Raw genomic sequence first — 72,089 nt, forward strand, 5'->3', positions numbered from 1 at the left:
TCTTAGGACCTCCCATCTCTTCACGCCCTTCTTCTCCGCACCAGTGGCCATTTCTAATGTCCATTTTACAGTCTATTTAATTTGGTCTTCTGCACATTTTCAAAAGTTGTAAATCCAAGGCACACAGAACCCGATGGCATTGGGTCTCGTCATCCTGTTCGTGACGCCAAAATTGGGTCGCCCTCGCACACCCAGGGCAGCGGGGTACTCGGTACCGGGCCGGTGTCAAGGTGGGAATGTGTCACAGCAGCGGTGACCCGGTCTGTGGCCCTGGGCGCCCAATATCAATGGCGGTGATGTTAATGGTGTTAAAGTTTATTAGAATAGTTCGTGACACCACCCGTGGTGTTTGGCAAGTAAGATGTTGAGCCAACGCTGCATGCAGATCCGCCGGGACTGATGGTGTGGTGCAGCAAAGATGGTGTAGCTCCCCACAGGTGGAGCTGTAGTCCCAGGGCAGTGTAGGTGCAATGGATGAGGAGAGGCGCAGAATGGTATGGAGGCTGGTACCCAGGTGTAGTGGTGCGGGAATAATTGGAGGACACCCGAGTATGCGGTTCCAAAGCTTTACTCACTGTTTGCAGTTCACTCCACTGCCTGCCTCCGTACTGTGTTCTCCAGGTCAGGGCTCCAGCCAACCTCCAGGCAGGATAGGATTCTCCCTTCCACACTCCGCCAACATGTACCTTACTGAACGACTCGTCCAATGCGCCTTTAGGTGCGAAGCACTCCAGTACTTGGTTACCCTGGAATGCCTCTCTCTAGGTGTTCCTAGTCTTTACTTGTATGACAGACAGCTGTAGCCTGCTTCGGGGACTCCTCACTGCGTCCCGGCTCTCTATTCAGTTGCTGTTGTGTCCCAAGTCTATGATGGGAGCAAGGAGTTAGCGGATCACTACTCCTCCGGTGTCTGTTGCCGGACATAAAGATCCAATCAACCTCGGGGACCGGCCCCGGCCTTTGCGCTCTCTGGACTGGAAGGGTTCTCTATCTTTCTTCAACCTGCTTCCCACCGTCCTTCTATTCTCCTTCATTCCGATCTGTTCTATCTCTCTTATGGAAGGTTAGGTTATCAATCTTATCAATCTCTTTTTCTGTCTTTCTCGTGCCAGCAGCCCAGATCACTGGGACCTGCTGCAGCACGTCCTTCAGACACCCATCTTCTCTCTTCTCTCTCCAACTAACCAACCAACTCCTCCATAACTCTCACTCTTCCCACTCTTTTATATCATCTCACTCCACCCGCCTCCCAGCACATCTCGTGTTACGAAGCAGGGTTCCACGAGGGGTGCTCTGCTAACCCCCAGCCTGAAGCTGTTAGGTGGCCCCACTGAACTATCCTGTGTGTGGAATGCAGGTGTGGAGCGTGGTCAGGTGTTCCCACCTTACCTGGATGGTGGGGCACTACACCTTAGGAGAAGGTGCAGTACCTCTATGGCGACTGAAGCCTCAGGGGCGCCACACCCTCAAGTCTTAGATGGGAGTAGTGCATTTACAGCCCACTACTCCACTGGTGTCTGCTGCAGAACCATTAGCGTTCGTACAACCTCGGGGACCGGGAGCCGGCCTTTCGCTTAGAACTTCTAGGCAGGGTTCTTCCTCTAACCCACGTCCTCTGTGTTCCCTTTTACTCCTACGTTCCGTGCTTGTCCTTTCCCTTCTATGGAAGCTCAGGCTTCAGGTCAACGTCCTTCTCCTTCTTTTCTTTCCTTTCCCGTGCCAGCGTCGGCAAGGGAGGCGTTAAGCCGACGCTGCATGCAGATCCTCCAGGACAGATGGTGTGGTGCAGCAATGATGGTATAGCCCTCCACAGGCAGCGCTGTTGTCCCAGAGCAGTATAGATGTGGAGACACTTAGGTGATGTAGTGTCTGGCGCAGGGGATGTAGCAGTGTCAGGCAGACGGACGCAGGAAGGAATAGAGGACACCAGGGCATGTAGTTCCAAAGCTTTACTCACAGTCTGTAGTGCCCGCTTCTGTGCCATGTTCTCCGGGTCAGGGACTCAGTCAACCTCCAGGCAAGATGGAAAGCTCCCTTCCACACTCTGCCAACTTATGTGCCTTTCCTGAACGTCTCCTCTATAGCACCTTTAAGTGTGAAGATCTCCACTACCGTGTTACACTGGAGTTCCTCCTGACAGATGTTCCCAAGAACTCTACTTGCATGGCACACAGCTGTAGCCTGCTTCGGGGACTCTCTACTCCTAAGTCCCGGCTCTCTATCCTTATTGCTGTTGTGCCCTCAAGTCGTAGATGGGAGTAGTGCATTTACAGCCCACTACTCCACCAGTGTCTTCTGCAGAACCATTAGCGTTCGTACAACCTCGGGGACCGGGCCCCGGCCTTGCACTTAGAACTTCTAGGCAGGATTCTTCCTCTAACCCACGTCCTCTGTGTTCCCTTTTACTCCTACATTCCGTGCTTGTCCTTTCCCTTCTATGGAAGCTCAGGCTTCAGGTCAACGTCCTTCTCCTTCTTTCCTTTCCTTTCCTTTCCTTTCCCGTGCCAGCTGGCTCAGGTCACTGAGGCAGCTGCAGCACTTCTTCTTCCATCCCTTCTTCCAGGGATCCCCACTCCTCCCGAGTGGCTTCCTTCCTCACTGACCTCCTGTCAGACTGACTTGTCATTCTAAACCATCCCACTCATATATATATTCTGAACTCCACCCACCTCCCAGCACGTCTAGTGTTCCAAGCAGGGAACCACCAAAGGTGCTCTGCCTCTCTCTAAGCAAAGAGCCGCAATGTGGTTGTGGTGAACTACTCTATTGTGTGGGGTGCGAGTGTTGGAGCGTGGTCAAGAGCCTCCGACTTACCTGGATGGTGGGGCACCACACCTAAGGAGAAGGTGCAGTACCTCTGTGGCGACTGAGCCTCAGGGGCGCCACAGGAGCAGAACTGAGCTTATTACAGAGCTATGGGAGCAGGATCAAGCTTAATAGAGGGATATGGGAGCAGAACCGAGCTTACTACAGAGCTATGGGAGCAGTACCGAACTTACTACAGAGCTATGGGAGCAGAACCGAGCTTACTACAGAGATATAGGAGTGGGACTGAGCTTACTACAGAGCTATGGGCGCAGAACAGAGCTTACTAGAGAGATATGGGAGCAGAACCGAGCTTACTAGAGTGATATGGGAACAGCACCAAGCTTACTACAGCTCTATGGGAGCAGAATCAAGCTTACTACAAAAATAAGGGAGCAGAACCAAGCTTGCAACAGAGCTATGGAAGCAGAACCGAGATTACTACAGAGCTATGAGAACAGAACCAAGTTTACAAAAGAGCTATGGAAGCAGAACTGAGCTTACTAGAGAGATATGGAAGCAGAACCGAGCTTACTAGAGAGATATGGGAGCAGAACCAAGCTTACTAGAGTGATATGGGAACATAACAAACCTTACTAAGGATCTGTGGGAGCAGAAACAAGCTTACTACAGAGCTATGGGAGCAGAGCCGAGCTTACTACAGAGATATGGGAGCAGAACCGAGCTTACTACAGACATATGGAAGCAGACCCGAGCTTATTACCGAGATATGGGAGCAGAACCAAGCTTACTAGAGAGATATGGGGGAGGAACCGAGCTTACTACAGAGTTAAGGGAGCAGAACTGAGCTTGCTACAGTGATATCAGACCAGAACCCAGCTTACTACAGAGATATCAGTCCAGAACTGAGCTTATGGAGCGCCCACCAGGGCCGTGGGGAACTCGGTACCAGGCAGTTCTTAAAGGGGAAGTGTCACGATAGCGGTGACCTGGTCCGTGGCCCTGGGCATCCAATGAAAATGTTCAATAAAGTTTATAGTGGATGATTTAAAAGGAAATTAGTTCATGATGCTACCTGTGGTATTCGGCAAATAAGGTGTTAGCCGACCCGGCTTCAGAGTCCGATGGGGCTGATGGTGATGCAGTAGAGTTGTTACAGCTCTCCACAGGTAGAGCTAGGCCCCAGGGTAATTGTATGTGTAAGTGATGAGATGATGGTGGTTGTAGTGCAGGGCAGATGGTATAGCAAACAAATCTGAGGACACATCAGGGTTGTATTTCCTTTACCTTTACTGAATTTATAGAGGTGCCGATGGGAGCACTGGTTACAGGTGTCAATGAAGGTCCAGGCAGCCCGAAGCAACTTAGGATCCACTCAGCCAGGTGGCTTGGAGGCCTCCTTACTGCGCTGCTCTATTTGAGGTCCTTGCTGCCTAAAGCTCAGCTCAGTCCTCTGTTCCTCTCACTGTCTTTTAGAAAACGTTACTCGCATGACAGGCAGCTTGAGCTTTTCACAGGAGTCGCTCCTCGTGGCATCTCCGGGCTCTATCCTGCTGCTGTGCCTTCAGGTGTGTGATAGGGGCCAGAAGACCTGCAATCTGTCCTCCGGATTTAGCTGATGAGACTGTAGTGCTCTGCAGCTATAGACTCTGTTGTCCAGTTCTAGCACTGAGCTCTGGGATGAGCGTGGTCACAACTCCTCTTCCCAAGCTTCCCTATACTTTTATCTTCCTCTCTGACTCAGAATGCACTCTAGTCTGGGGACAAGCTTCTCACTCGTCCAGTTCCCAGCACTGACTGACTGAAACTCTAACTAACTTCCTCCTCCTGACCAGATAGAGCAGCTCCCCTCAAGTCAGGTTCAGAGTTCCCCCTGCTGGCCTAGAGCAGGATCTGTGTTGCATGCTGTGTATACCTGGCCAGGGGATCCCTCCTTGCTTCAGGCCTGACATTATCCCCTGTGAGGAAGGCAATGCCCTTGTGGCTACCGGACTCCTGTGGTGCCACACTTACAACAGAGATAAGGGAGCAGAGCCAAGCTTACTACAGAGATAAGGGAGCAGAACGGAGCTTACTAGGTCTACTACATAGATACGGGAACAGAACCAAGCATACAGCATATATATGGTCCCTGAATCTAGATTACTACATCGATAGAGTACGAGAACCAAGCTTACTAGAGAGATAATGGGAGCAGAACCAAGCTTACTAGAGAGATATGGGAGCAGAACTGAGCTTACTAGAGCTATGGTGGAAGAACTGAGCTTACTACAGAGATAAGGGAGCAGAATCAAGCTTATGTGATAATCATGTGGGAATAGTGGATGAGGGCAGGTATATCTCGCCCAGATTCCTTTCCTATGTGGCCTAGTCTGGTTAGTATCGCACCTGCTTGCTAATGAATAATGGGAGGTGGATATAAAAGGATGCCAGGTGGTTGTGTGAGTGTCTCAGCCTGGGAACACAGAGAGCCTGTCTGTGTGAGAGACACACGTGAGTGAAAGCAGTGCCCACTGCAACTGTGGTTTGGCTGGACGGGAGAAGCCCGCCAGTTGGTAGTTAGGTTGTCCATTGTTTAGTTAGTGCCGGACAGGCAAGGATTTGTTTTATGTTTTTTTTCTTTATGCATTGCTTTCACCGTTAATAAACCTGACCCAGTGTCAGTTATACCCGGACCCCGACTCTGCGCCTGAGTTTCATGCTGAACGCACGTGACCTTTGACCCCAGCAAAGCCGATCCCGGAGTGTTTTATCACACTTGCTACAGAGATATCAGACCAGAACCAACTAGGTCTGGTATATAGATACGGGAACAGAACCAAGTTTACAGCATAGATATGGTTTCAGAATCTAGATTACTACATTCATAGAGTCCCTGTTCCCACCATATGTATAGTATGATGGCTCCAGTTCCCCCATATATATAGTAGGATGGCCCCAGTTCCCCATATATATAGTAGGATAGCCCTAGTTCCTCCGTATATCTAGTAGGATGGCCCCAGTTCTCCCCATATATATAGTATCATAGCCCCAGTTCTCCCCATATATAAATTATGATCGCCCCAGTTCCTCCTTGTAACGCCGGTGTGTTTGTACTTTGCTTCCCCGGCGTTACTCTGCATGTCTGCATTAACCCTTTGCTCCTCTCCTCCTAACTAGCAGGGATACTGTTGCCTGTTACCGTTATGGATGCTGCTCAGGTCCCTGCCCCGCTGCGTAGCCGTACATGCGTGCGTGGCTCAGCTGCTTTGCAAGACCACCCGCTGGTGCGGTCCCTGGCTGCTGCTGTGGAAAGCTATCGGTGGGTTAATAGGTCCTCTACATTGTGTATGGCTTACCACGTATGTTCAGGCTTGCAGCTCTCGCCAGGTGTCCTCTGCAATGCTGATTTGTTTGGCCTTGCTTAGGGTGCGCGCGGCCACACCTCCCCTGCTTTTATGAGGAATGGGTGTGTGCTACAATTGCTGCTCCAGCCTATCACTGTGAGGCAGCTGCTATATAAAGTTCCCTCCCCCTTTGGGGCATCGCCAGAGCTTCGCATTGAGTTCCTGAACCTAGCGATGTGAGTATGTGTGTTCAGCTCCTGCTCTGATTGTGATCAGTTCTGGGGGAGCTGGTGCTCTTTGTCCCCATGTGAACTGTGTTTTGCCACCTGCCAGGAGGCAGAATATCCTGGCCCTCGGCCCTGTCCGCCTTCCCAGGAGGCAGAATATCCTGGCCCTTGTCCGCCCTCCCAGAAGGCAGAATATCTTGGTCCCTGTGTTTGTGTGGAGTCTTGCCTTGCACCTGTGTCTTGTTCCCTGAATCCTGGATCCTGAATTTGTTCCTGCACCTGACTCTGTCTGAATTGTGTCTTGTTTCTTTGCCTGCTCTGGGGGCAGTAATACCAAGATCGCCCTTCCTGGAGGCTGCATATCCAGGCCCGTCTATGTTGTGTCTTGTTCCCTGAATTCTGGACCAGCTCCTTTACCTGACCCTGTCTGAACTATGTCCTCTGTGGGATGTTCCTGAGGTCCCTTCATGTCTTGAACCCTGTGCCCAGTGACTGTGACTCTATGCTACCTGACTTGCTGTGATTTAACCTGGGTTCATCTAGGAAGTAGGAGTCCGGTGTGTCCGCTGGGTTTCTGCCACTCTGTGCTCAGCTGGGGATTCAGTGCAATTCCCTGCCAGTTCCAGTCCAACCCGGCAGGGATTGCACCAGACCGCTGGGGTTCCTTTCTAGGTCTCTGCCAGATGACCGGAGCCTGATGACCACGGCCTGATGTCCGGTGTCTGACGACCCCTTCCAGATGTGCTGTGCCTGATGTCCTCTGCCAGATGTCCGGATCCTATGCTTCTCTGCCCGATGTCCGGAGCCTGCCGATCGCTGCCAGTGGTCCGGAGCCTGATGACTGCGGCCTGATGTCCGTAGCTGATGCCCGCAGCCTGATGTCCGGATCCTGTCGGTCGCTGCCAGATGTCTGGAGTCCGATGCCAGTGTGCTGATGCTCTATCTAAGATCCGAGTCCTGATGCCCTGCCTGTGTCCTGATGTCCAGTCCATGTTCCTGGTGTCCTGATGTCCGTGTTCCTGGTGTCCTGATGTCCGTGTTCCTGGTGTCCTGATGTCCGTGTTCCTGGTGTCCTGATGTCCGTGTTCCTGGTGTCCTGATGTCCGTGTTCCTGGTGTCCTGATGTCCGTGTTCCTCGTGTCCTGATGTCCGTGTTCCTGGTGGCCTGATGTCCGTGTTCCTGGTGGCCTGATGTCCGTGTTCTTGGTGGCCTGATGTCCGTGTTCCTGGTGGCCTGATGTCCGTGTTCCTGGTGGCCTGATGTCCGTGTTCCTGGTGGCCTGATGTCCGTGTTCCTGATGTCCAGTCCGTGTTCCTGATGTTCTGCCCGTGTCCCGATGTTCCGCCAATTATCTGAGGTCCACCCAGTGATGACGTCCTTCTCGGATCGGTGTTTGATGTTCTCCTGCTGAGCCTGTGCTATGCCTGAGGCCTGAGAGAGAGGCCATCCTAGTATGCCCGTGCCAGAGGATCCTGGACTGCATCAACCCATGATGACTCCTGCCATCGTCTGACATCTGTCCTGGGTATGTGTCTGATGTTCTCCTGCTGAGCCAGTGCTATGCCTGAGGCCTGAGAAAGAGGCCGTCCTGATATGCCCGTGCCAGATGACCCTGGACTGCATCAACCCATGATGACCCCTGCCATTGTCTGAAGTCAGTCTGAGGTTGGTGTCTGATGTTCTCCTGCTGAGCCTGTGCTATGCCTGGGGCCTGAGGAAGAGGCCGCCCTAGTATGCCCGTGCCAGACAACCCTGGACTGCATCAACCCGTGATGTCCTCCTGCCTTCGTCTGTTATCCTGAGACGTGTACCCTTCCCTGATGTGCAGAATCGAGAGCCTTGCATAACTATTTTGTTTCTGTACCATGTCTTGTTCAAGTAAACTTTGTCTATACCTGAAGTTGTGCGGTGTCGTTCTGCCTCCTCGTCCACATGCTCAGCTGCCACAGACCCCGGTCTCTACTCTTCCCTCGTCTGGGTATGCCAGGGTCCCCCTGTGGTCCAGTGGATCCACATTCCGTTCCCACCTGGGATGCTCGCCCCACGTCGGCGTGGTCGGTCGACGTGGAGGTGCCGGCTCGGCCGCGAACGCGGTCGCTAGTCGCGACACCCCTATATATAGTTGCTTCTCACAAAATTAGAATATCATCAAAAGGTTAATTAATTTCAGTGAAACACATATTATATAGAGTCATTACAAACAGAGTAATCTATGTCAAGTGTTTGTTTCTGTTAATGTTGATGATTATGGCTTACAGCCAATTAAAACCCAAAAGTCATTATCTCAGTAAATTAGAACACTTTATAACACCAGCTTGAAAAATTATCTTAAAATCCAAAATGTTGGCCTACTAAAATGTATGTTCACTAAATGCACTCAATACTTGGTCAGGGCTCCTTTTGCATCTGAATTGTTGGGCCTGGTGTCTCTCATCTTTCACTTGACAATACCCTTTAGATTCTCTATGGGTTTAAGGTCAGGCGAGTTTGCTGGCCATTCAAGCACAGTGATACTGTTGTTTTTAAACCAGGTATTGGTACTTTTGGCAGTGTAGACAGGTGCCAAGTTATGCTGGAGAATGAAATTTCCATCTCCAAAACCTTGTCGGCACAGGGATGCATGAAGTGGACCTACACCAGCTGGCGGCATGGCTCCCCAAAACATCACTGATTGTGGAAACTTCACACTGGACCTCAAGCAGTTTGGATTGTGTGCCTCTCCACTCTTCCTCCAGACTCTGGGACCTTGATTTTCAAATGAAATGCAAAATTTACTTTCATGTGAAATCAACACCTTGGACCACTGAGCAACAGTCCAGTTCTTTTTCTCCTTGGCCCAGGGAAGGCGCTTCTCGTCTTGTCTATTGTTCATGAGTGGCTTGACACAAGGAATGAGACACTTGTAGCCCATATCCTGGATACGTCTCTGTGTCCACAGCAGTCCACTCCTTGTGAATCTCCCCCCAAACTTTTAAATGGCCTTTTCTTAACAATCCTTTCAAGGCTGTGGTTATCTCAGTTGCTTGTGCACCTTTTTCTACCACACTTTTTCCTTCCATTCAACTTTCCATTAATATGCTTGGATACAGCACCCTGTGAAAAGCCACCTTCTTTAGCAATGACCTTTTGTTGCTTAGTATGTTGGTCACAGTTCCCCCCCATATATATAGTAGGATGGCCCCAGTTACCGTATATATAGTAAGATGGCCCCAATTCCCCCATATATATAGTATGATGGCCCCAGTTCCCCCCATATATAGTATGATGCCCCAGTTCCCCTAAATATAGTAAGATGGCCCCAATTCCCCCATATATAAAGTATGATGGCCCCAGTTCCCCATATATATAGTATGATGGCCCCAGTTCCCCCCACACATATAGAATGATGGCCCCAGTTCACCCCATACATATAGTATGATGGCCCCAGTATACCCCATATATATAATATGATAGGCCCAGTTCTCCGATATATATGGTATGGTTGACCCAGTTCCCCCATATATACACAGTTGTGGCCAAAAGTATTGACACCCCTGCAATTCTGTCAGATAATACTCAGCTTCTTCCTGAAAATGATTGCAAACACAAATTCTTTGGTATTATTATCTTCATTTAATTTGTCTTAAATGAATAAACACAAAAAGAATTGTCCTAAAGCCACTCCCACTCCCTGCCGACTTTGCTTCCCCATTGACTTGCATTGGGTTTCTGTCAGAGACACCGCACTACACTTGCTCATAGAGCCAGTGCGCGTGTCCTGAGTACAGAAGCAGTGCTAAGAGTTACCTGGGGAGCAGGGCAGCAGAGGTGACCGGGCATGCTTCAACTATTAGTGTCAGGGTCCAGTCAGCGCTGGAAAGTAAAGAGGCACGGGACCTGCGGACACTGAAAATGAACAAGCTTGAACGGGACCTATGGTCATGTGACTGCAAGGGGGCGTAGCTTAGCGTCCTGCTTTCAGATATGACAGTACACCATACAACAACTCAGAGTCAGGCAAAATGGAGGTCACAACAGTATGGGCAAATGAAGTACAGGAGGGACAAACAGACGGGAGGTCAGACAAAGCCAAAGGTCATACAAAGGATCACAGTACAGTACCAGGGATGAGACAGAGCGGATAATCAGGGTCAAGCAGAGATCAAGACCAAACAGACATAGGAGGTACCAGGCAGAATCCAAAGCGATATCCATGGAACAGACCGAGTCATATACAGAGAATCAAGTAACCAGAACACAGCACTAACACACTCAGGGGTCACCACACAATGCCAAGGGCAAGAGTATAACTGACAGGGATGGGAGCGTCCTGAGGCTATAAGAAGCCTCCCCAGAACCAGGGAGAGGCCGCAATCATAGCCCCAGGTGTGCAGGTAAGACTGCATCGGGATCACAACCTTTAACCCCAGAAATGCCAGTCATCAGCACTGGTTCCAAACATTAACCCCACGTGTGCGAGTCAAACCCGCACTGAGATCATGACAGTTTCGTGTTTCAGTTGGACCTCCGACTTTTCCCTATAGTCGGCCGTTTTCGTTCAACCCGACTTTTGCGAAAGTCAGGTTTCATGAAACCCGACTTGACCCTAAAAAAGGCAAAGTCGCTCATCTCTATATTAAAAATTTTTTTTACAATTCTTAACTTCTTTTGAGTACCCTAGAGTCTGCGGTTAGGCTGGTGATTCTGTTATGAATGGGTCACTGAGGAGGATGGCAGGAACAGGCTAAACCACCAGAGAACCAGAGAGGTTGGTAACTAAGGGGATTGCAGGCCCGTGATCCTATCCACATAACTAGCAGTAGCCATGGAGCGTTCCTACGATGCCCTAGACACTTCGTCACAGCCGGAGAACTATCTAAGCCTAAAGACAGAAAGGTGAAATCTAAACTGCCCTGGAGCAGATCCCCAAAGGAATAGACAGCCCCCAAACATATATTGTCGGTGAGACAAGATGAGACACAAACACAGGCAGAGAACAGACTGAGCAAACGGGGGGGGGGGGGGGCAAGCTGTCTAGACAGGACAGGACAGAAAAGATACTGTCTGCAATCACACACAAAACCCTAAAAAAGTCCAACACTTCTGATATACAAAAAACCTGAGGTCACATGACCTCACCCCCGCTAGATCAGCACTCTGGTATGAACTGGAAGCAAAGCAAAAAGATACTAACATGACAGGGGACTGAACAAGCTGCAACATATGAAGCAGGGCCCAGCGCTGCCCTCAGCAGGGAGCACGCTGAATCCTGGCAACAAAGCAGAAAGCAAAAAAAAGGCAAAACCAGATTAGATGCAAAGGATTAGCAAAAGAATCACTTAGCTGAACAATGCAGATCAGGCAGGGGACAAAAGAACTCCAAATGCACAGGGAGGAAATCACCAGCAACCTCAAAGAGCAGCCAGCTCAATTATATGCACCCAGCTAGTAATCCCAGGTTTCCAATTATCATCGTCAGGTGGGGATCTTCCGTCCACCTTGCCAGCTCCACTAATCTCAGTAACCACCAGAGGGAGCAGAGGGAGTTTCGGCTCAGAACTCCGATCAAGAGAATTCACAACATCTTCTGCTATAAACTGCTAATGTATGACCATTTTATGTATATTTTATAAAAGATATTAACAGTCATATCTATACATGTAATATTAAATTCAATGCGCCGTTATTTAGGAATGGAAGAATACTTATAAAAAGCTGGCATACAAATATGTAACGGAATCTTGTTCTTCTACCAATTTAAAGTACTTACAACATTTGGGTGGCATTGTGAACCTGCCTACATGCACAATCTTTGTCTCAAAGACAAGAAAATTTAATGTCTGTACATTGTGCACAGGGGATTTAAGGTGACTTCAGATCATACTAGGTTCCAGGAACACACAGATAGACATAAATGTGCAAATAGACGGTGCAAGAGTGACAACAATAGATTGAAGCACGCATTGCACTGTAACTTTAAATCGGAAAAATCTTATTTTTGCAGTAGTATTATACAGTTGTGGCCAAAAGTATTGACACCCTTGCAATTTTGTCAGATAATACTCAGTTTCTTCCTGAAAATGATTGCAAACACAAATTCTTTGGTATTATTATCTTCATTTAATTTGTCTTAAATGAAAAAACACATAAGAGAATGAAGCAAAAAGTAAAACATTGATCATTTCACACGAAACTCCAAAAATGGGCCAGACAAAAGTATTAGCACCCTCAGCCTAATGTCTTAAATTAAAAAACACAAAAAGAATTGTCCTAAAGCCAAATTGGATATAATTCCACACCAAACATAAAAAAAGAGGGTGGACAAAAGTATTGGCACTGTCTGAAAAATCATGTGATGCTTCTCTAATTTGTGTAATTAACAGCACCTGTAACTTACCTGTGGCACCTAACAGGTGTTGGCAATAACTAAATCACACTTGCAGCCAGTTGACATGGATTAAAGTTGACTCAACCTCTGTCCTGTGTCCTTGTGTGTACCACATTGAGCATGGAGAAAAGAAAGAAGACCAAAGAACTGTCTGAGGACTTGAGAAACCAAATTGTGAGGAAGCATGAGCAATCTCAAGGCTACAAGTCCATCTCCAAAGACCTGAATGTTCCTGTGTCTACCGTGCGCAGTGTCATCAAGAAGTTTAAAGCCCATGGCACTGTGGCTAACCTCCCTAGATGTGGAAGGAAAAGAAAAATTGACAAGAGATTTCAACGCAAGATTGTGCGGATGTTGGATAAAAAACCTCGACTAACATCCAAACAAGTTCAAGCTGCCCTGCAGTCCGAGGGTACAACAGTGTCAACCCGTACTATCCGTCGGCGTCTGAATGAAAAGGGACTGTATGGTTGGAGACCCAGGAAGATCCCACTTCTTACCCCGAGACATAAAAAAAGCCAGGCTGGAGTTTGCCAAAACTTACCTGAAAAGCTTAAAACGTTTTGGAAGAATGTTCTCTGGTCAGATGAGAAAAAAAGTAGAGCTTTTTGGGCAAAGGCATCAACATAGAGTTTACAGGAGAAAAAAAGAGGCATTCAAAGAAAAGAACATGGTCCCTACAGTCACACATGGCGGAGGTTCCCTGATGTTTTGGGGTTGCTTTGCTGCCTCTGGCACTGGACTGCTTGACCGTGTGCATAGCATTATGAAGTCAGAAGACTACCAACAAATTTTGCAGCATAATGTAGGGCCCAGTGTGAGAAAGCTGGGTCTCCCTCAGAGGTCATGGGTCTTCCAGCAGGACAATGACCCAAAACACTTCAAAAAGCACTAGAAAATGGTTTGAGAGAAAGACTTCTAAGGTGGCCAGCAATGAGCCCAGACCTGAATCCCATAGAATACCTGTGGAGAGATCTAAAAATGGCAGTTTGGAGAAGGCACCCTTCAAATATCAGGGACCTGGAGCAATTTGCCAAAGAAGAATGGTCTAAAATTCCAGCAGAGCATTGTAAGAAACTCATTGATGGTTACCGGAAGCGGTTGGTCGCAGTTATTTTGGCTAAAGGTTGCGCAACCAAGTATTAGGCTGAGGGTGCCAATACTTTTATCTGGCCCATTTTTGGAGTTTCGTGTGAAATGATCAATGTTTTACTTTTTGCTTCATTCTCTTATGTGTTTTTTCATTTAAGACAAATTAAATGAAGATAATAATACCAAAGAATTTGTGTTTGCAATCATTTTCAGGAAGAAACTGAGTATTATCTGACAGAATTGCAGGGGTGTCAATACTTTTGGCCACAACTGTATGTTTTTCAGCTTAGTAAAAATCTTGCTAACACCCATGCTCTAGTTTCTTTTTCTCTTCCAGATTCATCAGAAACCGACACCTGTCATAATCTTAAGCCTGGTGATTTGGTAGTTGTGAAAAGGTATGTCAGAAAGCATGGACAAGAACCCTTGTATGACAGTCCCTATCAAGTCCTCCTCATCACCCAACAAGCCAATAGCAAATAAAGGGGGCAAAATGTTTTGGTTTTCCACATTTTCTGTATTATTATTGGTAGAAATTAAAGTTAAAGTTAGAAGATATTCAAAGGCTCAGAGATCAATATAATAAAGACAATGATCATAATAAGGACAGTTGGTGGTTCTCAATCCAGCCAATTGATTTAAGGGAATTGGGGGCTGGATAACTGGGATTTTACAAAGCTTGCTGTATATTGCTGCCTGTATCCTTGTTGTATATGTGATACTAAAACTTGTTCTTTGGTGTATTTCTGTATGTATTAGGAAATTCTGCACTAGGATAGCTAGCGATGATACCAAAGTCATCGTTGCCCCTGCTCTTCTCTATACCGATCTCAAAAGGCTACTTGATGAAGATGTTGAAGCCAAGCGCATGGCTACCTTCAAAAGATCTCCACCACCATCATCAAAAATTGTTATTTGTAAATTGTAGCATACGGGGAGATGGGTGCGCTGCAACAGCCATGACTGATAACATGGCATCAGCCATGTGAAGACCAGTACCCCTTGAGCTTATGGCCTGGGATAGCACCTCTGATGCTGCACATTAGTTAACTAAATTTATCTAGGGGGGATTGTGAAGTACAGTATTCAGTTGTACGGGACATCTTGTTCTCCAGACCTCCATTTTAGTGCTTGCGACGCCATTTTGTTGCTTACGAGTTAAATTTTGTAGTTAGGTGAAAGTTTGCGGTTGTTAAGAAACCAGACTGTCCCAGTCTGAACAAGATATGATATATGAGACCCTGATGAATGTGCTATTGTTCTATTCTCTGCGTCACGTAGCTAGGGACATATTCCGATTTTCTTGCAATACTATTGGCTTATAAAGTAAATGTGTCACGACGATGCTATTGGTAGCTGAGTACTTTGCATATTTAAGCAAAATACTATAAAAAGGTGACATAATAAACGGGGTTAGTGATCTGCCTTGATCCTCCCATACAGAGGCATACGTCTCCGTCTGGTCATTCCCAGTTGCTAGCAACGCCCTGTGGATTAATTTGGAAATCACTTGGTCAACCGTGAGGGGTTAATTTAGCCCTCCCTCAATAGCTCCCTCATCATACGGTATTAAGAAATGGGGTATGTAAACTTTTGATCAGGGTCATTTGAATGTTTTGGGTTGTCATTATGATTTAAAACGTGAAAACACATTGGTTTGACAATAAATGGCTTCACACAACCACTAACCATGAGTGAAGAAAAAGTTTTGGTGTTATCATTCATATTCTCTGAAAAAAGGCCAAGAAAGTAAAAATTCTGCCAGGATATAAAAACTTTTGAGCACAACTGTATGTAAACTTCTGGTTTCAACTGTATGTGAGCTGAGTGCTCACAATAGTATCAAAGAGAAGAGACTAGCAGCTTACAAGAAACTGTAACCCTTTCAAAATAAACCTTTATTAGGAAATAATTAAAATCCATCAGACTAACGAAAAAATGATAATCATATATACCATGGATATATGATATAATACAAAACATATAGATATAACAGCAGACTATACAAATTTGTACCATGTGCCCACAGGTAATCCTGTAGCCAGGTGAGCAATACTATACAATCTACAATGTTAATTGCCTGGGTAATGCCATATTATGCGCATTTTGTTTTTTGAGCTATACTACCAGAGGTCTACAGCAGCATTTAAGGAGCTACAAAAATTTCTGGCAAGTACTGGTTGGGTACTGCAAGTGACAACAATCTCATGTATTCTTCATAAGTATGGCCTGTGGGGTAGGTTGGCAAGTCGCAAGCCTTTTCTTACAAAGAAAAAACACAAACGTGGCAATCTATTGCCAAAACCTACATCAAGTCTGCCAAAATCATGAGGGAAAATGTGTTGTGTGATGAGACCAAGATGTAACTTTGCACCAACCATATCGTTAACAATGTGTATCACCAAAAGAACACTATACCCACAGGGAAGCATGGTGGAGGCAGCATTGAAGCATGGTGGAGGCAGCATTTGTGACTATTTTCTTGCAGCTGGAGTTGGGGAGAATTATGGAGAGCTCTAAATATCAGTCAATTTTTCATCAAAACCTGTTAGTTGAAAATGAAGAGTAATTTCACTTTGTAGCACAACAGCGATCTTAAGAAGACCAAAGTTTTGAAAATAGCCCAGTTAGAGCCCAGACCTGTATAGAATTGAAAATTTGTGGGTTGACCTAAAGAGAGCTCTACACAAGTGATTCCCTTGCAATCTGACAAATTTGGAGCGCTATGCAAGGCAGAGTGAACAAAGATTGCAATTTCTAGGTTTGTCATGCTGAAATACTCCTACCCAACAACACTTAATGTTGTCATAAATTCAAAGGGTACATAAAAAAGTATTTGTTTAAGGCTAGTTTCACACTAGTGTATGGCTGATGTGCGGAGGGCTGCTGGCTTCCTCCGTGAAGCTCTGCCCCTGCACCTCAAGTTGACAGACGGCACAGAGAGGCTGCAGCTTGCCGGCTCCCAGTATTCAATTGCACTCGCATCTTTCAGAGCGACTCTAGCTGCGTGATCAGGTCATGTGATCACGCTGATGATGTCACTCCCTGAGGCACAATGGTGGTAAGTGCTTCATGCTAGTGGAGCTGAAGACACCTAAGATTGGATCTATCTATCACAATAAGTGACATCACACTTTCCCCTGTACCAGGAGTCTGCTGCCTCGGAGTAACCCCTGACTCCGCCCTGTCCTTCAAACTGCACATCCAAGCTCTCGCCACCTCCTGTCACCTCTAGCTAAAAAATATTTCCAGACTACATTCTTTCCTCAACCCTCAATCTACTAAAATGCTTGTGCATGCCCTAATCATCTCCCACCTTGACTACTGCAACATTCTTCTCTGTGGCCTACATTCTAACCCTCTTGCACCTCTCCATTCTGTCCTTAAAAGTGCTGCCAGACTAATTCATCTCTGTCCTCTCTACTTCCCTGCTTCCCCCCTTTGCAAATCCCTTCACTGGCATCCAATTTCCGAGCACATCCTGTTCAAACTACTAACACTGACCTACAAAGCCATCCATAACCTTTCTCCTCTGTATTGTTCCGAACTAATCTCCCAATATCTTCCCTCACGTAATCTCTGGTCCTCCCAAGACCTCCTTCTCTCCTTCATGCTTACTCACTCCTCACCCAATCGCTTCCAAGACTTCTCCTGAATATCCCCCATCTTCTGGAACTGTGTGCCCCAACACATCTGATTAGCCACCACAATTGGATCATTCAAGTGGAACTTGAAAACCCATCTCTTCAAGAAAGCGTACAACCTGTAATGACCACGCTGCCACATCAACACCATCGGAGCTACTGCAACCCCCAACCTTCTGTCTCCTTCCCCATAATCCTGTAGAATGTAATCAGGCAAGAGGCAGGGACTTCTTCCCTCTGTACTAGTCTGTCATTGTTTCTTTGTCTTCTGTGAGGCCTCGTTCACACGTACCGTTTTTTCGCGTTTCCGCGGCGGTATTTTCCGAGCGTTTTTGCCGCGAAAACGTGAAACATAAGCATCCCATGCATTCCTATGGGATTCCGCAATGCTGTGCTAATGCTGCGGTTTTTACCGCTGCAAAATTGCTTCGTGGTAAAAAACGCAGCATGCTCATTAATTTTGCGGAATCGCGGCGATCCCACACCCATAGGAATGCATTGTTCTGCTTACTTTCCGCATGTGGCTGTGCACACCATGCGAAAAGTAAGCAGAACATTTGCGGATGGCACCCACGGTCCGGAGGAGAGGATACTGTCCTCCGGGCTTTGGGTACCATATCCCTGTAAAAAATAGAATTTAAAATAAAAAATATTGTTATTCTCACCTTCCGACATCCCGCGCAGGCTTCCCGCCTCTCTCCACGCTCCCGGTCCCAGTAAGCCTTTGCGAGCGATGACGTCCGTTCTCACGGTCATTCGCACAACGTTATCGCGAATGACCGCGAGACGTCACGATCACGTGAGAACGGACGTCATCGCGGTAATTGTCGCAAATGATTACTGGGACCAGGAGCGTGGAGAGAGGCGGGAAGGCTGCGCGGGACATCGGAAGGTGAGAATAACAATATTTTTTTTTTATTATTATTTTTTACATTCTTTTACTATTGATGCCGCATAGGCAGCCTCAATAGTAAAAAGTTGGTCACACTCGTCAAACACTATGTTTGACGAGTGTGGCCAACCTGTCAATCAGTTCTCCAAGCGATGCTACAGATCGCTTGGAAAACGCTAGCAATTCTGCAAGCCAAATACGCTTGCAAAATGCTAGTTTTTCTGTGGGAAAATCGCCGGAATTTAAAATGCGATTTTCCCGCGGAATGGAATTCCGGAATTCTCGCGGTAATTTCCGCGAGAGTTCCGCTACGTGTGAACCCAGCCTAAGTGATATTTGTGTTTTGACGTAACTCCTTCTCATGAACAGCACCATGGAATCAATGGTGCTATATAAATAAATAATAATTGGAGGAGTAGGTGAGATTACTGTGTTTGTGTGTGTGTGGTATTTACTGTGTGTGGGGGGGTGGTATTACAGTGTGAGTGGGGAGTATTTAGTGTGGGTGGGTGTTACTATGTGTGGGGGGGTATTTTGTGTGGAGGCATAAGATAATGCTCACTGTATGGTTTGGGGTCACTCACTTGGCAACAGGATTAAGGCACACAGGAACGGTTTCTCACTTAAACAGACCATCTGGTTAATTTAGACACGGCATAAACCGGATAGACTACAGACCGTTTAGTTACATTCATGAACATAACAAGACACCAGTCTGCTCATGTAGCAGATATACCTCCCTGCCATTCTTACAACCCCCTTGTCTGAGGTTAGCTTCCAGGAGCTCAGCTCCACATGCTGTCTTTTTGTCAGTCCTGGCTTCCAGGGAAGCTGCCTAACTGGAATCCCTGTCCCGGGCAATGACTGGCTCAGCAGGTCAAACCCGACAGTTCCAGACCCTCAGAAGGGCGAAGGTCGGTAGCTTCCCCAATGCAGTTAGCCATCACAGACTGCAGGTACATGGCCTCACCATGTGCTATTCAGGAATCCAGTCCTCTTGCAGGACCTTCCAACACAGAGACCATGTGACTAAACCACAGTCTCATTATAACGTATGAGACCCACCCCTTGATTGGAGGTCTGTGACTAGCCAGATCCGCCCAGCTCTCTGGCTAACCCTGTAAGCACAATGCCTTATAAGCTAAATAAGTCTCATGGAAGTACAGGTCCCAGAGCAACAGGCTAAGAGCCCAGAGGACCTTCTCCTCTGCAACACATACCGTCCATTCACCACAACACCAGTCACTGTCTCACATACCCCCCTCTGTTCAAACTTGTGGGGTTGAACACTTGACATAAACCAGGGGCCTCGAGACATGTCACGCATGTCACCATGCCCTACCTGTCGAGAGGGCCTTCTCAGTCCCGAAAACATAGTCCATCAGTCACTAAATTCTTTGTCGCCTTACGTTTCATAGTCATCAATTTGTTAGGCCTCCCCTGCCCCCAGAGGTCCGTATGTAGGCTTTGAGCTTCAGCCCTTGAGCCCTTGAGTCACAGTCTGTCTGTGTCACCAGACCCTTTTTAGTCACCACATTTCTCAAGTATAACCTTCACCCGACCTTTCTCTCCATGACCGCTTCCAATGGTTGGTGCAGTCACGAGACTCACTTACAGTCGAACCTACTGTCTGAGTCTGACACATCTAGTATGTTACAGGGGCTATTGTCCAGGTCCTTCAGCTTTGCCCTGAGAGTAGATCTGCCATTTTCAGATTCTTGACATCCTTGTTTTCCTTCCTGAACTTCCAAGGTTTCTTCTTTCTAGATGTCTTTGGCTGTCAGCAATTCCATTATTTGGAGGGCCCCTTCAGTTCCCATTACCTTGGGTTGAAGGCGGCAGCCATCATCCACCAATGTGGCAAAGCTGTCCTGTAAGAAGCAATCTTTCGAGCCTTAACTGCTCTATCTCCTTTAGATACACCATTCAGCATTTAAGGAAACCAGGATGGATGAACACAGAACTTAAGCACATGCTAAAAAGGAAGAAAAAAATGTTTATAAAATGGAAAGAGGGAGGCATATCTAAAGAAGAATATAATGCTGTCTGCAGAACCTGCAGGGCACAAATCAGATTAGCTAAAGCTGAAAATGAATTGAGGCTTGCAAGAGATGTCAAAAGCAATAATAAAGGATTTTGGGGATATGTCAAAAGTAAAAGAAAAGTCAAAGATGCTATAGGATTTTTACAGGATGAAAATGATGAAATGGTAAGACAGGATGTTGAGAAGGCTGAACTTTTAAATTCCTATTTTGCATCTGTTTTCTCTCAGAAAGGAAATGTAACATCAACTGTTATTCACTGTCCTATTAAGGGAATAGAAGAATCCAGGATATCTATAAACAGAAAGATAGTGAGGAAACACTTAGCTAACCTAAATGAATTCAAGTCTCCAGGTCCAGATGAATTACACCCCAGAGTACTGAAGGAGATAGCAGAAGAAATTTTTGAACCCCTCTCCATAATCTTTGAAAATTCTTGGAGAACAGGAGAAGTGCCAGAAGACTGGAGAAGAGCAAATGTTGTTCCTATCTTCAAAAAGGGGAAGAAGGTGGACCCAGGCAACTATAGGCCGGTGAGTCTGACTTCTATACCAGGAAAGATCTTTGAACAAATTATTAAACAACATGTATGTCAATACCTAGATAAGAATGAAGTGATTAAACAGAGTCAGCATGGGTTTGTAACTAATAAGTCATGTCAGACTAATTTAATTTCCTTCTATGACGGTATTACTGATTGGGTGGATCAAGGAAATGCTGTAGATATAGTATATCTTGACTTCAGCAAAGCATTTGACAAAGTCTCTCATACAATCCTTATTGAAAAAATGACTAAGTATGGAATGGACAAGGCAACTGTTAGGTGGATTCATAACTGGCTTAGTGATCGGACCCAAAGAGTGGTCGTAAATGGCTGCACATCCAGTTGGAAGAATGTCTCAAGTGGGGTACCACAGGGCTCTGTCCTGGGCCCTGTATTGTTCAACATCTTTATCAACGATTTAGATGAAGGAATTGAGGGTAAACTGATTAAATTTGCTGATGACACAAAGCTAGGAGGGATAGCTAATACTAGAGAAGAGAGAGAGAGGATTCATAAAGATTTAAATAAACTGGAGAAGTGGGCAGCAACTAACAGAATGGTTTTTAACAGGGAGAAATGCAAAGTACTACATCTGGGCAATAAAAATGAAAAAAGCATATATAGAATGGGAGGAATAGGGCTAAGTGACAGCACATGTGAAAAAGACTTGGGTATACTAATAGATCACAGACTGAATATGAGTCAACAGTGTGATGCAGCAGCAAAAAAGGCAAATGCAATTCTAGGATGTATTAACAGAAGCATACAGTCTAGATCACGTGAAGTAATTATTTCCCTCTACTCCTCTTTGGTCAGACCTCATCTGGAATATTGTGTCCAATTTTGGGCACCACATTTTAAAAAAGACATCAACAAACTGGAGCAAGTTCAGAAAAGAGCGACCAGAATGGTGACCGGTCTGCAAACCCTGTCTTATGAAGAAAGGTTGCAGGATTTGGGAATGTTTAGTTTGCAAAAGAGAAGACTGAGAGGAGACTTAATAGCTGTCTACAAATATCTAAAGGGCTGTCACATTGTAGAAGGATCAACTTTATTCTCATTTGCACAAGGAAAGACTAGAAGCAATGGGATGAAGCTGAATGGGAGGAGACACAGATTAGATATTAGAAAAAACTTTTTGACAGTAAGGGTGATCAATGAGTAGAACAGGCTGCCACGAGAAGTGGTAAGTTCTCCTTCAATGGAAGTCTTCAAACAGAGGCTGGACAGACATCTAACTGGGATGATTTAGCGAATCCTGCTTTGAGCAGGGGGTTGGACCAGATGGCCCAGGAGGTCCCTTCCAACTCTACCATTCTATGATTCTATGATTCTAAAAAACCATTCGATACTCCAACAGAGTATAGCTCCGAGACTCTCCATCGTACCCAAGACGAAGAATCGAATCATACCCTTTTCTCTGGGTTTCTGGTCTTCATGGTCACCTGGAATTCTTAATCTCACCACTCCAGACTTATCCACCATCTCTTGCATGGCTCAACCATTTCTTCCAATGACTTTTTCCACCATAGGAATAGGCAGAAGACTCTGAGCTTTCCTCATATGCTCCAGCTGCCTAGCAGCGTCTTCATTCCTCAATCGAAACATCCACGTTGCACGCACACATCTCCACTCAGGATAGCTACTCTCCTCGCTGTGACATCATTTGTGGACAGTACCAGTAACTGTTTAGCTTCTGGGGGCCAGTACACCTTACACGCCCCCACAGCCTTCTTGAATTCTTCAAGCACAGACTGCCTGGCACATGCCTCTCTCAGGTCCTCGGGTACCTCAACAACTCACTTGAATTTCAAAGTGCTATTCTCTTCACGGACGGACGGCTCCTGTTTTGCCTAGGACATTTCCATCAAGACATCTGCCATGACTGGCTGATTGTCTTGTCCAGCTCTTAGTGCAAACTCTCCCTGAGCTTTACCCTCTTCAAGACCCTTTGCCAAGATGGGCCTTTACAGCTTTGCCTCATTACCACTCTGGCACTGCCGCTGTAAGTCTGCGACCACCAACTCCTTCTCTTGTAGAAGTCCTCCTAATGCTTCTCTGAGCACCACCATATCTTCAAATGTGGCCTTGTTCACGGTTTGACACTTTGACAGGTGACCTCTGAGCTCAGAGACTTCCTTCTCCAGCTCATCCACTCTGTGCCCAGGACCCTTTCTCGTTCGACATGCTCTTTTACCGTCTCTTTAAGCATCTTTATTTCATGATCCTGTTCTCTTTTGGCCAGCATGTGTCGCACCATAACTTCTTTAATTATATTTTCAGATGGGCCAGCTTGCCCACCCAAACTCTGCTGCTTGAGAGTTCTATCTGTTCCTTCATCACCAGGTTTAGCTTTCTCTTGGGTCTTCCATCCATTACCTTCGACTGCCTCTAGGGTCTCTGCTGGGCTCTCTGAAGAATCACTGTTCTTGCTCCCAGACTCAAAAACTGAGTTTTTGTCAGATTTTTGTTCCTTCAAATGCTTTACTTCGGCTTGTAAATCTGTCACTTTTTCCTACTCCCGAGACAACTCTTTGGCGAGGTCCTGGAACTCCTGCACTTTGTTCCAGCAGGTCATTTCCAGCTGAGACACGTTTTCTGCATTCTCCTGCCAAGCAGAGCACAGCTTCTCCTCGGTGGAGTGGAGGGTATGGAGCAGCTTCTGCTCCTGCGCATCCTTCTCTCTGAGCTGAGCCTTGACTACCGAGAGCTCGGACTCCAGGTGACGCACCTGATCCAGCTGCGTGGAGTTGGCAGCTTTCATACTCGACACCTTCAACCTCTCTTGAGGCTCTGCCCGGTCACCCTTAGGTACCTTTCTACTCTCTAGAACTTAAGAGAACTCCACACTCTCCAGCTCTTCAGCATCAGGTTCTCTGTAGGCTTCACCATACTCAACAGCTTGACTCTGGTGGGATCTTTTTTGCTGAGGTGCGTGTTTAGCCCGCTACGTAGCTTTGAGGTAGCTTTTGGTGCCAACGCGTTCCCGAGTGCCCGACGGCCCGCCGGTACAAATTTGGCGCAAATCGTAGAACACGAAAATTTCCGTCCCTTACCAGGCACTCAACCGCCGGCCCCTTTTCACGCCCATTTCACGCAGTTTACCGGGCGCTCAATTTTGACATTGGTCTGCAGTACCGCAATGAACACCAGGTGTCATCATTGTATTTTTTTTTTAATCAGAGACCACAAGGTGGCAGGATTGCCTTATTTAATAGAATGCTAATGTCTTTCAGTAAAGCTTTGCCTTAAATGACATTTTTAAATAGCTTTTTTGAAGGAACCGGCTGCAGGAACCCGGGGGCAGGTTGTCAGAGGCTGCAGGAGACCGGGGGCAGGTTGTCAGGGGGCTGCAGGAGACCGGGGGCAGGTTGTCAGAGGCTGCAGGAGACCGGGGGCAGGTTGTCAGGGGCTGCAGGAGACCGGGGGCAGGTTGTCAGGGGCTGCAGGAGACCGGGGGCAGGTTGTCAGGGGACTGCAGGAGACCGGGGGCAGGTTGTCAGGGGCTGCAGGAGACAGGGGGCAGGTTGTCAGAGGCTGCAGGAGACCGGGGGCAGGTTGTCAGGGGGCTGCAGGAGACCGGGGGCAGGTTGTCAGGGGCTGCAGGAGACCGGGGGCAGGTTGTCAGAGGCTGCAGGAGACCGGGGGCAGGTTGTCAGGGGCTGCAGGAGACCGGGGGCAGGTTGTCAGAGGCTGCAGGACACCGGGGGCAGGTTGTCAGGGGCTGCAGGAGACCGGGGGCAGGTTGTCAGGGGCTGCAGGACACCGGGGGCAGGTTGTCAGGGGCTGCAGGAGACCGGGGGCAGGTTGTTAGGGGCTGCAGGACACCGGGGGCAGGTTGTCAGGGGCTGCAGGAGACCGGGGGCAGGTTGTCAGGGGCTGCAGGAGACCGGGGGCAGGTTGTCAGGGGCTGCAGGAGACCGGGGGCAGGTTGTCAGGGGCTGCAGGACACCGGGGGCAGGTTGTCAGGGGCTGCAGGAGACCGGGGGCAGGTTGTCAGGGGCTGCAGGAGACCGGGGGCAGGTCTGCCAGACTGAGTGTAACATAGGGCAGTGGAGTGGTAGGGGTAGGGAGATGTGTGACGCGGCCGGGCAGCTTGTCACTCAATCCCCTGTTCTCTGCACTGTGTGGCCGGTGGGCGGGTATGGGGGCGGGGCTATTTCCTTTTGTCGCCAGACATTCATCCCATTCATCCCACTTGTGCAATGCTGTCTGGCCGGGGTGGGAGTCAGTGGTGTGCGTCCGGAGGAGGAAGGTCGGGTGTCAGCGCTCTGTGAGCCTGTGTGTGACATAGGGCAGTGGAGTGGGAGGGGCGGGGAGATGTGTGACGCGGCCGGGCAGCTTGTCACTCAATTCCCTGTTCTCTGCACAGTGTGGCCGCTGGGCGGGGCCAGCGTCCTGTGAGGCCGGGTCACTGTCCATCTCGCCGGGCTCTGTGTGCTGTGGGAAATTTAAAGCTTGGAAGCCGCCTGCTGGTAAGTATGTACACCCCTATGGGCACCACCAATACATAGCTACTGTATGGGGTCAGCTGTGTGGGGCATGGCAGGGATACAGGCTGTCCCGGTGGGGTGGAGGGAGGGGAAGCTCAGCACAGTGTATGGGGTCAGCTGTGTGGGGCATGGCAGGGATACAGGCTGTCCCGGTGGGGTGGAGGGAGGGGAAGCTCAGCACAGTGTATGGGGTCAGCTGTGTGGGGCATGGCAGGGATACAGGCTGTCCCGGTGGGGTGGGGGGAGGGGAAGCTCAGCACAGTGTATGGGGTCAGCTGTGTGGGGCATGGCAGGGATACAGGCTGTCCCGGTGGGGTGGGGAGGGGAAGCTCAGCACAGTGTATGGGGTCAGCTGTGTGGGGCATGGCAGGGATACAGGCTGTCCCGGTGGGGTGGAGGGAGGGGAAGCTCAGCACAGTGTATGGGGTCAGCTGTGTGGGGCATGGCAGGGATACAGGCTGTCCCGGTGGGGTGGGGGGAGGGGAAGCTCAGCACAGTGTATGGGGTCAGCTGTGTGGGGCATGGCAGGGATACAGGCTGTCCCGGTGGGGTGGAGGGAGGGGAAGCTCAGCACAGTGTATGGGGTCAGCTGTGTGGGGCATGGCAGGGATACAGGCTGTCCCGGTGGGGTGGGGGGAGGGGAAGCTCAGCACAGTGTATGGGGTCAGCTGTGTGGGGCATGGCAGGGATACAGGCTGTCCCGGTGGGGTGGAGGGAGGGGAAGCTCAGCACAGTGTATGGGGTCAGCTGTGTGGGGCATGGCAGGGATACAGGCTGTCCCGGTGGGGTGGAGGGAGGGGAAGCTCAGCACAGTGTATGGGGTCAGCTGTGTGGGGCATGGCAGGGATACAGGCTGTCCCGGTGGGGTGAGGGGAAGCTCAGCACAGTGTATGGGGTCAGCTGTGTGGGGCATGGCAGGGATACAGGCTGTCCCGGTGGGGGGAGGGGAAGCTCAGCACAGTGTATGGGGTCAGCTGTGTGGGGCATGGCGGGGATACAGGCTGTCCCGGTGGAGTGGGGGGAGGGGAAGCTCAGCACAGTGTATGGGGTCAGCTGTGTGGGGCATGGCAGCGATACAGGCTGTCCCGGTGGGGTGAGGGGAAGCTCAGCACAGTGTATGGGGTCAGCTGTGTGGGGCATGGCAGGGATACAGGCTGTCCCGGTGGGGTGGAGGAAGGGGAAGCTCAGCACAGTGTATGGGGTCAGCTGTGTGGGGCATGGCAGGGATACAGGCTGTCCCGGTGGAGGGAGGGGAAGCTCAGCACAGTGTATGGGGTCAGCTGTGTGGGGCATGGCGGGGATACAGGCTGTCCCGGTGGGGTGAGGGGAAGCTCAGCACAGTGTATGGGGTCAGCTGTGTGGGGCATGACAGGGATACAGGCTGTCCCGGTGGGGTGGAGGAAGGGGAAGCTCAGCACAGTGTATGGGGTCAGCTGTGTGGGGCATGGCAGGGATACAGGCTGTCCCGGTGGGGTGGGGGGAGGGGAAGCTCAGCACAGTGTATGGGGTCAGCTGTGTGGGGCATGGCAGGGATACAGGCTGTCCCGGTGGGGTGGGGGGAGGGGAAGCTCAGCACAGTGTATGGGGTCAGCCGTGTGGGGCATGGCAGGGATACAGGCTGTCCCGGTGGGTTGGAGGGAGGGGTAGCTCAGCACAGAGTATGGGGTCAGCTGTGGGGGGCACGGCAGGGATACAGGCTGTCCAGTTGGGGTGGAGGGAGGGGATGCTCAGCACAGTATATGGGGTCAGCTGTGGGGGGCACGGCGGGGATACAGGCTGTCCCGGTGGGTGGGAGGGTGAGCTGACATGCAGGGGGCTGTGTTATCACTGCTGTGAACACTAGCAGGGCTTAGAATAGAAATAATAGTAAAATACAATAATTCGATAATTCATTTTTTTTTCTTTCCCTGTTTGTCATTAGCTAACAGAGCATAACCCACAGGTAACACTTGAGGAAGCCGCCACCGCGCGCTGTGTCTGCTGGAACCATACACTCATGGATGAAGATTCATATTTAATGTATTAATAGAATTAATAGGATTTAGAATAAAAATAATTTTAAAATTCAATAATTTCCTTTTTTTTTTCAACTAGTTAACAAGGCATCTCAGAGACTGAACTGGCTCCATGTGGCAAGGACAACAAATTTCCCTGCTGGACGACATCACGATGGAGGGACGATGCTCTCCGGCCTCCATCATAATGTGGACCAGCTAGCCTCTTCATCCTTTGTTTGGGTAAGTAAAAATCCATGTACGTATCGTCAAAGTAGCTGTCATGACACGTACATTCATGTATGTGTATACATGTATATACAGTCACCTGTCATGACACCAGAGAGCTGTGTGGCTCTGTAGCACTCTCCAGCACCACACAGCGTCCTACACAGCATTGCGGCCTGCCACAGCCTCCTGCAGCCCCTGACAACCTGCCCCCGGGCTCCTGCAGCCCCTGACAACCTGCCCCCGGGCTCCTGCAGCCCCTGACAACCTGCCCCCGGGCTCCTGCAGCCCCTGACAACCTGCCCCCGGGCCCCCTGGCAGTGCCGCAGAGTCCCTGGCAGTGCCGCAGAGTCCCTGGCAGTGCCGCAGAGTCCCTGGCAGTGCCGCAGAGTCCCTGGCAGTGCCGCAGAGTCCCTGGCAGTCTCACTCAGTGCCTGTGATAAGAGTGGTCCCTAAAATGTGGGGGGGCGCCGTGCCCTCACCCTCCGAAAAATCTCCCCTTCCATGCCAATTGGCACGTCGAGGGCCCGGTAAGCGACGGCCATTTGCCACGGTCGTTACCCGGTTCTCGACATGCCAATGCCATCAGGCAAGTCGAGGTCTGGGTAAGAAACGTGGCTATACCACGTATGTTACCGGGATCTAGATACTATCCTGTGGATGGAACGTGGGGGGGAGCTCGCGGTTCTGGGTCTGTTTCTCTTGAACCACAAGTCACAGCAACCCAGTTTTGGTGTCTTTTTCGTAGTGGAGACTCTCAGCTGTCCACCCTGGGAGCGACTAATGTCTGGCTCTTACGGCACGGGAGTGGTGGTCCTCAGAGCCAGGGCCTAGGTTCTCCGGAACCGCAAGTCGCAGCCGGGCGAAACGGGTCTTAAAATCTGGGGAATTCCCTCGGTTTTCATCCCCCAAAGTGGCTCGTCACTGTGCGCTTAGGCTAGCCAGCTCTCATCCTCAGTATGTCACATTCAACAGTGAGAGCCGGCTAATGGTGCAGGCTTGAGGGGGAACAAATGCCCAACAGAGCAGCACACAGCCCCAATAAATATTTCCCCACATCAGTCTGGTAATTAGATTTCAAATGACACCCCAGTGGCCCCTCTGGCTTTACCAGAAGTCGCACCAGGGGCCCAATATCTGATTTGGACAGCAGATTTGAAAAGACATTTTGAGGCCTTGGGTCGGTTTTGAGGTTCTGAAACCCCACAACTACCAAGCAGAAGGTACCAGGCCAACCAAACTTGGCAGGAATATTCTCCAGGATGCCTCCTTCAAACAGAGTCATAACTTGTCCCCCTGCTGCCCAGGGAATTTGAATTCAGGGGTCAGTGCATGGCTGTCCATTGATGAAAAGGATCCTGGTGGTGCAAGCTTGAGGGGGAACAAATGCCCAACAGAGCAGCACACAGCCCCAATAAATGTTCCCTCACATCAGTCTGGTAATTAGCTTTCAAACCACACCCCAATGGCCCCTCTGGCTTTACCAGATGTCGCACCAGGGGCCCAATATCTGATTTGGACAGCAGATTTGAAAAGACATTTTGAGGCCTTGGGTCGGTTTTGAGGTTCTGAAACCCCACAACTACCCAGCAGAAGGTACCAGGCCAACCAAACTTGGCAGTAATATTGTCCAGGATGCCACCTACATACAGAGACATGACTTGTCCCCCTGCTCCCCATGGAATTTGATTTCAGGGGGTCAGAGCATGGCTGTCCATGGATAAAAATGGTCCTGGTGGTGCAGGCTTGAGGGGGCACAAATGCCCAACAGAGCAGCACACAGCCCCAATAAATGTTCCCTCACATTTGTGTGGTAATTTGCTTTCAATTAACACCCCAGTGGCCCCTCTGGCTTTACCAGAAGTCGCACCAGGGGCCCAATATCTGATTTTGACAGGATGCCTCACAGAGACATCACTTTTCCCCCTGCTCCCCATCGAATTTGATTTCCTACCAAGTTTGGTTGGCCTGGTACCTTCTGCTGGGTAGTTGTGGGGTTTCAGAACCTCAAAACCGACCCAAGGCCTCAAAATGTCTTTTCAAATCTGCTGTCCAAATCAGATATTGGGCCCCTGGTGCGACTTCTGGTAAAGCCAGAGGGGCCACTGGGGTGTCATTTTAAAGCTAATTACCAGACTGATGTGAGGGAACATTTATTGGGGCTGTGTGCTGCTCTGTTAGGCATTTGTGCCCCCTCAAGCCTGCACCACCAGGATCCTTTTCATCAATGGACAGCCATGCTCTGACCCCAGAATTCAAATTCCCTGGGCAGCAGGGGGACAAGTGATGTCTCTGTTTGTAGGAGGCATCCTGGACAATTTTCCTGCCAAGTTTGGTTGGCCTGGTACCTTCTGCTGGGTAGTTGTGGGGTTTCAGAACCTCAAAACCGACCCAAGACCTCAAAATGTCTTTTCAAATCTGCTGTCCAAATCAGATATTGGGCACCTGGTGCGACCTCTGTTAAAGCCAGAGGGACCACTGGGGTGTCATTTGAAAGCTAACTACCAGACTGATGTGAGGGAACATTTATTGGGGCTGTGTGCTGCTCTGTTGGGCATTTGTTCCCCCTCAGGCCTTCACCACCTGAATCCTTTTCATCAGTGGACAGCCATCCTCTGACCCCTGAATTCAAATTCCCTGGGCAGCAGGGGGACAAGTGATGTCTCTGTTTGAAGGAGGCATCCTGGACAATATTCCTGCCAAGTTTGGTTGGCCTGGTACCTTCTGCTGGGTAATTGTGAGGTTTCAGAAGCTCAAAACCGACCCAAGGCCTCAAAATGTCTTTTCAAATCTGCTGTCCAAATCAGATATTGGGCCCCTGGTGCGACTTCTGGTAAAGCCAGAGGGGCCACTTGGGTGTCATTTGAAAGCTAATTACCAGACTGATGTGATGGAACATTTATTGGGGCTGTGTGCTGCTCTGTTGGGCATTTGTTCCCCCTCAAGCCTGCACCACCAGGATCCTTTTTTATCAATGGACAGCCATGCACTGACCCCAGAAATCAAATTCCCTGGGCAGCAGGGGGACAAGTGATGTCTCTGTTTGTAGGAGGCATCCTGGACAATATTCCAATATGAAACGTGAATATACTACGTGTGTTACCGGGCTCTCGATACTATCCTTTGGATGGAACGTGGGGGGAGCTCGCGGTTCTGGGTCTGTTTCTCTTGAACCACAAGTCACAGCAACCCAGTTTTGGTGTCTTTTTCGTAGCGGAGACTCTCAGCAGTCCACCCTGGGAGCGACTAATGTCTGGCGCTTACGGCACGGGAGTGGTGGTCCTCAGAGCCAGGGCCTAGGTTCTCCGGAACCGCAAGTCGCAGCCGGGCGAAACGGGTCTTAAAATCTGGGGAATTCCCTCGGTTTTCATCCCCCAAAGTGGCTCGTCACTGTGCGCTTAGGCTGCGGAGCTACCCAGCAAAAAGATGAAAACGTCGGCCATTTTGACAGGGAGCGGGGGGTGCGAAACATTTTCCCCCTGGCATGTGATATGTCAATCGAATAGAGAATTTCACCCAGAAAACAATGGCGTGCTTTTTTTCCACGTTGCGTTAGTGGTTTTCGATTTAATGTGGCGTTTTACTTTTGTTTTAGGCAAAATGAATGATATTCTCCAAAAGTGCCAGCGAGAAGAGGGGGCCCTGAAATGTGTGGGGGGGCACCGTGCCCTCACCCTCCGAAAGATCTAGTGGCCGACTGCCACCGCCACGGAGATATGATCGATTTCCAATGCATGTCTACAAGAAAAACATGCCAAAACTTCGAGGGTTCAATGGTCTGATGCTAGCCCTTTTACGGGAAGAAATCCCAAGGTGTGCCCTTCAAATAGACACCAAAAGCATGTGGCTGCAAATTGTGGTTCCAGAGAAATGAGACCAAGACCTCCGGCACCCAAGGTTCAATGCAAATTGGATGGTCAAGGCCTGGTTAACGAACGGGGCGTGTATGCGGCTGTTACCCGGATCTCGATATAGTAATTTAAATGGAACGGAGATACCACTTTGATTAGGTGGTTACACTTCCTCTTGTACCTAGGTGGCACAAGAAGACGTGGAGCTGCCTTTTTCTTGCAGTGACTAGGGTTCGAATCCTTTTATTGTTTAACTCAATATTTATTTTTCTATTTCTTTAAGGGGTGTGTTCTTAAACTTGAGTAGTGACAGCACAGCCAATCATGATGAGGAGGAAGTTGAGGTGAGGATTTGAATATGGGGCATGTCTTTACTTGCTTTCAAACTGCCTACGAAGAAAGATGGCTGAGAGACAAACTGTAAGTACATAAATCAGCAACCCGGTTTTGGTGTCTATTTGAAGTGCAGTGCCTGGGCTTTCTTCCCCTAAAAGCGCTAGTGTCCAGGGCTTATGAAGGCAGAGCAGTGACCCCAGATTTTGGGCATTTTTTTTCTCATAGATATGCATTGGAAAGTGGATAAGGGTGGTCCGTTTTGGGCAAATTTCTCTGGAATTCAAGTCACTGCAGGGCAGTGAGGGTCTTAAAATTTGTGGGAGACTCTGTACTCACCCTGTTAAAGATCTAGATTCTGTGTGCATCAGCCACGGAGATATAATCGCTTAGCTCCCTATGATGAATCCCATTAATTTAGGACTTTGACAATTTTTTCACCTACAAATTACCAGAAGTCCTAAATGAATGGCATAGTAGGAAAAGCGCACTGGCAAATAGTACATGTGTTGATGAGCATGCTTCCTATAATTTATAGCATTTTTTACAGAGAGGCTTCAAAATGGCACATGCTCTGAAGTACAATTCGAATTGACCCAGATTCCTTGTCCTTAACTATGTGCACATGCTGCGGATTATGTGCGGATTCATCCGCGCGGATTTTGTAAAATCCGCAGGTGAAACCGCAGGTCAAAAGACCTGCGGATTGCTCTGCGGTTTTGCCCTGCGGTTTTTCATCTCCTCAATGGAGGAGATGGCAAACCGCAGGAGAATCCGCAGAAAGAATTGACATGTCAATTCTTTCTGCGGATTGAAAACCGCAGATAATCCGCGAGGAAAATTCCGCACCGTCTGCACTGCGGTTTTTGATTCCCATAGGGAATCATGGTACTGTACACCGCAGCAAAAACTGCTGCGGGTCCACAGCGGCCAAAACCGCTGCGGAACCGCAGCAAAATCCGCAGCGTGTGCACACAGCCTAAGATGTCTTTATTTTTTGTAGGATTTTGCACACTACAATTATGAAGAATCATTGGTCCATGTTTCCCAAAAAAGAGGTGGGTTGAATCATAAAAGAACATGAGGCTGTGGTGTCACATGCAATATTTAATAGCATTTCATATTCGGTTTCAGCTATTTCTGATGTAATGGTGAAAAAGTGAAGCGTTCCAGGGAGGTGGAGGTGTTTACCATACAGGTAATGTTCTGCTCACATATTCATCCACGTTCCCATTTGTTCTCCATCCTCTTAACCACATTACTCTCTCTGTAGGTCAGAGGTTGGCGTCGGTACAGAATGTTAAAACTGATAAACGATGCCCTGGAACATCAGGATGAAGCATACCAGTTGAAACCCAAGGTACGGAGTCCTGTTAAATTACTTTTACGCGGGATGATTTATCAGGCTATTACGCCCATCTAGCACCTCGATTGTCAATGTGACTTTACACACAACTATTAAGCAACTGTCGCTCAGTAGTCGGTGATGAGCGACTATCGTTCCAATTGTGCACGACCACACACCGGACACTAAATGATATTCCCTCAGTCACTCAGATCATGCAGTGTTGTTTTGTTTGGCTGAGTACATGCTATCGCCAGTATTTCATTAGCACACTGGCTGGGGAACAGTTCCAGTCTTTTGTCTGCACTGCATTAGCACTGTGAAGAGGTTTGTACTACACCACGATGCATGACACTTCACCAAATAGCACTCCGGTATATGATAAAAGGGTTAAACGCTCACCCGAATGCTGACCGAGGCATCCTGCAGTACTTCAGGACCTTCAACAGCATCAGAGATCATTTGATCTCCAACATCATTGAAGGTCCTGCAAGAAGCCTCATTGAGCAGCGGTGTCATTCAGGTGTGTAAAGCCAGCCCTTTGTCACTTTTTTTTTTTTTTTTTTTTAAATCAATGAACACTGAGCAACTTCTAGATCAGCAATCTTGGGCAGAAAACAAGTATTTTGCTCTGAAGGTACACAGCCTATCAGTACAGGATCCATTAAAGTTGTTCACTGACTGGGGTGGGAGGTGGTAGGGGAGGTAGTGAAGAAAAAATAAAATAAAATCAGTTGGAAAAAAAACTTGCACATCTCCACAGCCAGGTTGTCTACATTCAACCCTTCTGATTGCAGGCACAGACATCTCAGAACCTCCCATATAACAAAGGAGATAAGAGTTGGTGTGTAGAAAACATTGCTATGCGGAGGGGTAGACATTACATTTTTATAAAATAAAATGAGCAAACTCCACATAGCAAAGTTTTCTACAGCCCTTAACTTGTTATCTCCTTTCCTATCTGCTACTATTGTGACCTGACTCGCAGCCTAAGGCTATGTGCACACGGGGAAAATCCTCCTGCGGATTTTTCTGCGCAGAATTCACGAAATCCGCAGGTCAAATGAGCTGCATTTTTCCTGCGGATTTCTTCCTTTTTTAGTGCAGTTTTGATGCGGTTTTTCAGTGCGGTTTTCCCCCTGCGGTTTTTGAGAATGGGGAGATAGAAAACCGCACAAAAGAAGTCACATGCAGTTGTTTGAAAACCGCACACCCACTTTCTGCAGCGTCTGCACAGATTTTTTTTTTTCCATAGATTTACATGCTACTGTAAATCACTGTGCGGTTCTGCGGGAAAAATGCATCGTGTGCACATGGCCTAAAAGCATCTTTGATTACAGTATATAATGTATAATATTTTGTGGGTGACAATGTTGCCGAGGTGCCATACCAGACTGTCACTATGTATAATGTTGCACTGTGCAATATTGATCAAATTTTTTTCTCTCCCCAGTTTGGATACGGTTTCACAAATTGGCAATAATGAAGATGGAGAAAGGAAGCTATGCCATTGCTGTAAAGCACAGGAATAAGACCAAATATAGTTTTATGTTTGTTTCTCTAAATAACATGACGTTTGCTTTGGTTTTGTTCCCTTTTCTATAGTATAGTGGTGATATGAATATGATATGTACATGTCAGCATACCCTGTGGACTTTTTCTACTGTGAATTTTAGGAGCTTGACACTTGCACAATGAATAATGATGAGGTGTCCGTGTGACCAGAGGTTACAGAATGCAATTGTACCCATTGTATCTGATGAGGTTATTCTCATATGTGTTTTTCTGTCACAGGCCAGAAAAAGGAGATGAAAGTAGAATGGTCCTGGATAATCAGACAGTGCATGCACTAGGGCTCATGCCTTGTCTTTCAGGCAACTAACTCACAGCTATGTGAATACAGCTACAAGCAAGCTAAAGTACTTAATGACTAGTAGGGAGTGAGAGGTGCTATAAAAGTACAGAGTACCTGAAGGCCATGAGTACAAAGATGGCTTTACAAACCCTAATACCATTAAACAAGTCTTCTATAGCCCACACACAACTACAACATAGCCAGCTTAAATAATATTTTATTGAATTAAAACGAAAGCTCAAACTGTTAAAAATATAATTCAAATAAGAGTGCATTTACTCAGGCAATTAATCCAGTGACATTGTCAAGGGATGGGCCTTAAATTTATCAGCTCAGATCCCTGTGCATAGTCCTCACTTTGGCCATGATGCCAGAGCAATTGACAGGTTTTTTTCATCATTGCTGATAGCCCTAGGCCTTAAAAGCGTACAAATTTTTATATATATATATATATATATACTGTGACAGATCTGTCACTTCTCTGTGTGCGAAATTCACAGTAAATATGCAGGTGACTACATTGCATATTTACTGCAACGTGTACCAGTTTTACGTGCAAGAACCATCCATACGCATGTGTGGATCAGCCCTTGGAATCCCCTGTTTCTATATATATATATATATATATATATATATATATATATATATATATATATATATATATATATATATTACACACACACATTGGAAAGAAACAGGGGATTCCAAGGGCTGAGCCACACATGCGTATGGATGGTTCTTGCACATAAAACTGGTACACGTTGCAGTAAATATGCAATGTAGTCACCTGCATATTTACTGTGAATTTTGCACACAGAGAAGTGACAGATCTGTCACTTCTGTGTTTTAACCCTGTAACATCTTATCTGATATACCAGCACAGATGTTACAGGTGGATGGGGCATCAAGGGTTAATTACTTACCTCCTTCTGCACACTTATTGCAGGATACACACGGATTTTGTGTGCATTCCACATTTGCAGAAATCACACAAAACACTTGATAACAATATGCATGTGTGGATGGGCCACAAGTTTGAAGACCCCCCCCTGAATATATATATATATAAAAAGTTTAGTTACGCTTTAACAATACACTAGAATAAAAACCATTAGTTTAATAAACAAAAACATTGCAGAGCAGCAACATGCACATTATTTAAAAGACTAAATTTCACCTGCAAAAGAGAAAAAAAAAAGTTAGAATAGACTCAATTAAAGGTGAACTATAGTATTAGAAGAACAGCTGCCTCCTTGCAAAAAACTGCCACTTCCAAACTGGCGTTAAGTGAAGTCATGATGCTCAGCTCCATTGAACTCAATAGAGCTGAGCCTCAATATCACATATTTCTGGAAGCTGTTTTTCTGTTGCTAGAGTACCCACCTAAAACGCAAACAAAAATGAACTTTAACTTCGGAGTCTCTTCAGCATGACCACAGGGTTCATATTCCATCTCCTCATCTGCGATGTACTTGTTTCTTTAGTGCTTAGAAGGAAAAAGGAATGATGTTACAACTGAAAGATATGCATAAAAAAATCCACACTTCTAGAATACTGGCACTCAGCCAAAGTACAGTAATGCTTCACAGAAATGCTGCAAAGTGTTACTATGCTTTAAGGTTTTTCCATGAGTCCTGGCTATCACATTAAAGGGTGAGCGCCGGTGGCAGGATTTTTTTTTTCTTCCAATGTTATCCCCTATCCATAGAATAGTTTTTAAAGTTCCATACAATAGAATTATCTACAGTTTCAAACTCAGTGGCTGGTGTGGCTAGTCCCTGACAAGTACAGTAAGAATTTAATATAAATAGAAGTGTTCAATAATTACCTTGAAGAGCTCCTTTTCTGGTTCTGCCTCATGGAACGTGTCTGCATGAGAAAGGACGGGGAAGGTACATGTGCCCTGAAATGAATACATTAGTATTAAAAGCTGGTAATGAGTGCATCCATTAGCTTGGCACCATGGTATTGGAGTAAAGGTATTTTCACCTTGCACTCGAAGTCTCTTCATGCTCACTCTCCAGTTCTTTGGGAATCAGTTCTGGTATCTGGGAACTGTGGACTGCAGCTGTCTGGTCTCTTCTTCCCCTGGTGTTCTCTTCTGCAACCCTTTAGGGGAATCAAAAAGAAGAAAAAAAGAAGTCTTTGTCAAGTTTATTTCAAAGCATGTATTATTTTCATTTCACAATAAAATACCTTGAAGTGCTGGCTGTGGCTTCTTGACTCGCTGACTTCCGTGCTTCCATCAGTAGGCTTTGTCCATGGCAAATGTCATCCATGTTCTTTTCCCGGTAGTTCCTGTCCGCTGTAAGATTTGAATGTGCCAAATACCTGGCGACCAGACGTTGTTGCACGTCAGTACATCTTGAGAGAGTCCAGGATTCAAGCACTTTTCTAACCATCTGGCTGGTGACTATGGGGAGATGAAACCTAAAAAAAAAAAAAAAATTTTATATATATATATATATATACACTACATGTAGAGACTAAGTTGTATGACTTTTAATAATCTTACTTCCTGTGAAAACGGTTCATATCATTGGTTACGTTTTTTGTAGAGGAGACTCTCGGCTGTCCACCCTGGGAGCGACTAATGTCTGGCGCTTACGGCACGGGAGTGGTGGTCCTCAGAGCCAGGGCCTAGGTTCTCCGGAACCGCAAGTCGCAGCCGGACGAAACGGGTCTTGAAATCTGGGGAATTCCCTCGGTTTTCATCCCCCAAAGTGGCTCGTCACTGTGCGCTTAGGCTACGGAGCTACCCAGCAAAAAGATGAAAACGTCGGCCATTTTGACAGGGAGCGGGGGGTGCGAAACATTTTCCCCCTGGCGTGCGATATGTCAATCGAATAGAGAATTTCACCCAGAAAACAATGGCGTGTTTTTTTTCCACGTTGCGTTAGTGGTTTTCGATTTAATGTGGCGTTTTACTTTTGTTTTAGGCAAATTGAATGATATTCTCCACTAACAAAGTGCCAGCGAGAAGAGGGGGCCCTGAAATGTGTGTGTGTGTGTGTGTGGGGGGGGGGTGCGCCCGTGCCCTCACCCTCCGAAAAATCTCCCCTTCCATGCCAATTGGCACGTCGAGGGCCCGGTAAGCGACGGCCATTTGCCTCGGTCGTTACCCGGTTCTCTACATGCTAATGCCATCAGGCAAGTCGAGGTCTGGGTAGGAAACGTGGCTATACCACGTGTGTTACCGGGATCTCGATACTATCCTTTGGATGGAACGTGGGGGGGAGCTTGCGGTTCTGGGTCTGTTTCTCTTGAACCACAAGTCACAGCAACCCAGTTTTGGTGTCTTTTTCGCAGAGGAGACTCTCAGCAGTCCACCCTGGGAGCGAGTAATGTCTGGCGCATGTAGACAGATGATGATTTTAGCCGGGGGGAGCACGCTATGACCCCCTGATTGCCAATTCCTCTGTGTTCAGGGGCCCCATTGAGGTAGCCCCTTTTAGGTAGCAGTCTGAAGAACGTGTGTGCAAAATTTGGGGTTGCTGGCACCTTCCCCTCGGGAGTTGTGGGGTCTGAGGCCCCAGAAAGCTGATCCAGGCAGATCATTCTTTAGGAGGGCTGGTTCTTTTTGAGCTTTCGGGGTCCCCTGATCGGCTTCTGGGCATGCTAGCGGGGCGCACGAGGTGGCGTTGGAAAGCTTAGGACCTGCTCTGGGCTTGATAACAGGTCCTGGGGCCGTGAAGTACTCCCCTGGAATTTTTTTACCCTTTATAGCATGTAGACAGATGATGATTTTAGCCGGGGGGGAGCACGCTATGACCCCCTGATTGCCAATTCCTCTGTGTTCAGGGGCCCCATTGAGGTAGCCCCTTTTAGGTAGCAGTCTGAAGAACGTGTGTGCAAAATTTGGGGTTGCTGGCACCTTCCCCTCTGGAGTTGTGGGGTCTGAGGCCCCAGAAAGCTGATCCAGACAGATCATTCTTTAGGAGGGCTGGTTCTTTTTGAGCTTTCGGGGTCCCCTGATCGGCTTCTGGGCATGCTAGCGGGGCGCACGAGGTGGCGTTGGAAAGCTTAGGACCTGCTCTGGGCTTGATAACAGATCCTGGGGCCGTGAAGTACTCCCCTGGAATTTTTTTACCCTTTATAGCATGTAGACAGATGATGATTTTAGCCGGGGGGAGCACGCTATGACCCCCTGATTGCCAATTTCTCTGTGTTCAGGGGCCCCATTGAGGTAGCCCCTTTTAGGTAGCAGTCTGAAGAACGTGTGTGCAAAATTTGGGGTTGCTGGCACCTTCCCCTCGGGAGTTGTGGGGTCTGAGGCCCCAGAAAGCTGATCCAGGCAGATCATACTTTAGGAGGGCTGGTTCTTTTTGCGCTTTCGGGGTCCCCTCATCGGCTTCTGCGCATGCAAGCGGGGCGCACGAGGTGACGTTGGAAAGCTTAGGACCTGCTCTGGGCTTGATAACAGGTCCTGGGGCCGTGAAGTACTCCCCTGGAATTTTTTTACCCTTTATAGCACGTAGACAGATGATGATTTTAGCCGGGGGGAGCACGCTATGACCCCCTGATTGCCAATTTCTCTGTGTTCAGGGGCCCCATTGAGGTAGCCCCTTTTAGGTAGCAGTCTGAAGAACGTGTGTGAAAAATTTGGGGTTGCTGGCACCTTCCCCTCGGGAGTTGTGGGGTCTGAGGCCCCAGAAAGCTGATCCAGGCAGATCATACTTTAGGAGGGCTGGTTCTTTTTGCGCTTTCGGGGTCCCCTGATCGGCTTCTGGGCATGCTAGCGGGGCGCACGAGGTGGCGTTGGAAAGCTTAGGACCTGCTCTGGGCTTGATAACAGGTCCTGGGGCCGTGAAGTACTCCCCTGGAATTTTTTTACCCTTTATAGCATGTAGACAGATGATGATTTTAGCCGGTGGGAGCACGCTATGACCCCCTGATTGCCAATTCCTCTGTGTTCAGGGGCCACATTGAGGTGCCCCCTTTTAGGTAGCAGTCTGAAGAACGTGTGTGCAAAATTTGGGGTTGCTGGCACCTTCCCCTCGGGAGTTGTGGGGTCTGAGGCCCCAGAAAGCTGATCCAGGCAGATCATTCTTTAGGAGGGCTGGTTCTTTTTGAGCTTTCGGGGTCCCCTGATCGGCTTCTGGGCATGCTAGCGGGGCGCACGAGGTGGCGTTGGAAAGCTTAGGACCTACTCTGGGCTTGATAACAGGTCCTGGGGCCGTGAAGTACTCCCCTGGAATATTTTTACCCTTTATAGCATGTAGACAGATGATGATTTTAGCCGGGGGGAGCACGCTATGACCCCCTGATTGCCAATTTATCTGTGTTCAGGGGCCCCATTGAGGTACCCCATTTTAGGTAGCAGTCTGAAGAACGTGTGTGCAAAATTTGGGGTTGCTGGCACCATCCCCTCGGGAGTTGTGGGGTCTGAGGCCCCAGAAAGCTGATCCAGGCAGATCATTCTTTATGAGGGCTGGTTCTTTTTGCGCTTTCGGGGTCCCCTGATCGGCTTCTGGGCATGCTAGCGGGGCGCACGAGGTGGCGTTGGAAAGCTTAGGACCTGCTCTGGGCTTGATAACAGGTCCTGGGGCCGTGAAGTACTCCCCTGGAATTTTTTTACCCTTTATAGCATGTAGACAGATGATGATTTTAGCCGGGGGGAGCACGCTATGACCCCCTGATTGCCAATTTGTCTGTGTTCAGGGGCCCCATTGAGGTACCCAATTTTAGGTAGCAGTCTGAAGAACGTGTGTGCAAAATTTGGGGTTGCTGGCACCTTCCCCTCGGGAGTTGTGGGGTCTGAGGCCCCAGAAGGCTGATCCAGGCAGATCATACTTTAGGAGGGCTGGTTCTTTTTGCGCTTTCGGGGTCCCCTGATCGGCTTCTAGAATTTCACCCAGAAAACAATGGCGTGTTTTTTTTCCACGTTGCGTTAGTGGTTTTCGATTTAATGTGGCGTTTTACTTTTGTTTTAGGCAAAATGAATGATATTCTCCACTAACAAAGTGCCAGCGAGAAGAGGGGGCCCTGAAATGTGTTTGTGTGTGTGTGTGGGGGGGGGGGGTGCGCCCGTGCCCTCACCCTCCGAAAAATCTCCCCTTCCATGCCAATTGGCACGTCGAGGGCCCGGTAAGCGACGGCCATTTGCCACGGTCGTTACCCGGTTCTCGACATGCCAATGCCATCAGGTATCTGGTCACACACGGTATCTGGTCACAGGAGCAGGACCCAAGACAGAGAAGCTGCGTCCCTCTAGACCTACCATGTGTGCGGCGTCGCTGCTGCGAACGCCAAGAAGGGCTGCAACTGCAGCACAGCGTAGGACACTGCCGCTCGACGACAAAGCCAGATAGCAAGCGCAATGTCAGAAGCTAGCATAGCGGTGCGGTGTGCACAGTAGCTTAAGGCTTGCCACTGACTGGCGCAGACTGCTAAACTAATACCCTATCACCATGCGTAATATCAGAGGGAAGGGGTTTCAAATGAGTCAGTCACCAGAATCATACATCCATCACCATTCACACATAGCAAGTATAGCCTATACTAGCGCATGGCGGAACAGCCATGTGTTCCATGAGCATGCCCAGTAAGAGGACAGAAGGACTTAGCCTCAGGAGAGATTTGCTGCAAGGCAATCTCCTCTGCAGTGGAAATATAGGAGGAGAGTGCAGAATGTGAGGATCTGTATCCCTGCTGAGTAAACGCAGAAATCCGACTCCTAACATTACCCCCCTCCTAGGGCACCCCCTCCCTGAGCCTTACGATCCACCTACTTGTGCCCGTAAGAGGTATAAGGCCTCAGACTCGTCCGCAGGCAAGTCTGATGTCCCGGTAGATGACAGAGAGGCCCGGGACATGTGGAAGGCCTCAGGGGTGGCAAGATCGCCAGGTCTGAAAAGGGGCCCGTGGGAGACAGCGGGAGCGGAAGTTACAGTGGAACGCAGTGGAACGCCACCGTGTGGCAGGCGTCTCCGATCTTCGCGTAAGGAAGCTATTCCGAGCACAAAAGGCGCAGGCCCGAATATATTTTTTAACATCCTGAGCCCTGTGCGGCCACCAGTAAGACCCTGCCAGGAGTTTTGTGGTCTGCATATAGCCACAGTGACCACCTCTCCAGGATGAGTGTGCCCAGGCAAGAACCTTTGGCCGAAGGTGGGGAGGAACAAGGGCCTTACCCGGCGGTACAGAATTTGGCCTTTGCGGGGCACTGTTGTTTTGAGACACCGCGTGTTGACAAATAAGACCACGACTGGAGTCTTGTGCCAGACACGCCTGGAGAACGGTGCGAGACACCTCCATGGGCTCTGGGGGTGGAACCTCTGGCTCGGGTAGTTCCAGAGGCTCAAAAAAATTGGGAGCCGGAGTAACCTTCCGTTTGGATTGAGCACGCTCCATACCGCGCTCCAAAAAACAGAGGTCAATGCGGGTGGAAATGGCAATCAGTTCTTCCAAACTGGCAGGAACGTCTCTAGTGGAAAGAGCATCTTTAATGTGCTCCACCAAACCTCTCCAAAACACAGAGATGAGGGCTTTATCGGACCACTCCAACTCGGAAGCAAGTGTCCGAAAACGGACGGCATACTGACTAACCGAGAGAGCACCCTGAGTCAAAGCAAGAAGCTGAAGAGAGGTATCGTGCGTGACCTGTGGACCGAGGAAGACCTGCTTAATAGCTGTTAGAAAGTGAGCAGCGGTCCGGACTTCTGGGTCACCACGCTTCCATAGTGGCGTAGCCCACACCAACGCTTTGCCCGACAGCAGGGAAACAATAAACCACACCTTGGCCCGTTGCGTAGGGAATCGCGCAGCCAGTAATTCCAGCTGAATGGAGCACTGGCTGATGAAACCCCTACAGGAGGCGCCATCGCCATAAAATTTATCAGGCAACGGGAGGCGGGTAACTGTCAGCGCGGGGGAGGACGTGGACATACGGGAAACTGCGTCTGTGATTGCCTTTACAGCAGCTTCGGTGGATTGTGCAGCTGAGAGAGCCCCCTCAAGAGTGGCCAGCCGGCCCTCAAGCTGCCGAATACACTGTAAGAGTTGCTGCTGTTCTGCCATCACTAGCCAGACCCTGGCGCTAGTATAATGTTAGGAACGGTGGAACACACTAAATAAAAATAAATAATAAAGTGCGTTCGCTGCTCAGGGTCCACCGCGCAGTAGGTGTAACAACCTGAGTGATGACAGAGGAGCAATATGGCGGTATGATACACATGGGTTCAACGTCACCCGAAGTGCGCAGAGCAGGCTCTGTTCACACACAGAGGTGCCGCAACAAAAACATACAAAACACTGAACCTGTTATTGACACAGGCTTCAGATAGCATACAAAATGCTGAACCTGTTAGTGACACAGGCTTCAGGTAAATGCACACTCGGTATCTGGTCACAGGAGCAGGACCCAAGACAGAGAAGCTGCGTCCCTCTAGACCTACCGTGTTTGTGGCATCGCTGCTGCGAACGCGAAGAAGGGCTGCAACTGCAGCGCGACGTAGGACACTGCTGCTCGACGACAAAGCCAGATAGCAAGCACGATATCGGACGCTAGCATAGCGGTGCGGTGTGCACAGTGGCTTAAGGCTTGCCTCTGATTGGCGCTGACTGCTAAACTAATACCATATCACCATGCGTAATATCAGAGGGAAGGAGTTTCAAATGAGTCAGTCACCAGAATCATACATCCATCACCATTCACACATAGCAAGTATAGCCTATACTAGCGCATGGCAGAACAGCCATGTGGGTCGCCCTCCCAGGGCTGTTGGGTACTCGGTACCAGGCTGGTCTCTCAGAGGGGAATGTCACAGCAGCGGTGAACCGGTTCGTGGCCCTGGTCACCCATGTAAAAGGGATGAAGTGATGGAATAAAGTTTATGAGTGAATGATTTGTGACGCCACTTGTGGTGTTCGGCAATGAAGGTGTTAAGCCGACGCTGCAGACAGATCCTTTGGGACAGATGGTGGGGTGCAGCAAAGATGGGGTGGCCCTCTACAGTCAGGGCTGTAGTGCCATGCCAGAGCAGATGAAGAGGGTAGGTGTTGAGGAAGAGGGTGTAGTGTTTGGCACAGAGATGTAGCAGTGCTGGAGAGTTTGCAGGAAGAAGGCAAGGACACAACAGGGTGCAGTTTCTTTACCTTTACTTTGCTTGGCAAATGCAGTCCAGGGTCCAGATTACAGATGGCACAGGAGCTGGCTAGCCTGGAAGCAACTTAGGAATCTCTCTAGGCAGATGGGTTGTGTAGTCTCCTTCCTAGCGCTTAGTTTTAGGTACTTGCAGTACTGTGTTACACTGAAGTTCCACTTGCTTATTCTCTTTAGAACTCCCTCGTATGACAGACAGCTGTAGCCTTTCTCTTCTGCCTCACACGTCGCTGTTGTGCCTCCGAGTCTTATGTGGAATAGAGCATTTACAGCTTCCTATTCCTCCGGTTTCTGTTGCAGGACCATCAGTGTCCATACAGCCTTGGATACCGGACTCCATATAATGCGCTATAACTGGGAATGAGCCTGAACTCTCTGCTTAATCCCCCAGCTCTTCTCCTCATGTCCACACACATTGCCCTCCTCATACAAACTCCTAATTTCCCCTTCCTGGACCTCAGAGAGCAGCTCTTCCCCCAGTTTTGGGTTCAGAGCTCCCTCTGCTGGGCTGGAATGAGAACTGTGTTGTGTGTTGTGATTAACTGTCAGAGTGATCCTTTATTGCTTCCAAGCACGACATCACACTCCCTAGGAGGAAGGTAATGCCACTGTGGCGACCATACTCCTGGGGATGCCACATTCCCCCCTAGTGCAAGTCAGTACTCCTGGACTGAAGGGAAAACATGTAAACATATAAACAATTATAGATATAACAAGATTTTTAAAAAAATGAAAAATTACAAAAACCAAAGCTGAAAAATAGTCCTAATGATGATTAGTCCATGCGTCAATGTCCATGGTGCAATTCCTGAGCAAGATGGTGAACTATTTACAAGTAGAGTTCTGACCACACATAGTCCTGTGGTCCAATCGTCCATCAAAACAAAATAAGATCTTCAAAAAGTTTCTTGCAGAGTCTCTGTAGGCACATAAACTTCAACAGTTGCATATTTACATTTTAACAATTACAAAACTTATCTATTTGCGGAACCTTAAGGGTGGAATACCTTGGGTACTACGGACAGACCTACATAGCACTGGTGTTGTTGGGGAACATACTGGATGCCTTGTGTTAACTACTGGTGTAGTGTGTGCTGTACTGGCTACAATACTGGTGCTTCTGCGTAGCACAGGAATACTAGATTTCCTAGGACCACTTCTACACACTGTGGGCATGACAAATTCACCACTGGCAGGGTGAGAATTCTCTTGTTCCACTGCTGGTGTAGCATCCACTGCTTGTACATGCTGGTTTTCAGGGTGGTCATGAGTAACTTCTTGCACTACCAGTTGGGGAAAGGTCAAAACTGGCACCAGTATGGCATTATTTGCTCTAGTCCAATTTGCAGGGAATTCTCCAAGTACAGTGCTGACCTTTTTTTCTTCCTCTATGGGCTGAAGGTTGTTTTGTTCTTCCATTCTGTCCTTTAGTTGGTCAGGGCACAGTTTCAGATGATCCCTCGATACTGCTGATGAGGTTTCTCCTCCATCCTTACTGATAAGGCACACTTTAGTGTTGTCGAAGTTTGATGGTAAGACGGTGTAGGGTTCAGCTTCCCATTGGTCATCCAATTTATGCATCCTTCTTTCCCTCTTTAAGACTTGTTCTCCTGGTGACAAGGGAACTGCAGGTGCATGTTGATTGTAGTTCTTTTCTGTTTTTGTCTCGCCTGAGCTACTCTTTTCTACACACTCTTGTACTCTACGGTACTGTTCTGCCGCTCCGTATCCCAGTCAGCATCTGGTGATGTTACCTCAGGTATCAGGACTCCCATATCCAAATCAATAGGCAGCTTGCCAGGCCTCGCTCTCATTAGGTAGGCTGGAGTGCAGTTGGTGGAATTCACAGAAATGTGATTGTAGAGGTCGACCAGATCTGGCAACTTCTCTGGCCACAGATTCCTCTCCTCCAAAGGCAAGGTCTTCAGTAGATCGATCACCACCTGATTCATCTTTTCACACATGCCATTGGTCTGTGGATGGTATAGTGTTGTCCTGATCTTCTTGCAACCGTACAAATTACAGAATTCCTGGAACACTTCTGCCTCAAAGGCTGGACCTTGATCTGTAAGCACTCCCTCGGGATATCAGTGTGGTCGACAAAAGTGCTGTTGGAATGCTCTGGCTGCTGTCCTGGCTGTTTGATCCTTGACAGGTACGACTACCAGGAATCTCGAGTAGTGGTCAACGATGGTAAGAGCATAAATGTAGCCTGAACGGCTTGGAACCAGCTTCACATGGTCCAGGGCGACCAACTCGAGTGGCTGTTTAGTTATTATTGGCTGCAAAGGAGCTCGCTGGCTGTTACGGTCCTTCCTGCGCAGGTTGCATTGTCCACACTCCCGGCACCAATTTTCAATGGCTTTCCTCATACCAGCCCAGTAGAATCTCTCCCGGAGCAAGGCCTTAAACTTCTTCCATCCGAAGTGTCCAGCTCCATTGTGGTATGCTTCCAAGACTATTGATGCCTCCCTCTTTGGGACTACCACTTGCCAGACCAACTCATGAGTGCGGGCGTTGATACTCCTCCAGTACAGCTTCCCTTCATAGATGAACAGCCTGCCTCTTTCCTTCCACAACTGCTGCGTTTCTTCAGGAGCATCTGGACCTGGGCGTGAGTCAGCTTGTGACAGTAGCTCCTTTACAAGGTGGACTGCGGGGTCGCTATCCTGCTTCTCTGCACAGTCCAGATGAGGCAATGGATTTAGGGTGGCCTCTTTCATGATAGACCCTCTGTTTCTCAATCCTTGGGCACATTGGGCCTCAATTGGCAGGTGGAAGGCAGGTAACTCTATTTCTTCGAGTGCCTCAGGGTCTTCTCCTGCATCTGGCAGATTGGGCATTCTGGACAGCGCATCAGCATTGGCATTCTTGTGCCCCGCTTGGTACTTGATGGTAAATTCATAGTTAGACAGCCGGGCCATCCATCGCTGCTCCAGTGCATCTAGCTTGGCAGTTTCCAAGTGAGTCAATGGGTTGTTGTCCGTGAAGATGGTAAACTTGGCTGAAGCTAGGTAATGCTTGAATCGTTCAGTCACAACCCAGACTATGGCGAGGAACTCCAGTTTGAAGGAACTGTAGTTGTCAGGGTTCCTTTCAGAGGGACAAAGCTTCCTGCTGGCGTAGGAGATCAATCTTTCTTTGCCATTCTGTACTTGTGACAGTACTGCTCCCAGTCCCACGTTGCTGGCATCAGTATACAGAACAAATGGTTGGTCATAATCTGGGTAGGCCAGAACTTCATCTCCTGTGAGAGCCATCTTCAGTCGAGTGAAAGACCTCTCCAGTTCCTCATTCCATTCAAATGTAGGACTCTTCTTCCTGGCCTTCTTGGGCTGGCCCACCAGAAGATTTTGCATAGGCGTGGCTATTTCAGTGAAGCCTTTGATGAACCTTCGGTAGTAGCCTACCAACCCGAGGAATTGACGTACTTCATGGAGGTTGCTGGGCTTCTGCCAGTACCGGATGACTGTGACTTTGTCAGGATCTGGTGCCACACCTTCTGCACTCACTACATGACCGAGGTACTGTACCTTGGGCTTCAGGAGGTGGTATTTGGAAGGCTTCACTTTCAGACCAAAGTTGGACAAGGCTTCAAACACCTCAGCCAGGTGCTTCAGATGGTCTTCATAAGTCTTGGAGAAAACAATAACATCATCAAGGTATAACAGAACTGTCTCGAAGTTTTTGTGTCCAAGACAGCATTCCATTAGCCGTTGAAATGTCCCTGGGGCAGTGCAGAGCCCGAACGGCATGTAGTTGAACTCGCAGAGACCCATTGGTGTAGTAAACGCTGTTTTCTCCTTGTCTGCCTCTGCCACGGGAACCTGCCAATACCCACTAGTGAGATCTATGGTGGAAAAATAGTTAGCAGTTTTAAGTGCAGCTAATGACTCCTCAATTCTGGGTAATGGGTAGGCATCCTTATGTGTAATGCTGTTAATTTTTCAGTAATCAACACACATTCTCATGGTACCATCTTTCTTTTTCACAAAGACTATTGGGGCTGCCCAGGGGCTACAACTGTCTCTGAGCACCCCAGCCTCCTTCGTTTCCCGCAACATACTTTTGGCACATTGATATTGTGTTAGGGGTATAGGCCGGTACCTTTCTTTAATGGGTGGATGATCTCCAGTGGGGATATGATGTTGAACCCGTTTTGCCTGCCTAAAATCTAGTGGGTGTTTACTGAATACCCGCTCATACTCCTGAGTCACTCGGTAAACCCCACACTTTTGGTATGAAGGGATGGAGTCAGTTCCCACATGCAGCTGCTGACACCACTCCTCTAGCTGCTTTACAGAGCCATTGTCCTCCACCTGGTCGGATGAGACCAAGGGCTGGTCGGATGAGACCAAGGGCTCTGCTGCCTGTATTGCATTGTTACAGACAGTAAGCAGCTTAGCAACTGGCATACCGAGGTATTGTGGCCTCCTCCTCCCCACAATTCAAGAGGCGTACAGGTACTCTCCCTTTGCGGACATCAACTACACCTCTGCCTGTCAGGACAGTGGGCCGGCTATCAAAGTACACTGGCTCTACCAATGCTTGGTAATCTTTTCCTCTGAGGCCTATGGCTGCCCGACACCAAATTAACATTTCACATCTGGGGGGTATCGCAATGGCGAAAGAATCACTCACTCTGACGCTGCCAATTTCTCTGCCAGAGAGTTCTACCTGCTGTCTTTGCATCAGGGCCTTGATCTCCTTCTGCAGGACTCGTTGTTCACTGGAACCAGCAGTCTCAGCCACCTGTTGCAACAAAACAATAACCTCGGCAAGACAATTTTCAATCACATTAGTACCTAAGGTCCTCATTAGGTTACATTCTCGTCGATCAATGTCTACAACTATCAGACCTTGAGATTTTAACTCTACTCACCCCACTTTAATGGTAATCTCTTTACATCCTACTTGCGGCAAAGACTTACCGGGCAGCATGGTGGCTCAGTGGTTAGCGCTGCAGCCTTGCAGCGCTGGGGTCCTGGGTTCAAATCCCACCAAGGACAACATCTGCAACGAGTTTGTATGTTCTCACCGTGTTTGTGTGGGTTTCCTCCGGGTACTCCGGTTTCCTCCCACACTTCCAAAGACATACTGATAGGGAATTTAGATTGTGAGCCCCCATCGGGGACAGTGATGAAAATGTGTGCAAACTGTAAAGCGCTGCGGAATATGTTAGCGCTATATAAAGATTATTATTTATTATTACCATTGCTGGCAACTACTGTCAGTTCATCACTTGGGTCGCGAGTAAGTTCAGAGTCAGCCCAATATCGCTTGTAAAGGATATATGGCATAGTTGTCACCTGAGAGCCAGTGTCCAGCAAAGCCTTCATGGGGATGCCGTCAATCACCACTGGGAGGACCGGTCGCCCTCCGACATACTTGGCTCGCCAGTTCTTTGGGCCTTGTGGTCCGACTCCTGGGGGTTGGCCCTCTGCCCCAGGGTAGCAGAATCTTGCGATGTGGTCTGCCTTGTAGCAGCGACGACAGTTGGGATATCCGTCCAGGTCATAGCGATCATTGTCTCTCCCTCGGCGTGGTGGGATCCTCTTCTTCCGTAGCCACGGGACATCCTCTGGACTGGAGGCCAGCTGGATCTTCTCCTTGGATGACGCCTGCAGGGACTGCACAGTTTTGACAAATGCAGCCATACTTTTGGTCAGCTCCTGGACCTGAAGACGCAGTTCGGCAGATGGGTCTTTGTCCACAGTCTGTGCATCAGCCTCCACAGGGCTGGGAGGTAAAGATGCAGCTTCTTGGTGGTATGTGATCGCTGGGCACCTAGGGGGCACTGGACGGCTGACAATTGGTTCATGCAGCACCCGGATAGCCTTTTCCTTGAAGTCTGCAAAGTCTAGGTCAGGGTTTTGTAGGGCTATAATGCGCAGCTGTGCTCTGTGGGTACTGGATAGGAGGCCCTCAATAAATTGCTCCTTTAGCAGTCTGTCTCCATCTTTCACACTGTCTGGATCAATCTGCTTGATGGCTCGCAGTGCCTCCTGCAGGTTAAGGGCATAGTCCCGTATACTGTCCTGCGCTCTCTGCTTACACCCAAAGAATCTCATCTTTATTTCAGCTGCAGGGCGGGTGTCAAAGGTGCTTCTTAGCTTAGCAAGGATCTTTTTAACAGTCTCTTTATCAGTGTCCTGCCAGGCTTTTACTTCCCTTTGCGCTGCACCAGTCAGCTGCCCAATAAGGATGTTCAATTTCTGGCTTTCATACAAACTGCACAGTCTCTCTTTAAATTCAATCAGGGTATGTGACTCCCCTGAGTACTGCGGTAGCCAGGCTGCTCCCGGTATATACGGCATGGACAGCGGCATTATGGGGACCTCTGCAGTGGGCGCTGATTCTTGTGGCGCTGTGGAGGCAGCGCTGGCTGCTGGATGCAGCGGCGCTATGGGAGTCGCAGCTGCGCTGGGCCCTGCAGCTTGTGGCACTGTGGGGTTTGCAGTGGCGTCCGCCGCTGCGTCTGCTCTCGCTTCAGACATTCTCTTCCCCCCTAGTTAATGTTTGCCAAGCCCTGAGTTTCGCTGGCTTACTGGCTGCCATTCTGCAGGCTGGAGGATCAGGGGACGCCGGGACTGCAGGCCTCGGCTTCTCACTTCTCGCGCGCTGGCCTCTTCCCGCGCCGCACTTCACTGTTTTGCGCTTTTCTGCTGGCTCCGCCCACGATGGCCCGCCCCTTTTGCTTCCTGTGCACGCCAAGCAGCGGGGTAATGGCGGCAATTGCACAAATAGTCTATGGCACAAAACACAGTCTCTGGCACACAGGACCCGGGGACACCGGGCTCCATAAATCCTGTTCATGATGCCAAAATGGGTCGCCCTCCCAGGGCTGTGGGGTACTCGGTACCGGGCCGGTCTCTCAGAGGGGAATGTCACAGCAGCGGTGACCTGGTCCAAGGCCCTGGGCACCCATGTAAAAGGGATGAAGTGATGGAATAAAGTTTATGAGTGAATGATTTGTGACGCCACCTGTGGTGTTCGGCAATGAAGGTGTTAAGCCGACGCTGCAGACAGATCCTTTGGGACAGATGGTGGGGTGCAGCAATGATGGGGTGGCCCTTCACAGGCAGTGCTGTAGTCCCAGGGCAGAGTAGATGAAGAGGGTAGATGTTGAGGAAGAGGGTGTAGTGTTTGGTACAGAGATGTAGCAGTGCTGGAGAGTTTGAAGGAAGAAATCAAGGACACAACAGGGTGCAGTTTCTTTACCTTTACTTTGCTTGGCAAATGCAGTCTAGAGTCCAGATTACAGATGGCACAGGAGCTGGCTAGCCTGGAAGCAACTTAGGAATCTCTCTAGGCAGATGGGTTGTGTAGTCTCCTTCCTAGCGCTTAGTTTTAAGGTACTTGCAGTACTGTGTTACACTGAAGTTCCACTTGCTTATTTCTCTTTAGAACTCCCTCGTATGGCAGACAGCTGTAGCCTTTCTCTTCTGGCTCACACATCGCTGTTGTGCCTCTGAGTCTTATGTGCGAATGGAGCATTTACAGCTTCCTATTCCTCCGATTTCTGTTGCAGGACCACCAGTGTCCGTACAGCCTTGGATACCGGGCTCCAAATCATGCACTACAGCTGGGAATGAGCCTGAACTCTCTGCTCAATCCCCCAGCTCTTCTCCTCACGTCCACACACGTTGCTCTCCTCACACGAACTCCTAATTTCCCCTTCCTGGCCCTCAGAGAGCAGCTCTTCCCCCAGTTTTGGGTTCAGAGCTCCCTCTGCTGGCCTGGAATGAGAACTGTGTTGTGTGTTGTGATTAACTGCAAGAGAGATCCCTAGGAGGAAGGTAATGCCACTGTGGCGACCATACTCCTGGGGGCGCCACACATGCGCGCCTTTTATAGCAAGCGGGACCTTCTGCACGCTTCCAGATCTCTGAGATGGACCAATGAGAACTGGAGCGGGACCTGAGCACATGACTCCCGCTCTCCAATAGGAGATCATCCCATGAGCATGCCCAGTAAGAGGACAGAAGGACAGCCTCAGGAGAGATTTGCTGCAAGGCAATCTCCTCTGCAATCTCTTCTGCAGTGGAAAAACAGGAGAGTGCAGAATGTGAGGATTTGGATCTCTGCTGAGTAAACACAGAAATCCGACTCCTAACACATGCGATACCGCGCTCCAACTGTTGGCCTTGACACAGGGTTCATTCCTGGTCAATAAGTATGCCATTTGGTTTCGGACACTGGCTTCCGAGCTGGAATGGTCAGACAATACCCCAATTTTTTGGAGGGGTTTGGCTGACCACGTTAAGGATGCTGTGGCCACTCGGGAGGTTCCCGGCACTCTGCAGGAGCTCATTACCAGCTCCAACCATATTAATCTCCGCTTCTTCGAGCGAGGGTTGGAGCGCTCCCAGTCCAGACAGAGGTTTAGGTTGGCTCCAACTTTCTCCAAACCTCTGGAGTCTCCCGATCGAGCGTTCGAGTTGTCGGCAGTTAGGGAGGTGCCTCACACGGGCTCTAAGTTCTGCCCAGATCGAACCTCCATAGCCCACGCTCACTGCCGACAGTCTGGTCACCTTGCCAATAGGTGCCCACAGCGTTCAGAGATGTCCGCGTCTAGTGGCAACAGCAAGAGGGTTACGAGACACCACACTGTTTTCCTCCAAGCTAACCTTTAAGGGGGTGTTGGAGTTCGGCTCCTCTCCTCTGGCGGTGGAGGTTTGCGTAGATTCTGGAGCACGCAGTCCCATTGGTTATGCTACCTCAGCTGGTCACCATCAGGGTGGTGAACGTTTCGACATTACCCTCGCAAATTACCCATCAATTACTCCATTAAAACTCTCACTGCCTCTGTCCTGTCACGAGACAGTGTCGCTCCTTATTATCGCCGAGGGCATTAACCAGGTCCTCCTAGAAGTTCCCTGGTTGCGCTGCCACTCTCCCCATATAGAGTGGTCCTTGGGGAGAATACTGGGTTGGAGCAAGTCCTGTGAGGATAGGTGTGTGAAGGACCGCGTTCAGATAGCCTCCACCGATGTCCTCATGGATCTCTCCGCACTCCCAAGTCACTACCAGCAATGCGCGGACATGTTCTTGAAAAAGTCCGCTGAGACTCTTCCGCCCCATCGCCCCTACGACTGTCCTATAGACCTCTTGCCAGGCGCAGAACCCCTCGAGGTCGCGTATATCCTCTGTCCCTTCTGGAGATGGAGGCCATGTCCCAGTACATCAGTGAGAACCTGGCAAGGGGGTTTATTAGGAAGTCGGTGTCACCAGCGGGGGTGGGATTCTTCTTCGTACAGAAGAGTGGAGAGCTGCGCCCGTGCGTTGATTACAGAGGTCTCAATGCCATAACCGTCAAAAACAAATATCCTCTTCCCCTGATCTCTGAGTTGTTCGACAGGTTGCGTGGGGCCCGGGTCTTCACTAAGCTAGACCTACGAGGGGCTTACAACCTGATCCGCATACGCGAAGGGGACGAGCAGAAGACAGCCTTTAATACCAGGGATGGCCATTATGAGTATCTGGTCATGCCCTTCAGCCTCTGTAACGCCCCAGCTGTCTTCCAGGACTTCGTAAATGATGTCTTTTGCGATATGCTCTCCACCTCGGTGGTGCTCCATCTGGATGACATCCTCATCTTCTCTCCAGATTTGGCTTCTCACCGGAGAGACGTCTGAAAGGTCTTCGACCACTTGCGGGCGAATTCTCTCTTCGCCAAGTTGGAGAAGTGTCAGTTTGAGCAGGAGTCTTTACCTTTCCTGGGCTATATCATCTCGGCCCAGGGGTTGGCTATGGATCCTGCCAAATTGCAGGTGGTAATGTAATGGCAGGAACCCCATTCCCTTAAAGCGGTGCAGCGCTTTTTGAGGTTCGTTAATTACTACCGTCAGTTCATTCCCCACTTCTCCACACTGGTAGCTCCTTTGGTCACCCTCACCAAAAAGGGAGCCAATCCCAAGGTTTGGTCAGAACAGGTCTCCGCGGGCTTCTCGTCTTTTAAGACCCATTTTGCTGGCGCTCCTATCCTCCACCGTCCCGATGTGGATAAAACCTTTATCCTAGAGGTGGATGCCTCGTCTGTCGGTGCAGGAGCAGTCTTTTTCAAGGTCGGAAGCATCTCTGCTTCTTCTCAAAGACCTTCTCACCGGCGGAGAGAAACTACTCCATTGGGGACAGGGAGCTGCTGGCAATGAAGTTGGCCTTTTCCGAGTGGAGACATCTCCTGGTCTATTTACAAACAGCCCAGCGCTTGAACTCTCGACAAGCTAGGTGGTCGCTCTTCTTCTCCCGCTTCCATTTTACCTTGCACTATCTGTCCGGTGAGAAGAACGTCCTGGCTGATGCTCTCTCTCTCGCTCGGTAGTGTCAGTGGAGGAGGCTGAGCTTCGGCTAATCGTCCCCTCTGAGAGTCTGAGGACCGTGGCTCGGGTTGCCCTCGAGTCAGTGCCACCGGGCAAGACCTTTGTTCCTCCCCGCCTGCAGCCAGAGATTCTCGCGTGGGCAAACACGTCCAGGGTGGGTGGTCACTTTGGTGATAAGCGGACCACGGAACTTCTGGCAAGGACTTATTGGTGGCCGCATATGGCTCGGGACATGAGCGAATACATTCAGGCATGAGTCTTTTGTGCTCGGAACAGGTCCTCTAGGCAGAGGCTGGCTGGGTTATTGTTACCCTTTGCCGGTGGCAGACAGACCCTGGGAGATGGTTGGCATGGATTTTGTGGTCGGCCTCCCCAAATCCAGTGGCAGCACGGTCATCTGGGTGGTCACCGATCATTTTTCTAAAATGGTGCATCTGGTGCCACTCGTGCGGCTGCCTTCTGCCCGTGGTCTCACTGCGCTGTTCATAAAGCACGTATTTCGTTTGCACGGTATGCCGGACAAGATAGTTAGTGACCGAGGTCCCCAATTTGCGTCTCAGTTTCGGAGGGAGCTCTGCAGTCTACTCAGTATTGAGCTAAATTTGTCCTCCGCTTATCATCCCAAGATGAACGGGTTGGTTGAGAAAGCTAACCAAACTCTGGTCACATACCTGCGACATTTTGTCTCGGCCAGGCAGGATGACTGGGCATCCTTACTACGGTGGGCAGAATTTGCCCTGAATAATGCAGTGGCTGATTCCACTGGTCAGACTCCATTCCTCAATCAACTCCGCCATGCTGGAGGACTGGCCGCAAAAAATTCACAGAAAGGCGGACCCATGATACAGGAAGAATCTGATTCGTATATACAAGTGTATGGCCAGGTAGAAACAGGACAGGGCACAGCAACCAGAGCAGGACAGCTGCCGTGTCAATTTGTAATAAATGCAGTGGGACATTGATATGACCCTATCAATATTCCTAGGTCCCAACAATTGCTTACTGAGGCTGTCCAGAACGCAATCCTGTATGCCTCCTCTCTCCCCCCGATACGATGCCTCAACGTACAGTGGCTATACCATTAATCTCTGCCGGTATTTTTCAATATCCCAGGAAGGATGCTGCCATGGTCATAGTATCAGCAATAGAACGGTGCATACAGGGAAACCCCATAAAATTGGAGGAGGTCCGATTTGTCCTCTGCAGCCGCCTAACGGCCCATCAGGCAATACAATCTCTAACTGTAACAGAGCCTCCTGCCCCGCTCCCACAGCAGATGCCTCTTGTGCCCGTACTGCCGCTACCTCCTCCCTCCGAGTTGTCAGTAATATATGAATTTAAAGAAGAAAATGTGGAAACGACTCCTGACAGGTCAAAGTATACTCCCTTCACCCCATCACAAATAGACACTCTTTGCAATCAATTACCCGTTCCAGAGACTTCCCCCATGGCTTTCTACAGGCAAATGGCATCAAATCGAGAGATTTATTCTACTCCCCGAAGAGATCTATTGCACATACTTCGAGTAAAAGCTGGGGAGGGGTATTTTCCAATTATTGAGGGTGGCATAATGTATAATGTGGATCTGGATGGGGGAACCTATGAGAATGGTGTTGATTTCTGCAATGCTTTAAAGGTCTGGGCACAAGATAGATTGGCGGACCAAGCTACCTCTCTCACAGATGTCACACAGGACAAGGGGGAGACTGCCGAGAAGTTCTATGGGCGTCTTATGGTAGTATTTAGAGATCTGGGATTCTCACTGTATAATAAAGCCCATACACATCTTTTTGTGGCAGCTTTGATGTCCGGCCTTAAACCCGAATTGCAAGAGGCGATAATGTCAGTTAGACCTGATGTTGAGAATTCCACTCCGGATGATGCTTTGAAAGTAGTAAAAAGTTTTCAGAAGAATTTAACCCATTCTGCAGCGGCAGGGAAACAAAAATAAGCCTGCAGCTGCAGCTGCAGCAGCTCCAGTTCCTCCAATAACAGCAGCCCCCACCATTGCGCCCAGCGCGGCTGCGAGTACACAGCTGGTTCCTTATCACTGGAGCACACAGCAAACTCTGGCCCCCCCTCAGACTTCAGCTCCCTACTCCAATATCTCTGCTAATCCTATGAATAGGAACCTTCCTCCCCAGATCCGCTGTGCCAATTCTCGTCTACAATGCTGGCGCTGCAGCCGACTCGGTCACTTTCAGAGGGACTGTCACACTCCCGCTGATAGATGCTACCCTCAAGTTCTCTCTTCCAATCGTAATCTAAATACTGGGAACCCTAGAGGATACCCCGGTTACGGACAGCCCCAAAATCCTGATAATTGTCCATACTGAAGGGTTGGCCAACCAGGGTCTTCCATCACAATGTCCTCCACCAAACCTGGGGCATGCTCATCCGTCACGCTCCCTGTAGGGGACACCCTTGTTAAGTTCATGGTAGACACTAGGGCAGTCAATTCTATAATCAAATCATCAGATGTACCTACGGATATCCCTATTCAATTCTCAGATCAAGAGCTTGTTTTAATTGGAGTAGATGGCAGACCCAATAAACATACTCTTACAAAATCCATCCCTGTGGGACCCAAGGTTACTGCTCAGTTCGTGATCTCTCTCACATGTCCAGTAAATTTACTGGGGGTAGATTTATTATCACAGTTCCGCTCCAGAATACAATTCCAAGATGATGGTCAGATGGTTCTTAGGTTACATAACCCCTATGCAGATGAAGACAGTGAGGAAATCTGTATTTTGCATGCCCTTCCCACAGTTACGATGGCCCTGATAGGCCCAGATCCACCCCCAATATTGCCTGAGGATCAACGACTCACCCCATACCTCTCAGAGGTACCATCTAAACTTTGGTCAAAAGGTCCAAATGATATAGGGAAAATGCCCGTAGAACCAGTAAAAGTATTTCTCAAACCTGGTGCCCCTTTTCCCAAAGTCCATCAATGTCCTTTGAAACATGATCAGGAGCGGGGCCTTCAGGAGCAAATACAAACATTACTTGATAACGGTGCTCTGGTACCCTGTTTTTCTCCATGTAATACGCCCTTGTTTCCCGTTAAGAAAAAGACCCCACCTGGCCAGCCCCCTGTGTACCGGCTGGTGCAAGATCTGCGGGCAGTTAATGCAGCTACTATTCTGGAAACTCCAGTGGTGCCTAATCCACATACTCTAGCAGGATGCTGCTTGGTTTACAGTCATTGACCTTGCCAATGCCTTCTTTAGCATTCCGTTAAACCCAGATTGCTAGTTTCTGTTTGCATTCAGTTTTCAGGGACGACAGTTAACATGGACAGTTATGCCACAATGGGCCCAAAACAGTCCCAACCAGTTTGCAAAAAACATGAGCGAGTGTCTCTTGCCCTGGCAGTTAGGTCACCCTCAAGTTACGCTGCTTCAGTATGTGGATGATCTTTTGTTGTGTGCACGGACGGAGCAGGAAGCCATTGCTGCCACTGTTAGCCTCCTCAAGCATCTGGCAGCACTGAACTGTCGGGTTTCAGCCTCGAAACTTCAGTTCTGCCTTGGTCAAGTGATATTCTTGGGTCACTGTCTCCTTCAGGGTGTCAGACACCGCACAGAAGAAAGAAAAATAGCTGTCAGCTTCCTTCCTTTCCCAAAAGATGAAATTGAACTCCAACGCTTTCTTGGACTGTGCACTTATTGTCGTCAGTGGATACCGGATGCATCCCACATAATGCACCCCCTTTACAATGCCTTGAAAGACGGCATAATGAACTACAAGGAAAGATCACCGGTTTGCATGGAAAGCCTTCATCATGCCTTCTCTGAGTTGAAGCGGCTTATTGCTTCCGCCCCTGCCTTGGGTATCCCGGACTATACTCGACCGTTCCATTTGTATGTGTCTGAGAATGAAGGACACGCAGCAGGGGTACTTACACAATCACATGGCAGCAGGCAACGACCAGTGGGCTATTATTCGGCCCGCCTCGACCCAGTGGCCAGAGCATCACCAAGATATGCTGACGAGTTTGATCGATTCCACACGGGATACGCTGTTACCACAGAGGACACTGTAGTGCACGCAGCTGCACTCCCGCCTTCACAGTCAGCACAAGAAGCAGACCTCCAGGCTCTGTCTACTGCATGTACTTTGGCCAAGAACAGACGGGCTAATATATATACGGACTCACAGTATGCATTTGGTATTGCTCGCGATTTTGGGGCTTTATAGGCCAATCGAGGGTTTATTACTACTGCCGGAACCCCAGTTAAAAATGCTGCTGAAGCTGTTAAAAACCTCATGGACTCGATTAAATTACCTACTCAGGTGGCTATTATCAAAGTTAAGGCGCACGGTCCTAGGAACAGTCCACAGACTGTTGGCAACGCATTTGCAGATATGCAAGCAAAAGCCGACGCTCTTTTACCCGTTGAACCAACAATACCAACTATGGTGACCACACGCTCTCAGCGTAAACAGTTACAAGAAGCATTGACCCTACGAGAACCTGATGATCTACAACAGACTGAAGTTTTCTGGTGGACCCTGCGAGACCGCTTAATGACGATGCAGAGAATGTCTCCAAAGGAAGAGGTGAAGCAATGGAAGGCTGATGGGGCACGAATAGATAATGGTCTCTGGAAAAAGGACCAACTTGTGTGTCTCCCTAAGCGGATGTACCCTGCTATTGCCACATGGGCACATGGACCTACACATCGAGGAAAGAATCAGGCCCTCACACTGGTGCGAAAATTCTACTGGGCCCTGGGAATTTCCACAGTTTTGACAGCGCTCAACCGTGCCTGTAATATCTGTCAAACTTGTAATCCCGGTCAACTTCAACGTGTACCCCCGAAGCATCTTGCTAAGCCCGACTATCCTTTCCAAAGGCTCCAGGTGGACCATATCACGTTACCTAAGTCTGGAAGGTATGAATACTGTTTGGTTGTTGTTGACATGTTCTCCAGTTGGCCGTAAGCATTCCCTGTTACCAACATGACTGCAAAAACCACAGCAAAGAAACCGGTGATGGAAGTCATATGCAGATATGGGGTTCCAGAAGTTGTTGAAAGTGACCAAGGCCCAGCCTTTTCTTCTCATGTGTACCAAGAAGTTCTGACAATGCTTGGATCCACTGTAGCCCTCCATACTCCGTACCACCCACAATCCAGTGGGAAAGTTGAGAGGTTGAATGGCACACTGAAGGGACAATTGACCAAAATGATACAGGAGACTACGGCTCCATGGCCAGAGCTCCTACCCATTGTACTATACCATATTCGTACTACCCCTATTGCAAAACATGGCCTGTCCCCATATGAGATATTGTTTGGTACTAGGCCCCCAGTTGCAAATTTCCAACCTCAGCAGTTATCAGAAGAGACTGACCGTGCTGTTCAATATGTTATTCAGCTTAGTAAAAATCTTGCTAACACCCATGCTCTAGTTTCTTCTTCTCTTCCAGATTCAGCAGAAACCGACACCTGTCATAACCTGCAGCCTGGTGATTTGTTAGTCGTGAAAAGACATGTCAGGAAGCATGGACTAGAACCCTTGTATGACGGTCCATATCAAGTCCTCCTCATCACCCCTACATCAGTGAAACTAGAAGGAAGACTGACTTGGATTCACGCATCGCACTGCAAGCTGGTTAAACAAGCCAATAGCAAATAAGGGGGCATAATGTTCTGGTCTTTCGCATTTTCGATATTATTATTGGTAACCGCATGGGACAGCCTAAATTCCCCAATGTCCTTGAATAAGTTTATACAACATCATGAAAAATTACTGAGAGATTTGTTGGGCAATTCCCAGTCTCTGGCAGACTGTTGGATCTGCATGTATTCACCAATGTCAGCCACGAGCATCCCCTTTTTGGCTATCCCTGTTCCACCTGAGGAGTTATTTGCTTGGACTAACTGTTGTGACACACTCGCTAATAATGCCACAGATAATGCTAAATTATGGAATTTAACTGTTGGTATACCTATTGTGGGATGGGTAGGATACCCCTGGTGACAAGGTAACCTTTCAGGAAGCAATACCCAACTTCAATATTTGGCCTACAAAGGAGGGGCTTGGGTCCCTAAGAATAAGACTAGTCTAACAAATCTAGGGCAAATTCCAACATATGGTTTACAAGTCAGCTTCAATGTAACTTCACACTCTACTGATGCCTTCAAACCAATGTTGCTAGAAAGAAGGTTGCATAATACGTCATGGAAATTTTCTAATTTGTTTCCCCAGGGTTCTAACGAAACCTGTGCCAGTATTCCTGGCAATATATCTTGTAATGAGTCCTCTGAATATATACTAGGAACCTCCACTTGTGGAAATCCCGATGTAGGCTATTGTAGTCCTTTAGGACAATCTCCAGCTTGGTGTATGCTTCAGAATGTATCTGCATTCATAGACTTAGTTCATAGATTGGTGCTGCAACATTAAGCCCTATGGGATTTACCTGATGATATGTTCTAGGTATGTGGAGACAATGCTTATTAATGGTTGCCAGTAGGGGTATGAGGAACTTGTTCTCTGGGTCGCTTGACCCTGGCCACCTTTGTTATTCCAAACAAACAGTTGGATACACAGGCTATACCCAAACATACATTATACAAAAGAGCTGCAGACAATTCACTCTGCCCTTCAGGGAGACCACATATAGTGCAGATGAGTGTGGCCAATAAAATTGTCAGTTCCATTTTCATTTACCCTATGATTACACAAATGCGAGATAAATTGGTTAGGGCCACAGACTATCTAGATGATCAAATTTGGAATATACTGGACATACTTAATACTACTGTTGCTGTCCAAAATCAAATTATTATAGTCACTAATCAACTTACTATAGTGCTGGACTACTTAACAGCAGCACAAGGTGGTATGTGTCAGGTCATTGGACCCGCTTGCTGTCATTATATAGATCCTAACAGTACTATGAAGTTAAAGTTAAAGTTAGAAGACATTCGAAGACGCAGAGATCATTACAATAAAGACAATGATCGTACTAAGGACAGTTGGTGGTCAGACACCTTCTCCTTTCTCAATCCAGCCAATTGGTTTAAGGGAATTGGGGGCTGGATAGCTGGGATCTTACAAAGCTTGTTACACATTGCTGCCTGTATCCTTTTTGTATATGTGATACTAAAACTTGTTTTTTGGTGTACTTCTGTATGTATTAGGAAATTCTGCACCAAGACAGCTAATGACGATACCAAAGGTGTCGTTGTCCCTGCTCTTCTCTGCACCGATCACAAAAGGCTACTTGATGAAGATGTTGAAGCCAAGCACATGGCTACCTACAAAAGATCTCCACCACCGTCATCAAAAATTGTTATTCGTGAATTGCAGCATACAGGGGCATGGGTGCGCCGCGACAGCCATGACTGGTAACACGGCATCAGTCATGTGAAGACCAGTACCCCTCAAGCTGTTAGCTTGGGATAGCACCTCTGATGCTGCATATGTGTTAAAAAAAATGTATCTAGGGGGATTGTGAAGGGTTAAAACAAAAGTCAAAGCTGAAGTTTCGTTTTATCCATTCTCTGAAGGTTTTATTTCTCCATTTTTTTTGCTGTAAGATAATTTTTTGTAATTGGCATGGGCTGTCATGAAACCTGACTGTTCCTATCAGGTGCAAGATAAGGGAACCGGGGGTGTACTACTCTGAAGAATATGCCACTATACTACTTTCAATGATGGACATATATGTAGTTTCCGGTTTTCTTGCAATATTATTGGCTTATAAAGTGAAATGATGTTATTGGTATTTGAGAACTTTGCATAATTAAGCAAAATATTATAAAAGAAGTGACTACAATAAACGGGTTACCGATCTCTTTGGATCGTCCCATACAGAGACACGTCTCCGTTTGGTCAATTGAGTTGCTAGCAACACTCTGTGGAATAATTTGGACATCACTGGCTCAACTATGAAGGGTTAATTTAACTCTCTCCCTATCAACCTGTGATCCAGTGTCCACGAGGGTGGTGAAGGGGATACCATCCACTACCACGCTCCCAGAAGAGTCAAATCGGTCTGTTCTCCTGCCGGTGCAATTCAGTTGCCACTGATGTTGCGGCATCCTCTTCGGCAATCGCCATGGGAGATCAACCGGGCTTGATGCTAGCTGGATCCTCTCTGTGGGGGGACAAGTTTGCAGAGTCTGAACAGTTTTACATAGAACAGACATATTTTTAGTCAGTTCCTGTACTTGCAGTCGTAAATCTACAATAGAATCTTCAGCTGGAGTCTGCACATGCCGAACTGCAGGCACCTTGGGTGAGGATACTGCCCCCTGGAGGTACGTAACTGCTGGATCTTTAACTGGCTCAGTGCAGACATAAGTAGAAAGTCTTAAGATATGTATGGATCTGTCTTTAAACTGAACAAAGGGTTCTGTAATGACATCAAGCGCAGTTGTGCCTTACTGGAATCAGACAAAAGACCTTCAATGAACTGTTCTTTCAGCATTTTGTTCTCATCTCTTACACTGTCTGGATCACTTTGTTTAATGGCCTGCAGCGACTCCTGCAGGTTTAAGGCATAGTCTCCAACAGTGTCCTGTGGTTTCTGTCTGCAGCTGAAAAATCGCATCTTTATTTCTGAAGCAGTACGGGTGTCAAAAGTATCCTTTAATTTAGCAAAAATGTCTTTTACAGTCTTTTTATCAGTAGCTGGCCAAGATTTAACTTCTCTCTGAGCAACGCCACTGAGCTGACTTGTAAGTATACTGACTTTCTGCTCCTCTGACATAGGATAAATTTCACACATGCTGCGCAGCTTCCCCTTGAAGTCACTTAAGGTGTGCAATTCTCCATTGTACTGTGGCAGCCATGTCGCACCCAATAAAAAAGGCATGGTGAGAGGCAATATGGGAGCTGCAGCTGCTGCACCCTGGGTGTCACTGGGATTAGACATCTTCCCCCCTAGTTAACCCTTGCAGGGGTGCGACTCACCGCTTCGGTTGATGCAGGTCGTTGCTCCTGTAGTACTTTAGGCATGCACGGTATCCTGTTCGAATCCTGTTCGTGACACCAAAATGACGTGCCCCAGGAGCCGTGGGATGCTCGGTGCCGGGTCGGTCATCTTAAAGGGATATGTCACAGTGGCAGTGACCCGGTCTGTGGCCCCAGGTGGTCATGTAAAAGAGGTAGAATTGAATGGGAATAAAATTTATGTAGTGATTTGTTACAACAGTTGGAGTGTTCGACTATAGTATACTACTGGGGGAGTAGACGGTGATGGCAGTGCAGATATTTAACCCTCTCCAACCAGGGCAGACCCCCAGAGATTGTGATGGAAGTAAAGGGCACAGAGTAATAAGGCAGGATACAAGAAAAGTCTATCATTTACTGAAGTTCAGGTGCAGTTCAGAGGAGATATCACAACTCTCACCAGGTTACAGTCTGCTCTGGAGAATGTGAGTTATCCTTCCTCTGCTGTGACTCGGTGTAAGCTTCCTGCTGTTTTATTCCCCTGAGAAAACAGCAGGAGCGGAGCTGCAAAGATCCTTCCTGCCCGGCGCTAGAGCTTCCTGTGTCTCTCTGACACAGATAGCAGCACGGCTGAATGACGTCATCATTGTGCGGCGCGGCTGCTGTGCTAGAGACACAGGAAGCAGCCGGAGGGAGAAGACGGTGATGCTGCAGACCGGACATGTGAGGTACTGTGCTGCCTGTCACTGCTGCTGTGTGTGTGTGCGAGTGACTGTGTATGTGTGTGTATGTATGTAGTGTGATGATGGGAGTGATGGGGAGTGATGGAGAAGGCAATGATGTAATATGTAGTATGTGTGTGAAGTGGATGTGTGTGTGTATGTATGTATGTGTCGTGTGTATGTGTGTGTGTGGATCGATGTGTATGTGTAGGCGGAGAAGGCCATGATGGGGTAATGGGGAGAAGGCCATGATGGGGTGATGGGGAGAAGGCAATGATGGAGGTGATGGGGAGAAGGCCATGATGGAGCTGATGGGGAGAAGGTCATGATGGAGGAGAGGGGGAGAAGGCAATGATGGAGGTGATGGGGAAAAGGCCATGATGGAGGTGATGGGGAAAAGGCCATGATGGAGGTGATGGGGAAAAGGTCATGATGGAGGTGATGGGGAAAAGGCCATGATGGAGGTGATGAGGAAAAGGCCATGATGGAGGTGATGGGGAAAAGGCCATGATGGAGGTGATGGAGAGAAGGCCGTGATGGGGAGAAGGCCATGATGGGGAGAAGGCCTTGATGGAGGTGATGGGGAAAAGGCCATAATGGAGGTGATGGGAAGAAGGCCATGATGGAGGTGATGGGGAGAAGGCCATGATGGAGGTGATGAGGATAAGGCCATAATGGAGATGATGGGGAGAAGGCCATGATGGAGGTGATGGGGAGAAGGCCATGATGGAGGTGAGGGTGGGAGGAGACCATGATGGAGGTGATGGGGAAAAGGCCATGATGGAGGTGATGGGGAGAAGGCCATGATGGAGGTGATGGGAAAAAGGCCATGATGGAGGTGATGGTGATAAGGCCATGATGGGGGTGATGGAGAGGGCAATGATGGGGATGGTGGGGAAAGAGAAAATGATGGAAGTGGTGGAAAGGGCAATGATGGGGTGGGGGAGAAGGCAATGATGGTGGTAGTGGAAAAGACAATGATGGGAGTGATGAGGAAGGAGGCAATGATGGGGGTGGTGGAGGAGAAGGCAATGATGGAGGTGGTGGAAAAAGGAAATGATGGGGTGGCAGGGGAGAAAGCAATGATAGTGGTGGGGGAGAAGGCAATGATGGAGGTGGGAAAGAGGGCAATGATGGGGTGGGGAGAGGACAATAATGGGATGTGGGGAGAGGAGGACAATGAGGGGTGTAGGGGATTGGGATGGGAGGAAGGGGGACCTATAATGGCCTTAGGAACAGGGGGAGGTGGAGTACGACATTATTATCGCTTATTATGTCTAACACAGTCCCTTAGTATATAGTGTACTCACTTATTATGTCTAACACAGTCCCTTAGCATATAGTAAATGTACTTATTATGTATAACACAGACCCTTAGCATATAGTGCACTCACTAATTCTGTATAACACCATCCTTAGTTACATAGTTTCCTCTTTTATTATGTATAACACCATCCCTTATTACGTACCATCCTATCTAGTTATATATGGTGCCGTCCCTTATTATATAGCTTCCTCTGCTGTTATGTACAGTGCTGTCTCTTACATAGTGTATTCTTGTTAATTTTGTAATTAACATTGCCCTCTTTTATTACATAGTCCCCACTCATTTAGATATAAAGTGACTGTTGATGGAGGAGCCGGTGACCAGACGACTAGTCCACCATCTCCTCCATTAGAAAGGAAGCTTTCCTAGCCATCATTGCATTATACAGCTAACAAGACGGTATGTAATAAAAAACAGGGATCTATATAATACAATATGCAGGGAACGGTGCTGTACATAACAAGAGAGGGCACTGCATAATAAGGGACAGCAATATACATAATAAAGGAGACTATGTAATATATATATGTATGTGTGTGGCGCAATATATATATATATACAGTATATATATATATATATATATATATATAGCTTTGTCGCCATAAAAGGAAGAGGGCCCAGACACATTTCTTGCACAGGGGCTCCAAGCTGTCAGTGTCCGCCCCTGGATTGAACCCCAGGTGGAAGATTCCCTATAATGAGGCAGATGGAGGCACTGTGGGTGCTATAGAAGGACCTGTGATCCAGTGGTGTCCATCTTTTTAGGATTGCATAAACGTGCTCTCAGCCACAGTTTTGTGCACTTCTGAAAAGAATACCACTGAACAGAGGCCAGACGGAGTCCAGAGTAACTCTGCTGCCTCATTATAGTGAATAGATCAATCGCAGGCCAGGATTGATAATCTGCCCAACTGGGCATTTTCCCTCTGGGCCACGATGTTTCCATTCATAGTGGGTGCGGGCCGGTAATGCCCACTGATCTTGCCGACCGACTGGCCGCTAATCTGGCCACCGACCCGTTTTTCCGGCCACTGGCCCTTTAAATCTGCTGGCACGGTGGTTCTAGAAGGGTTGCAACAAGAATGGAGTTGATTTTTTGAGGTAATTATGCCACCGGAAGGGGCGGGCCTAGAGCTGTTTAGACCAGAGTTGATTTTTGTGATCCTCATTTTAGCCACTCTAATCAATATGGCTCTAGTCCCCGCCCCTTCTGGTGACATCATTACCTCAAAAAATCGTTCTAGTCGCTACTGTGCCGGAAGAGGAGCTGCTGCTGCCAGAGAGATATCTGTGCTTGCAGCTTTGTGCCTGTCTGCTGGTGATCTGTGCCCCTCAGCTATGTGCCGCCCAGTGATCTATGTGTCCCCCCTGTGATCTCTGTGGCTCCAGCTATGTGCCCACCCTGCGATTTCTGTAGCCCCAGCTATGTGCCCCCCAGATTTGTGCCCCATGTGATATCTGTGTTCCCTTCCAACTATATGCCCCCATGTGATCTGTGCCTCCCAGCAATGTGCCCCCCATGATCTCTGTGGTCCCAGCTATGTGCCCCCCTGTGATCTGTGCACATAGCTATATGGACCCCTGTGATCCCTGTGCCCCCCAGCTATGTGTCCCCTGTGATCTCTGCTCCCCCTGTGATTTCTGTGCCCTTCAGTTATGTGCCCTCCTGTGATCTCTGTGGCCCCAGTTATATGCCCCTTTGTGATCATTGTGGCCCTAGCCATGTGCCCCCATGATCTCTGTGGCCCCAGCTATGTGCCTCCCTGTGATCTCTGTGACCCCAGCTATGTGCCTTCTCTATGATCTCTGTGGCTCTAGCTATGTGCCCCCCTGTGATCTCTGTACCCCCTGTGATTTGTGTGCCCTCCATCTATATGCCCCCCGGTAATCTCTGTGGCCCCAGCTATGTGTTCCTCGTGATCTCTGTTCCCCCACTGATATCTGTGCCCTTCAGCTATGTGCCCTCCCGTGATCTCTGTGGCCCCAGCTATGTGCCTCCCTGTGATCTCTGTGGCCCCAGCTATGTGGCTTCTCTGTGATCTCTGTGGCTCTAGCTAAGTGCCCCCTGTGATCTCTGTACCCCCTGTGATTTGTGTGCCCTCCATCTATATGCCCCCTGTGATCTCTTGCCCCAGCTATGTGCCCCCCAGCTATGTGCCCCAATATGATCTCTGTGCACCCATGTGATCTCTGTCCCCCCAACTATATGCCCCCTGTGATCTCTGTGCCTCCCAGCTATGTACCCCTGTGATCTCTGTGCTCTCGGCTATGTGCCCCCTGTGATCTGTTCCCCATGTGATCTCTCTGCTCCCCCAGCTATATGCCCGCTGTGATCTCTGTGGCACCAGCTATGCACCCCTCTGTGATCTCTGGCCCCAGCTATGTGCCCCCCAGCTATGTTCCCCAATATGATCTCTGTGCACCCATGTGATCTCTGTCCCCCAACTATATGCCCCCCGTGATCTCTGTGCTCCCAGCTATGAGCCCCTGTGATCTCTGTGGCCCTAGCTATATGCCACCCTGTAATCTCTGTTGCCCCAGCTATGTGCCCCCTTGATCTCTGTGGCACCAGCTATGTGCCCCCCTGTGATTTCTGTCCCCCATAGCTATATGTCCTCCTGTGATCTCTGTGCCTCCCAGCTATGTGCACCTGTGATCTCTGTGCTCCCAGCTATGTGCCCCACTCTGATGTCTGTGGCCCTAGCTATGTGCCCCCTGTGATCTCTGTTGCCCCAGCTATGTGCCCCCTGTGATTTCTGTGTCCCATAGCTAAATGTCCTCCTGTGATCCCTGTGCCCCCAGCTATGTGCCCCCTTCTGATCTGTTCCCCATGTGATCTCTCTGCTCCCCCAGCTTTATGCCCCCTGTGATCTGTGCCCCCCAGCTATGTACACCCCTGTGATCTTAGTGGCTCCCAGCTTTGTGACCCCTGTGATCGCTGTGCCCCCCTGCTATGTACCCCCTGTGATATTTGTGCTACCATGTGATCTCTGTGCCCCCTGTGATCTTTGTCCCCCCCAGCTATGTGCCCCCCAGCTATGTGCCCTCCTGTGATCTTTGTATCCCCCTGTGATTTCTGTGCCCCCTGTGATCTTCGTGCCCCCCAGGTGATCTCTGTCCCCCCGGTGATCTATGAGCCCTACCCGGTAATTTATGTGCCTGCCTGGCAATACCTGTACCCCCCAGTGCTGTATATCCCCCCTCCCCCAGTGCTGTAAATCCTCCCCAGGGCTGTATGTGCCCCTAACTGATATGTATATTCACCAGTGCTGCATTTACCCCAGAAGTGCTGTATATCCCCCCAGTGCTGTATATCCCCCATCTGTGATGTATGTAGCCCCCACCAGTGATGTATATTCTCCCAAGGGACATATATACCCCCAGGGCTGACGATGCTTCCTAGTGATGTATATAGCCCCTCAGTGATGTCTATTCCTCCCAGCCTCCCCAGTGATGAATATGTCCCAGCCTCTCCTGTGACATCTATGCCCCCAGTCCCTCCTGTAATTTATATGACCCCAGAGGTTCCTGTGATGCAGCAGTCTCAATGTTATGTATGTACAGCAGTCCCAGCGTCTCCTATGTGACGTATATACAGCAGTCCCATCGTCTCCTATGTGATGCATGTACAGCTGTCTCAGCGTCTCCTATGTGATATATACAGCAGTCCCAGCATCTCCTATGTGATGTATAGACAGCTGTCACAGTGTTTCCTATGTGATGTATATACAGCTGTCTCAGTGTTACCTATGTGATGTATATACAGTAGTCTCGGCGTCTCCCATGATTTACAAAACTTATTATGACAAAAAGTTGACTGCGCTCCTGGCCGTCACAAACCTGGAAAAGCAGCTGTGAGAAGCAACATGATCAATACCACCTAACATTACAAATGCACCAAAGAGAAGCAGCTCCAGCCGTCACATTAAGGGTGAGTTACCGCAATTGATTGTTTGACTAAATATACCGGGGTAATTTTCAAGGTGGTCATTTTTGTGTGGCCCCTGAATGATGGTACAAATTTCCCCCACCAAGAAACGGGTTACCCACCCCTGCTCTAGTGCATTCCATACTGAGACAGCTAGAATGTATGGTTGTAGTCAGGATCTGGAAGGAGCCCATACGTTCTAACTACAACCCTGCTGTTAGTCGAGCCCTGCAGTGCAGCACCAGGACGTATCAGGGACAGCTGGAGCTCCTACCTGCATGCCTGATCTCGGCTGCTGCCTGCTTCCATTTAAGTTCGGGTCTGGGTGAGTGTTCCCAGCCCTGAAACAAGTATACAGCCAGGGTCATACTTGTAGTGGGCACGGATCTGATTAAGGAAAGTGCCACTGACTGGGTGTGCCTTTCCTACCCTCCCCTTACCCCTGATTGGTTCGGGCATGACAGCTGCCCTTCCATGATTTAGTGAGGTGGGGTTTAAGTATGGGGGGGCCAATTGGGATGAAGAAGGGATTAGCACAGCCCCTTCCTACGTATATAAAGTCCTTGGACGTTAGCAGCCCTTCCTCTTCCTCCGTTCACTGCGGTCCTGGAAGTGCTTTTCCCACCCTCCCTCCCCTTTTTGTTACAAATTTGCTGATGTTATGTTATTTCGTTCTTTTATTCGTAGTTATTACAAGTCACGGCGGTGGAGAAGTTATGGCACGAAGCTACGGCTTGCCGGCTGACTTGCCTGCGTCTATGGAGCAGGGCATTGAGCGGCTAGCGCGTTTTAAGAAAGCTAAGTGCCTGTTTACAAAAGGTTGTTAAATTTTATAAAAGAAGTTTAATAAAGCTGTGACCGACTTTCACCCATCATTTGATCTCAGTGTTTGATTAATAGTGGTTAAGAGGGGCTGAGGAAATGCGTTAAGGGGTTACCTTCCCCTCCTTTTAGGTCGACACAGTCTGAGAAACTCGCACGAGACTGGCACCTCAATACTAGGCACTGCCACCGGAGCTTCAGACCAGAGCGTTCAGCTGCATAGAAAAACATGCAGCTGCACACTCCAGTCCAGAGCAGTGCCGGGTATTGAGGTGCGAGTCTCGTGTGAGTTTCTCGCAAGTGTGACCCCGGCCTACATGAAAATATGTTCTGATTCCCTTGCCTTTTCCCTTCCCTGGTCCAGAACTGGCTGCAGGCTGCCTACTGGGACTGGGGATATGAGTTATCATAATTAGATTTTCCCCTTCTTAAAGTGGCCAGTCCTCCAGCAAGTTTTGCACCAGGAGCTTATTTGTCAAAGAGATGCTATGATTTCTATAGGGACTGATTTTCCAGAGGTCATATCACAATAAGCCCCTGCAAAGATCACCATTCTTTTTTTGGATGCTGTATGTGATGGAACCGCGTGAGGACAGTGTGAAACAGTAATACTGCTTGTATACTGAAGGGTAGTTATGAACAATTATTTTTTAGGGTATGTGCACACTATCAGTAAACACTGCAGCTTGGACGCTGTGTACAGCCGCAGCATCCAGATGTTAAAGCATAGTGGATGGGATTTCAAGAAATCCCATGTTCACTATATGTCCGTAGACGGCTGCAGAGACGCACATGTCTCTCCAGACCGCAGCATGTCTATTTATCTTGCGTAGACACGAGTCTCCGCAAGATAAATTTCACCAGTACAACGTATTGGACACAGGCGGAATCACCTGCGTTCAATAGCCGGCAGCGCTTTGGATGCAGCGGACATCTGCTGTGTCCAAAGTGCTGCTAATTACTGACCATGTGCACATACCCATAACGGGGTTGTCCAGGCTTATGGCAAAGTCTGCACTCTATATGACTAGACAAGCTGTGAGGATTCTCCATCGCCGGCGGGAACAGGCGTTCACGTGACTGTTAATATGCGGTATGCATGCGGACAGCCATATTCTGACCAGTCTGCATAACCTCACTCAATATACAGTACTTGTATTGAACGAGGCCAGATGTGTCTCACAATGTGGCCTGATATATGCGTATCGCATATGGCCGCTTGGTCTCAGCACCGTAAAATCCTGACAGCTGCACCTGCTGGGAGGATTCCCAAATCTGCAGTCATATAGAGTGACACACTGTGAAAAATGTTGACAACCCCTTTTAAGAATGCTGGTTTCACAATAATATTTCAGTTAGACAGGCTTCTGATCAAAGGTGAAAAAAGATAATAATAATAATAATAATAAATTTTATTTCTATAGCGTCGACATATTCCGCAGCATTTTACATTTCAGAGGGGACTTGTACAGACAATATACATTACAGCATAACAATAATCACATAGATCATAACAGATACCAAGGGGAATGAGGGCCCTGCTCGCAAGCTTACAATCTATGAGGAAAAAAGGGAAGACACGAAAGGTGGGTGGTAACAGTTACCCTGATTGTATGTGGGTCGCCCCTCACACCCAGGGCAGCGGGGTACTCGGTACCGGGCTGGTGTCAGGGGGAATGTGTCACAGCAGTGGTGACCCGTTCCGTGGCCCTGGGTGACCAATATCAATGGCGGTGATGTTAATGATGTTAAAGTTTATTGGAATAGTTCGTGACGCCACCTGTGGTGTTTGGCAAGCAAGATGTTAAGCCAACGCTGCGTGCAGATCCACTGGGACTGATGGTGTGGTGCAGCAAAGATGATGTAGCTCTCCACAGGTGGAGCTGTAGTCCCAGGGCAGTGTAGGTGCAATGGATGAGGAGAGGCGCAGAATAGTATAGATGCTGGTA

At 48.7% G+C, this 72,089-nt stretch overlaps 1 long non-coding RNA gene across 2 annotated transcripts; it reads left to right on the plus strand.

The window, feature by feature from the left end:
- The first annotated feature begins 25,074 nt into the window (after positions 1-25,074).
- Positions 25,075-35,495, plus strand: LOC141072820 (uncharacterized). 2 transcript variants are annotated; one of them, XR_012226867.1, is made up of 8 exons: positions 25,075-25,182; positions 25,274-25,376; positions 27,489-27,631; positions 31,751-31,887; positions 32,804-32,858; positions 32,935-32,998; positions 33,074-33,160; positions 34,599-35,495. It is a non-coding gene; the product is annotated as an uncharacterized lncRNA (long non-coding RNA). The 2 variants fall into 2 exon arrangements; XR_012226866.1 differs by having other exon boundaries at positions 25,113-25,376.
- Positions 35,496-72,089: the final 36,594 nt, after the last annotated feature.

Source organism: Dendrobates tinctorius, unplaced genomic scaffold, assembly GCF_039654945.1.
Source record: "Dendrobates tinctorius isolate UK_male_01 unplaced genomic scaffold, ASM3965494v1 ptg000287l, whole genome shotgun sequence".
In the NCBI taxonomy this organism is placed as follows: Eukaryota; Metazoa; Chordata; class Amphibia; order Anura; family Dendrobatidae; genus Dendrobates; species Dendrobates tinctorius.